The sequence below is a fragment of the Bos indicus x Bos taurus genome, chromosome X (genome assembly GCF_003369695.1).
Source record: "Bos indicus x Bos taurus breed Angus x Brahman F1 hybrid chromosome X, Bos_hybrid_MaternalHap_v2.0, whole genome shotgun sequence".
NCBI lineage: Eukaryota > Metazoa > Chordata > Mammalia > Artiodactyla > Bovidae > Bos > Bos indicus x Bos taurus.
The window spans coordinates 108,664,328-108,736,017 of record NC_040105.1 but is presented as its reverse complement, the minus strand read 5'-3'; the positions used below and the strand labels follow the sequence as shown (position 1 = coordinate 108,736,017).

The window sequence follows — 71,690 nt, the reverse complement described above, 5'->3', positions numbered from 1 at the left end:
AAAGGAGATTTAATCTCCCAAGATGAGATAATACCAACATGTATTTTCAGAGGAGGTTCCTTTGACCCTATAGTCATGAGCATTTCAGGTTTCCTCCAAAACTTTCAACCACTAAGCAAAGATCCACATCAGGAGGAGCAACTTGGAGGAATCTGGGCTCAATTACTTTACAAGATTGCTAGTGAAGATGTAGGTGATGGCAGTATTAACTAATCTCACTGCATTTACCCTTCAGTCATCCATTTATTAAGTATTTATTGAGTGCCAGATCTTTTTTTTTTCTTTATACCCACTTTTTTCCTTTTTTTTTTATAATTTTATTTTATTTTTAAACTTTACATAATTGTATTAGTTTTGCCAAACATCAAAATGAATCCTCCACAGGTATACATGTGTTCCCCATCCTGAACCCTCCTCCCTCCTCCCTCCCCATACCATCCCTCTGGGTCGTCCCAGTGCACTAGCCCCAAGCATCCAGTATCGTGCATCGAACCTGGACTGGCATCTCGTTTCATACATGATATTTTACATGTTTCAATGCCATTCTCCCAAATCTTCCCACCCTCTCCCTCTCCCTCTCCCATAGAGTCCATAAGATCTTGTGCCATAATTTATGTAACCTTTAGATTATATTTGCATTGTCTTACAGTGACCAATGACCTTGTTTGACCAAGTGTTTTGAGACTTTTTGACAAATTTCCCAAATGCCAAAATTTAATTAAATTTCTTTTGACGTCCAGCTGACTTTAAGGTTCTTTAGGGAGCTCTTAAGGCATCTGGAGGAATATTGAATTAGTTTCATTTGATATGTTGAACTACGTGGGAAGTATTTTCAAAGCCTTCCAAGATTATACTGTATGGGTGAAAGTGAAAGTGAAGTCACTCAGTCGTGTCCAACTCTTCGCGACCCCATGGACTGCAGCCTACCAGGCTCCTCTGCCCATGGGATTTTCCAGGCAAGAGTACTGGAGTGGGTTGTCATTGCCTTCTCCGACTGTATGGGTAAAGTTTACTATATGTCCCGGTATAATCTATCAGCCATAGTTCTGATTCTACCACAGCAACTTGATTCAGCTTCTTTGTCAACACATTGTGATCAGATCTTCAACCTTGCCTTTTAAGTTTTTAATAGACAGTTAAGCTGTGCTTTGCAAAACTGCTTAATCTTCATGCAAATTCATAGGAAGGTCTTTTAAACAAACATAGGTCAGATATATCGCTGAATTTGGTTAAGAAATTTTTATCAAACTGGTGGGAGAAGCAAATTTTCCCTCTCACTGGCAGCCACAATGGACCTAAGGCTGTCTGCAGCAGAATCAGCAGAGTGACAAGACAGTCTTACAGTGACACTCACCCTTGAAGGGAGAGGGGATTTTGACTGTGTTATATGCTAGTGCTTAAGAATGAACAGTGAAAGAGGAACTGTTAGCTGCTTAATTAAGTGAGTTAGGAAGTGCTGGCTTTCGAAAAACCTGGTTTTCATAAAATACAATGAAAGCCTAAAACCAAGGATTGCTTACTTTGCCCCTTGAAATAACACAGCTCTATTGAGAACAATCCTTTGGGGGCATGAAGGTAAAATGAGAAAAAGTAAGCAACTCAGGGCAAGCGGTGATGCTTTTAGAGCAAAAAGAGGATGGCCCTCCATTACCAAATACCATTTTTCCAGGGTCTTTGTGACATGTGTTGTTCTTACCCCAGTTCTGGCTCCTTTTCACTTTGATGAGACTAACAGAAGGACTGGTTACTGAGTCAACTGGTGTATATGATTATAATGGTTAAGGTCTCTGTCTGGAATATTACTGATTTTGATCTATGTTCTCCAGATATTCAGAAGCCATGCCCCTCAAGTTACTCATGACCTAAAATAATTTGGTATATTATACTTTTGCAAGTCTGGCTACCAGACAACACGTCTCCCCAGACTGGTTTTCAGGCTTATTCTCCTGAATTCAGGTCCAGGCTGGTTTTCAGGCTCATTCTCCTAAATCTTTTATACAAAATCTTTCTTATATAAAACGCGAATTGAGGACTTGGAACTTGGGAGTATTTACAACTTGATATCAATTCCCCAGTCAAGGTAGGACTATGCCCCACTTCAACAGGAAACAGCTAGACAGGTTGTTGCCACATTCCCTGAAAGACTTGGGGAAGGATGAAATGGAATTGGAGGTTGAAACCCAGACACCCTAAACACAAATTCCTCTGCCAAGTTTAAACATACTCATGTGTTATCCTCAAGACTGAGGAGTATCAAAGAAAAGGGGAGAATTGTAACAGAACCCAGTGAGTTCAGCCCCTAGCACAGCAGCCGTTGCTCTCTCTGCATTATTACTCTGCACCCTGTTACCAGGCAATGGGTCCTTCTCAGCCATTGGTCAGTGTCACAGTGGGCGGAGCCCACTGGCAACCGACCGTCAATGAGTGATAGTTAGTGGCCCTGATCAGCCACTGGTCGGTGCCACAGTGGTCCTGCTCAGCCGTTGGACAATGCAGCAGTGGCCCCCGCTCACAAGCTACCAACTGTTAAGAAAGGATGCTTAGTGACGATTCAGACAACAGTGGAGTGGTGGTCAGTGAAGTGAAGAGTGAGGTAAGAGGCAGATCTGAGCCTTCTCCCTGAGGCCCTCCAGCTCACCTGGCCTTAGCTGGAATCTCAGAGAACAGGCTGGGGGCTGTGTCCTATATGGCTCCAGAGCCCTCACCAAGGCCTCCCACTAGCCTTTGAGGCAAGCAGTGAACCTCTCCCCTGTCCCTATCTCTTTGATCCTGTAGCAATGGCAGTCAGCCTGGGTTGCTGTCCGTGGGACCTGGTCTCTCCCCCTTGGGGAGTCCTGAGGAGACTGAGGGGCCACTTGGGTTGGGCACCTGGCTCCTTCAGTGATGACAGATGAGGAGGGTCTGGTGACCTGGCCCTGAGGGAGCTACCGGCTGAGCTCTGCCTCCTCTTAGCCAGGCCCAGGACCTTGGAGGGTGAAAGTTGCTCCTTGGGACATTGCTCTTTCATATCGGGACAAAGAATAACATTTGTTTGGTAGAGATTTATAGGAACACCTCATCTGACCATGAGCTGACCTCAAGAACAGAGGCTCTGACAAGAAGTTTGTAACAGCTAAGCATCTCCCTCCCTCCCTCAACTAGTGCTTTTAAGAGGGCTTTGATGAAAGCTTTCAGTAACATTGGGGTTTATAGGGCATGAGCCGCCCATCTCCTTGCATGGCCTTGTAATAAACCTTTCTCTGTTCCAAGCTCCAATGTTTGAGTATTGTTTGCCCTTGCTGTGGGTTGGGCACACGGACTTGGTGATGTTCAGTGACAATCTTCCCTTGCCTCCTTTGTCATACATGAATTGACCGTATGCACCGGGCTGTATTTCTCAGCTCTGACTTTTGTTCCACTGGTCTGTGTGTCTGTTTTCATGCCAGTACAATACCTGTTTGATGACCATAGCTTTGTAGAGTCATCTGAAATCAGGGAGCCTGATTCCTGAGGCTCCTTTCTGAAGGTTGCTTTAGCGATGCAACCCTTCTTTCTCAAGGTTGCTTTGGTGATTCAGGGTCTTTTGTGGCTGCTCCTACTAAAGCTATGTGTTCAGGGCAGATGAACTACTAAGGCTATCTGTTCAGGGCTCTGTCTTCTGTTCCACTGGTTTGTGTTTCCGTTTTCATGCCCGTACCATACTGGTTTGATGACCGTAGCTTTGTAGTGTCGTCTGAAATCGGGGAGCCTGATTCCTGAGGCTCCTTTCTCAAGGTTTCTTTGGCTATTCAACCCTTCCTAAGGTTGCTTTGGCAATTCGGGGTCTTTTGTGGCTGCTGCTACTAAGCCTATGTATTCAGGGCAGATGAAGGCTCTCATGGAGCTGGTCGTCCCCACTCCTCTGAGATAGGAGGGAGTGGCAGAAAGTCAGTAGCTTACCGTGGAAGTATTTCAAAATGCAACAGAAGGGAGAAATAAATGTGACTCCCACATTATAAGTGAGATTTAACTAACATTTCTGTTTCAGAGTGGCATGCATTCCAGACTTGGGGAAGGAAGCATGATGAACCAATCCCTGGTTCAGTGGCTCAATTTCCTATCTTCTTTTGCATTTTCTAGATCCACTTTGGAGGTACTTATATCCTGAGTCTGTACAGTTGATGCTGTTTGACCCCTGAGAGAACTCTGTGAACTTCAGAAGCACCGAGCAGGGCAAAGGGTCTGGCAGATGTGCAGTCTGAGTCTGAGAATCAACAGATCCAGTTCCAGAACCACACCTGCCAAGATCCGCATGCCAAGGGTAAGCTCTTCCCCTTTTCCTAAACATTTCATCTGGAATCAGTTCTCTATGCCCCTCTGGATTCCAAGCTCATGCTATTTAACATAGCAATGTGCTGACACCCAATATATCTGTATGCTGGTGATCACCTCTGGCTCCCCTGGGTGCACAGGCAGTGGGGCACTGGCTCCGTAAGAAAGAAAAAGTGACGCATTCTCCTGGGAAGGGCCCCAAGGAGTACACAAGGCACAGGATGTCCAGTGACACAAACAAGGTCCCAGTCATGATATCCCCGCCTCCCCACGTGATTGCCCTTTCATGCACAGTATTAACAAATAGGGCTTTCCTGGTAGCTCAGATGGCAAAGAATCTGTCTGCAGTGCAGAAGATCAGGGTTTTATCCCTAGGTCAGGAAGATCCCCTGAAGATGGGAATGGCAACCCACTCCAGTATTCTTGCCTGGAGAATTCCATGGACAGAAGAGTCTGGTGGGCTACAGTCTTTGGGGTCACAAGGAGTCGGACAGGACTGAGCGACTAACACACACACAGTAACAAATAAGGCAAGGTGTTGGGTTTGAGGAGCTTGTAAAACTCCCCCGGTACCTTTGGTATTTTCTCCCCACGTATCTGCCATGTCTCTAATCCCTAGGCACATGGATAAATAGCCTTAAAACTTCCTTGCTTTATCTCTCATTAATGCTCTTTGGCCAAGCCTTCCACTTTCACAAAAGGTATATGCCCCTCCCCCCAACCCATCCTGACTCTTTTCTTCTTTTCCATATTCTAGTATTCTCCATTATAGGCCATTGAAAGCACAACCTCGGGCATCTTTCAAAGATTCGGGCAGAAAAGCACAGGCTGCACAAGCTATAAACGCTTTGTAGTCATAGGCGAAGATTGTGGGCAAGCACACTTTAAGGGAGACCTGCCGTAGCTGTGGGTATGACGGCCAGACCCCTCAGCCTCAGCTAACTAATCCTCAGTACCCAAGTTGAATCATGATGGACACCAGGTATGTCCTATGCGTTTGGAAAGGCCGCTTTTGGCCAGCCAAGGTCTTGTCCAGGCCCAGCGTCTCACCACAACAGAAGAGAAAAAGGGCCCTTTCTCTGGAAGTTCAGATACTCTCAATAGATGAAAAAATCAGAGTGAAAAAAACAAAGATAAAGACCCTAAAGGAGTCCATGATTGAATCCATCTCCACCTCACTAGCGGCCCAGCCGGAGCCCATCGCCCCAGAAGAAGAGGAAATGGCCTACATATGCGCTATTACAATGGCCTGGGACGTTCTGAATAAGAATGGAAATTTCACTCCAGCAAGAGTCGCGGGTGATCCAGAGTCCAAGATGCAGTCTCCAAGGAGGCTGCAAAAGCAACATTGTAGAAGGTGTCAGAAGCCCAAGCGGGGCCTACGAAGGAGTGTGAGGAAAAGCAAAAGCTCCAAATCACCCGTGGTACCTTCAGAGAGGGAGGATGGCCCATATGGGGACAAGCCACAGGTGTGCACACCCATCGCCCCGATCCCAACCGAAATGCAAACAGAGTCATCTCAGAGCTCCGGGGTGCACCCAAGCTTCCTGTCACTTTCAGAAGATGACCGTGAGAAAGAGGGCAAGGAAAAGCAGGACGCCTCAAAAGTTATGTCCTTGCCCTGTACAGTGAAGGAGGTGGGTGTAGATGTTAGAGGTGAACGTGTGCTTCCATCACTTACACCGGGTTTCATCCTCACTGTGCCCAAGGCTCCAGAAGAGGGGGTGCACAACACCTGCCCAAAGTCCCTGGCTGTGTCCCCTGAACGTGCTACCTCCTCGGTGAATGTTGACCCTGAAGAGGGCACCTGCAACTCAGGCTCGGAAGGTGCAGAGGCATCCTCCAATGCCTCTAACCTGGGCCTGCGTTATTCACTCTGCCTAGCAAACAGAAAAAGGAAGCTGCAGGCCCCAGGGTGTGAGGAAGAGCAGCAAGAATCTCAACCCTCAGCTGGCTCAAAGGCTATTAAGCCCACCAGTGCCATCAAGAAAGGCGGGGGCAAGGAAGTGGGACAGCTGACAAGCATGGCGTGCCCAGAGGAGCTGTGTCCCATTGAGAGAGGAATGCTGGTCTGGTTTAAGTTTCAGAATCACCCATTTTGGCCAGCCGTGGTCAAGAGTGTCAGCCCAACCGAGCAGACCGCAAGGGTGCTTTTGATTGAGGCCAACATGCACTGTGAGAAGAGCGGCATTCAAGTTCCTCTTCGAAGGTTGAAGCATCTGGATTATAATGGCAAAGAAAAGCTAATGAAGAGAGCCAGCAAAGTATACGGGGCAAGTGTGAACTGGTGTTTCTCACTGATTTCCAGCTACAGAGAAGGGCTTGTTCGCGGGTCTTTTGTGGGCTCTTTCCTGGACTATTATGCTGCTGACATCAGTTACCCCATGAGGAAAGCCATCCAAGAAGGTGATCTGCAGATGGATTTCCCCAAGGTGAATTATTCCGACCTGGAAGATTCTGAGGAGGAGACCCCTGTGGCTGCAAAGAGGCACTGCAAGAGAATCCTCCCTGACCGGATGAGGGCTGCTTGGGACCGAGCCAATGAGAAGCTGGTAGACTTCATCGTGAACAGAAAGGGGGCCGACCCACATCTTCTGGACATCGTCAAAGGCAGGAAAGAATCCAAGTGGCTTGAATCATTTCTGCATTCAGAGAGGTATGTGATCTGCGTTGAAACATACCTGGAGGATGACGATCAGCTAGATGCCGTGGTAAGACATTTACAAGAAATCTACAAACACATAGACAAGAAAGCGCTGGCTCTGACAAGAGATGACCCAGTGAGCTTCCTTCTGGAAGTTCTTCTGCCAGAAGCAATCATTTGTTCAATTGCTACAATGGATGGATTGGACTACAAGGAGGCAGAAGCAAAGTACCGGCAAGGGCCACCTGTGCGTTACCGGGAAAAAGAACTATTTGATAAGAAAATCTTGAAGAAAATAAAAAAGAGATCAGCTGAGAGGTACAAGGCTAAACTCTCCCCCTGTGCCCAACAGGGCATCGGGCAGGCTTCTCGGCCACACCATTAGCAACAATCCCCATCTGTATGAACTGCATGAGCCTCCCACTCCACATGGCATGTAAACACCTTCTGGAAATCCGAGGCCTCAGGAACACACTTGAATTCACTCTGGATCCATCTCTAGCACCTGCGAGTGGCATGGTCATCGTCAGTTTTTTCTTCCCCAAACCCTCACACCACTAATTTGTTAAATATTGTAAACAGCTGTATTTCCCTCTACTTGCCCAGATGTGTAGTTTTCCAGATATTTTTACGACATGGCTTTTGACTCTATGTCATATTTTAAAGGTGGACATGCATTCTTTTATTACATGAAAAAGCCCCTGTATTGGATACAAAGCAGCAATCGTGTTTAAGATCTAAGGCATGTTTCATACAGAAAAGCCACATGGGTTTGCCATTCCTCCTGTGGCACAACGGTATCCACAATTGATTGGATTCCTCCTTAAGATAAGCCCTGATTTTTCCCTGCCATGCTTATCCATTTGGAAAAAAATCCCTGAGAGATGAAACCAGTGACAGAGATGTTTCCTGTATACTACCACTACCTTCCAGTGGTTCTTGGAAAAGCAGCCTGAAATCCAAACAAAGTTAACGGGTGATCTGCATGTGGTCCATGTGAGGCTGAATGAAACTTTGCGTGCAGTCAGTGTTTTGTCAACCCCTGCAAAAATGTTCACCCTTGGCTTCCCTGAGATTCCATTTGTGGGAGGTGCTCTTCTTCAATGGCTGAATGGTTTCCCCACATAGACAGACTCTTGGCTGTCTTCCTATATGACAGTGACTGGATCCCCTACATGCCATCATCTGTCCCCTTGTGGAAGATGACTACAGCCATCATAGACTCAAGTTGACTTGTCTAGACCTGGAGTCCAGGCTGACTGCTTCGAGCCCATCCAGTTGGCATAGATTGTAGCAAAGCAGGCGCTTTGCCCTCATCGACCCATGTCCTCCCAAAAATTTCAGTCATTTGTCCCAAACCAAGCAAGCTTTTTCCTTTGACTTTTTCATCAACTAGCTCCGACAGGTTCCAGCAGTGTAAGTGCAGACGCGTAAGTCATTCCAGGCTGCCTGAGCAGTAGGTGGACCAGGAGGGTCTGGGAAATGGGTAACAGAAAAGTCTCCATTCAGCTAAACATGGCTGCTGTCAGAGTACAGTGAAAGGTAGTTTAACAGGTAAATTCTGAAGCTCATGGATAGTTATCCTATCTGGGAACAAGATTTCATTATTACTCTTTTTTTTTTTTTGGAGAGGAAGAAAAGTGTTAGAAAAGCTAGTTTATTTTGTAAAACCCAATAGGAAAATAAACATTAAAGATTTAACGTGAACCTGAGTGTGTTTTTGTTCTTAGAATCAACTGTCACTGCCCCAGGTTCAACTGAGTTCAGTTCAGTCGCTCAGTTGTATCTGACTCTTTGCAGCCCCATAGACTGCAGTTCGCCAGGCTTCCCTATCCATCACCAACTCCCGGAGCTTGCTCAAACTCATGTCCATCAAGTCAGTGATGCCATCCAACCATCCCATACTCTGTTGTCCCCTTCTCCTCCTGCCTTCGATCTTTCCCAGCATCAGGGTCTTTTCCAATGAGTCAGGAAAAAACTTTAGCCCCAGGTTATGGGGATAAAATTGCATGCCCATGTGATTTTTTTTTTTTAATTTGCAAAGGGGAGCTGTTTTGATTCACAATAAAACCATTGTGTCTTTCACCTCAAACTTCCACTTCATCACATTTCAGATTGTACACAGTTGGAATGTCTAAATAATACTCCTCCTCCTCTAGGAGGAGTTCAGCCTCCTCCTGGCCCACATCACCTGCATGTGCCCTTATCCGTTAGCAGCAATGAGTCTATTATCCAATGACTCTTTCACCTATGTTTCTCCTTAGCACACACAAATACATATTTACTTATTCTTTCTCAGCCCAGGTCATTCAATTCAGTGCTAAACCACACACAATCCACACCCGGGATCCTGCACACCTGGTTCCCAGTGGCTTGTGGTTATCTGCTACTGACCACATCACTTGTATGTGCTTAGTCACACAGTCGTGTCCCACTCTTTGCAATCCCATGGACTCAAGCCCACCAGACTCCTCTGTCCATGGGGATTCTCCAGGCAAGAATACTGGAGTCAGTTACCATGCCCTCCTCCAGGGGATCTTCCCAACCCAGGGATGGAACCCAGGTCTCCCAAATTGCACACGGATTCTTTACTGTCTGAGCCACCTGGGAATTTCTAAGTCCAAGGAATTTGAATATGATGAAACACTAAAATTGTGCTGTAAAATTATATTTGGAAGCTTGGAGTCTTCGTCAATTCCAAAGCTATGTGAGATTTCAAAAGCCATCTTTCAAGACCTTAACCTTGCACATGCCCCCTCCATGACCTTGGTATGGCAGGTTCACTGGAGACTGCTGCCAGCATTGACCTGGCAGGGTTTCAAACATGTTCCTCAGTATCACTCTGCCACTGAGACTCAGATGCAGCTTTCACAGTCCCACCCTTGCGAGTCTGATTTGGGGATCTGGGCTGAAACACTGGCACCTGCATTTTCATATGCCATATGAAGATCTGGATGCTGGAGGTGCCGGCTGCCCTGCTTCATCTGAGATCAGCCCTGGGATCAGTGTGTAGACTCCAAGGTGCACGGAGTTCCCTGAGCCTCCAACTTCCAGGGTCGCACAGCTCAGAGTCTCCAGACTAGCCTTTCTGACTGAGTGGTGACTGACAGCCCTTCCCATCATGCCCCCAAGCCTCCCAGCTCCTGGCCCCGCCCCCATGCACAAAATGAGGCGAGCCCAGGCACCCCGAGACTGAGGCAAGATCGAGATGGAGTGGAAGCAGAGCAGGGCTTTCCGTAGCTCTTCTGAGAAAACCGTAAGGCTTCTTCCCACAAGAATGCTGCAAGAGTGCTCCCTCTAGGAGGTGATGTTGGGCACACGTGGAAGGACAATCACAGCAGTGAGGGAAAAGAGCGAGAGAAGCGTGCCCACCAGGATGTGGGAGAGATTGTTTCCCCATAATCTCACGTCCTAGCTCTAGCCCAAGAGCACATCTCATGATCTCCATTCTACTGATGAGGAACCAAAAAGGGAAGGGAATGGTGTTTATTGGGGCAAAACGGGTAATCACCAAAACTAGTCAACTGAGCAAGAGAACTTGTTTGAGTGAGCCCAGTTCCATATTGAGGGCAGTCACATGGAGAAGGGTGGGCAAGAGAGGGTGTCCCTTTCCCTCTGCTGAGGGCTGCATGAGACCCCGCCTGAATGTTATACACACACTGTCCTATCCAAGCCTGCCTAAACACCTATCAGGGACATATCTTTACTGTGGCCACCTCAGAGTTGCAGGAAATGGGATTCCAAAAGGTGAAGAGTATTGCTGGGGGTGACAAAGCTGATAAGTGGTGGGACTAGGCTTAGAATTCAGTCACATCAAACCCTGTACACTAAAACCAATGCTGGGCTGCTGTGTTTTTAGAAGTTTCTTCCCTGTCAGAACCACTTGGAGAGTTTGTTAAAGTTCAGAGTGCTGGGCTCCATTCCAGAAGTATTGAAGAGGAAAATTTAAAACCTACACCCAGCTAGAAATAACTAAATACTCCTTCTGCTTCTATAACTCAACTTGCTCCTTGCAAAGTCACGTAAGTTATGACTGTTTGGGAAAATGGAAACTTACAACAATGCCAGGAGCTGCCTGCTTAACCACGTTTGTTTGTGTAAAGGTCAGGCACCCCCCTCCCCCACTGTGTCCTAACAGCTCTTCCCACTTGCACGAAACCCCCGGTTTAAACTAGCTTATTATGTTGGAGAGGGTGTGGAGAAAAGGGAACCCTCTTACACTGTTGGTGGGAATGCAAACTAGTACAGCCACTATGGAGAACAGTGTGGAGATTCCTTAAAAAACTGGAAATAGAACTGCCTTATGATCCAGCAATCCCACTGCTGGGCATACACACTGAGGAAACCAGAAGGGAAAGAGACATGTGTACCCCAATGTTCATCGCAGCACTGTTTATAATAGCCAGGACATGGAAGCAACCTAGATGCCCATCAGCAGATGAATGGATAAGAAAGCTGTGGTACATATACACAATGGAGTATTACTCAGCCATTAAAAAGAATTCATTTGAATCAGTTCTAATGAGGTGGATGAAACTGGAGCCTATTATACAGAGTGAAGTAAGCCAGAAGGAAAAACACCAATACAGTATACTAATGCATATATATGGAATTTAGAAAGATGATAACAATAACCCTGTGTACAAGACAGCAAAAGAGACACTGATGTATGGAACAGTCTTATGGACTCTGTGGGAGAGGGAGAGGGTGGGAAGATTTGGGAGAATGGCATTGAAACATGTAAAATATCATGTATGAAACGAGATGCCAGTCCAGGTTCAATGCACGATACTGGATGCTTGGGGCTAGTGCAATGGGACGACCCAGAGGGATGGTATGGAGAGGGAGGAGGGAGGAGGGTTCAGGATGGGGAGCACATGTATACCTGTGATGGATTCATTTTGATATTTGGCAAAACTAATATAATTATGTAAAATTTAAAAATAAAATAAAATTAAAAAAATAAAATAAAATAAACTAGCTTATTAACAGTCAGCACTGCCACTACAGTCTGATGTCATGCACTGTCTATAAAACCTTTGTAATGCTTTTGTTCAGTGTTCAGAGCTGGAAGTGTTAACTCCTCTGGACCTGCTGGTGTAATAAACCTGAGTTCTCCAACTCTCCGAGTGTGGTGCTTGTTTTCTCGACCATCAGACTTCTTCAACAGTATGGGGCCTGAGGATTTGCATTTCTGAAACTTTCCAAGGATGCTGATGTTTTGGTTCCTAGACCTCTACCTCCTCTCACAGCCCACCCTCAGCACTGGAGCAGTGGTGCTCTCAATACTGGAGATCTAGTCCTGCCTCCATGCTTTCAGACACTCCCTTCACCCCATCTAGAATGTTTCCTTCCTGGGTCACCTTAGAAAAATTCTCCAGGTCCACCCATCAGTCAGTTCAGTTCAGTCGCTCAGTCGTGTCAGACTCTTTGTGACCCCATGAATCCCAGCACGCCAGGCCTCCCTAGAAGACTGCTTTCTCTGATCTGTTCCCTATCTGCAACAATCCACTCCCACGTTCTGTTGCTACTCCTTGTAACAATGACCTCATGGTTTTGTGTGTTATGCTTAAGTTTGTCTTTATCTGTCCCCCATGCTGAGTTCTTAATTTTCCAAGGGAATGGCCTTGTCCTATTTATCTTTTCATGTCCAGCTGCAAGTAGAAGCTTACAGAAATGCTTGTTCACAAACCCATTCCTCCACACTGCTAACTTTCAGGTCCCTCCATAGCCCTGGCCTAACCACTGTTTCATTCTGATCTTTTGCCATTCGTCGACTCCCCAGTGCTGCTCCAGATTGCTTTCCACCCAGTAACAGCATCAGATAGTACAGGGGGAATGACTGCATCCACAAATGTAAAGTATGATTAATTATAACAATGACCAGCTTCAGTGTAATTAATAAATATGTTTTCAGGACCCAAGAAGTACGAAGTAACACTGCAGTTCTCAAAGCAGAGTCCAGGGAACCCTGGGAGTCCTTGAGACCCTTTCAGCTGGAATCTACAGGATCAAATCTCTCTTCATAATGCTGCTAAGATGTTTTTCCTTTTTGCACTTTTTCCCAGGGTAAGGTGGAATTTTCCAGAGGCAACCAAAGTGTGATATTGTGACAGACTAAAGTCAGAAACAGACATGATTTCCCAGCTCTCTCACATTAAGCCATACATCAAAGAGGGTTACAAAAATGTAAAGCAATGCCGTTCTTTCCACTAACTTTCATCTGTTTTGTATAGATTTTTTTCATAGAATATGTTATTCATGTTAACATGCAGTGGCTTTATTACTGTCATCTTTAAATGACTAAATAATATTTTAATTTCTCATTTTCAATTTTAATACAGTAAATATTGATATTTATAACCCACATAAACAAGAACTCTTTGAAGTTCTCGATAAATTTTAAGAATGCAAAGGGGTCCTGAGAACTAAAAGTTTAAAGACTGATTTAATTTGATGCTCCACAATGGAATGAAGTAAAAAATTTCTCAATGTATCTTAGGTTATTGGGGTGGCAGTCTTCACTCTTTTAACAATGATTTTATGGTTTTTTTTTTCCTCTTAATGATAGGAAAGGTACCACAGAATTCAAATTTAGGCAGGCAAGCACAGATTTTTGTAATCCATGCAAAACATCAGATGTTTGCACTAAGTTTCTATGATTTAACTTTTAAATTTTTCTTTTTTGGTTTTTATGTGGGAAAGGTATACATTAATAAATGAAATATATGTGTGTGTGTCAGTCCCTCAGACATGTCCAACTCTTTGCAACCCCATGGACTGTAGCCCACCAGGCTCCTCTGTCTATGGGATTTCCCAGGCAAGAATACTGGAGTGGGTTGTCATTGCCTTCTCCAGGGGATATTCCCCACCCAGGGGTCAAACCCAGATCTCCCATATTGGCAGGCTGGTTCTTTAGAACTGAGTCACCAGGGACAATACCAACATATGCTTTAGGGGGAACTCAATTCAACCTAGCACAATAGACAATGGCACAAGTTAGAGAAATTATACAAAAAAGAAGTATGACTTAAAATCACGGAGCTCAAATCATAGAAGCTACTTCCATAATCCAGTCTATGATAAGAAAGAGGTGAGGAGGTTATCAGACCAAAACCTTAACTTCCTTTATTGTATTGTTGCTCTTTGTCACCATGTGCTTGGAAATGTGACTTAAGAAACTGGGTCTTCTGCTCTTAAGTTTCTTGTTGGACCTCACAGAGGCCAGGAGTGCCTACTGGTCTGGGGGAGCCCATTTACATTCTTTTAAGTCAGTCAATTCTTGCTTAGATGATGCAGGTGGGAAAAATGATCTGGACCTACAAGTTTTAGAACCAATTCCAGTACTGTTGTGCCAAAACTCTTGGATAGGAGGAGGGATACAGAGGGAAAGAAAGAAGAAAAGTGGAGTCTTCTGAAATTCTAAACCCTTCTAACCTTGGGACCTCGAGGCCATTTAAAGATGCAGCTTGCAGTGATGACAAGCGTTGCTAAGAATGAAATGAGTTTGGTCAGTGAATTGAAGGAAGGAGATCTTGTAAAGAAAGACAAACGAGGGCAAAAACACTGCCAAATTGTTGTGGTGAGTTGAGCCAGGAAAACTGTTGGAAGTTGACCAAAGGGAGCCCAAAGACTGAGGATAGCTGAGCCCAGCATCCACCACTGCATGTGGCCTCACTGATAAAACCACACCCATGGGCAAGAGCTGCACTTACCTAATCCAGCCTCATGTACCCTATAGGAACATAGAACTTCTACTGTGGCTCAGCTGGTAAAGAATCCGCCTACAAGGGGGGAAACCTGGGTTCGATTCCTGTGTTGGGAAGATCCCCTGGAGAAGGGAACAGCTATCCACTCTAGTATTCTGGCCTGGAGAATTCCATGGACTGTATAGTCCATGGGGTTGCAAAGAGTCAGACACAGCTGAGTGACTTTCACTTTCACCCCATTGATACACATTTAAAAGCTTAAAATAGTGCCCTTTTATTATGCACAGCTGTCCAGACCTGGCCTAGCTTCCAAGGCTGCACAGAGAGTGTCGACTAGCTGGGATCTTCCAAATTGCTTTGTTGCCAGTCTTGACGTGTAATCTCAGCAGTTCCCTTTGCAAACAGTGCAGTTAGCTGCCTCCCTCTTGATGCAGATCACCTTATGCATTTTTCATGGAATGCACCTCCATAGCAGATATCAAAAGAGCTGTCTGCCAATTAAGTAAGATTTCATTGCCAGTCCCTGTTTGCCTCTCCAGCCTCTTTTGGTGTGCCAGGAACTCCCAGTACACATGCATCATGGCCCACATGAATTTCCTCTCTGATAGACTGGCAACACTTTCTCCCCTAGTGTCCCACCCTTTAACCCTGGCTGGGCCTTGAAGACCAAGCTCAGAACACTTCTTGTCCAGAGAGTCCCCATAGATTCTCCCCAGACTGAGTCCCATGTCATCAAAGCTGATCTTCCTTGGGCCTATGCACACACCCCATGGTAAGTACCCTCAGGCCCAGGTGCTTTGTGCTGCTCGAACATAGGACTCCAATGCCTAAGAGTCCTAAGGAGGTGCCCAGCCCTAAGTGCTCAACAAGGGCAGTTGTGTCCCTGCCACCACCACCTGTATCAGGATGCCTCTCCTCCAGCACTGACCCTTTCTCTCTGTGTGCCCAGATGGTAGCACTGGTATTGGCCCTGTCAAACAGAGCAGCTACCCCAAGCTGTGAGTAAACAGGCCAGCAACAAACAGCCCCCATCACTTAGAAGGAATGCACTGAGTATGTAGCCCCTTGCTGGTAAACAAGGAAAGAAAAGTACACCCCAGTGTGTGTGGCTCAGTTGCTTCCCCACCTGCTCCTGGGCATGCCCCTTCCAGGATCTCCCAGAATCCACTTGGGCCACTCTGCCTGTCAGCCATCAATCATCCTCTGGTCCCTCTAAATCAACAGATTGGCCTGGCATGGTTTGCAGAGAGACAACCAAGGTAGGGGGAGGGAGAGAAATGCACACCTCCCACCCCTCTCAGGGGCCCTTTCCCACATGGCCAGGCTACTTCTTCATCCATTCTCAGAGCAACTCCCTCTGGGAGGAGTCAGGACTCAACCCTGGGCCAACTCCTTGTCAATCAGACAGCAGGGATGCAGAAACACAAATGGATACACACGTGTTCCAGCTCGTGTCCACCAGGGCAGGGGTCTGGTGAGAGAATGGAGTGACTGGACAATCCTGCCCTTCCTCCAGTGCCATCTTAACCCCAGGGCAACTCTACATCTCAGAACATGCCTGCCGAATTGCCCAGAACATTTGCACAATGGTCCTCAGAGTGGGGTGGTGGAGGGCAAAAGCAGGAGGGCTGAACCAGACCAGGCAACAGGGACTTCTGGGAGTTTGCTCCAGCTGCTGTTGTCATAAGGTAACATGCAATGGTTAGGTGGGAAAGTGGTCCAAAGTGACCTCACTGTGCTCTTGTCTTTTTTAGTGGAGGGGACTGGGGGTGCTGCATGCAGCCTTTCCCCTGTGACCTCGAGTACTGGCCCTGGGTGGTGACCCCAAGCCCTGCACAGATGTGACAACAAGATGCACACAAGGAAGGGCTCTTTGGCACATGTGTAGGGTGAGTAGGAAATGGCAACCCACTCCAGTGTTCTTGCCTGGAGAATCCCAGGGATGGGGGAGCCTGGTGGGCTGCCGTCTCTGGGGTCACACAGAGTCGGACACGACTGAAGTGATGCAGCAGCAGCAGCAGCAGGGTGAGTAGGGAGAAGTGGTGACCACCAATGCAGCTCACAACCGCTTCTGTGTACACCACTGCATGCTGACTCAGGAGCTGTGGTGGCCTCCAGCATAAAGAAATCACCTGTTTTTAAATCTCATTCCATTCATGTCACTCTTTTGAAGTGGACACCTCAGTGGCATTTAGCACATTCCCAGTGTTGTGTAGCCTCCCCTCTGTCCAGCTACAGAATATTCTCCTCCCCTCAAATAAGACCTCATCGGCATTAGGCAGTTCCCCTACAAATCCTGCCAGGCCCTGCCAACCACTACTCTTTCGTGCTCTGTAGATTTACTTGTTCTGAACATTTCACATTAATGGAATCAAACAATATACTGCATATTTCACCTGGCGTCTTTCACAATGTTTTCAAGGTTCATCCATTTTGTAGCATATATTGGTACTTTTTAAATTCTTTCTGGTTGAATAAAATTCTGTTGTGTGAATAAACTATATTTTATTTATCCTTTCATCAGTTACTGAACATTTGGATTGTTTTCAGTTTTCATCTGTTATGCATAATGTTGCTATGAACGCCTTTCTGCAAGTCTTTGTGTCAACATATTTTCATATATATGTCATATATATATATTTCATATATATTTGACATATATATATATGTGTGTGTCAACATATATTTTCGTAAGTACCCTTGCATAAGTACCTAGGACTGGAATTGCTGGGTCCTATTAAACTCTATGTTTAACTTTTTGAAGAACTACCAGACTGTTTTCCAAAATGGCTGACCATTTTATGCTCCTACCAGCAGCGTATGAAGGGTCCAACTTCATTGCATCCTCAACAGTACATTTATTGTTCATCTTTTTTATTCCAGACATCCTGGAGGGCTATCTCACTGTGGTTTTAATTTTTGTCTCCCTAAAAACAAAGGATGTTGAGCCACTTTAATCTTTAATCCATTCAGTCAGACAACTGAACAGCAACATTTAATGTAATTCCTGATAACACAGGATTATACCTGCCCTTCTTTTATATCTTAGTGAAAGTTGCTTAGTCGTGACCAACTCTTTGCGACCACATGGACTATACAATCCATGGGATTCTCCAGGCCAAAATACTGGGGTGGGTAGCCTTTCTTTTCTCCAGGGGATCTTCCCAGCCCAGGGGTTGAACCCAGGTCTCCTTCATTGCAGGCGGATTCTTTACCAGCCCAACTACAAGGGAAGCCATTCTCTTGTCTTATGTCATTTTTATTCCACTGTTCCTTCATTATGCCTTCTTTTGTGTTAAATAGATCACTTCTATTGTACTATATTACACTTTCTCATTTTTTTGTTTATTTATTTTTTTTTGTAAATCTTTTGTTTATTTTAATCGGAGGCTAATTACTTTACAATATTGTAGTGGTTTTTGCAATCCATTCACATGAATCAGCCATGGGTGTACATGTGTTCCCACCCTGATCCTCCCTCCCACCTCCCTCCCCATCCCATCCCTCTGGGTCATCCCAGTGCACCAGCCCTGAGCACTCTGTCTCATGCATCAAACCTGGACTGGTGATCTATTTCACATATGGTAATATACATGTTTCAATGCTATTCTCTCAAATCATCCCACCCTCACCTTCTCTCACAGAGTCCAAAAGTCTGTTCTTTACATCTGTGTCTCATTTGTTGTCTTGCATATAGGGTCATCATTACCATCTTTCTAAATTCCATATATATGTATTATTATACTGTATTGGTGTTTTTCTTTCTGACTTATTTCACCCTGTATAATAGGCTCCAGTTTCATCCACCTCATTGGAACTGATTCAAATGCATTCTTTTTAAAAGCTGAATAATATTCAATTGTGTATATGTACCACAGCTTTCTTATACATTTGTCTTCTGATGGACATCTAGGTTGCTTCCATGTCCTAGCTATTGTGAACATGCTATGATGAACACTGGGGTACATGTGTCTCTTTCAATTCTGGTTTCTTCAGTGTGTATGCCCAGCAGTGGGATTGCTGGGTCATAAGGCAGTTCTATTTCCAGTTTTTTAAGGAATCTCCACACTGTTCTCCATAGTGGCTGTACTAGTTTGCATTCCCACCAACAGTGTAAGAGTGTTCCCTTTTCTCCACACCCTCTCCAGTATCTACTGTTTGTAGACTTTTGGACGGTGTTATGAAGACCTACAAGACCTTTTAGAACTAACACCCAAAAAAGATGTCCTTTTCATTACAAGGGACTGGAATGCAAGAGTAGGAAGTCAAGAAACACCTGGAGTAACAGGCAAATTTGGCCTTGGAGTACTGAGTGAGCAGGGCAAAGGCTAATACAGTTTTGCTAACAGAACGCACTGGTCATCGCAAACACCCTCTTCCAACAACACAAGAGAAGACTCTACACATGGACATCACCAGATGGTCAACACCAAAATCAGATTGATTACATTCTTTGCAACCAAAGATGGAGAAGCTGTACACAGTCAGCAAAAACAAGATCCGGAGCTGACTGTGGCTCAGATCATGAACTCCTTATTGGCAAATTCAGACTTAAATTGAAGAAAGTAGGGAAAACCACTAGACCATTCAGGTATGACTAAAATCAAATCCCTTATGATTCTACAGTGGAAGTGAGAAATATATTTAAGGGACTAGATCTGATAGATAGAGTGCCTGATGAACTATGGATGGAGGATCCTGACATTGTACAGGAGACAGGGATCAAGACCATCCCCATGGAAAAGAAATGCAAAAAAGCAAAATGGCTGTCTGGGGAGGCCTTACAAATAGCTGTGAAAAGAAGAGAAGCGAAAAGCAAAGGAGAAAAAGGAAGATATACCCATTTAAATGCAGAGTTCCAAAGAATAGCAAGAAGAGACAAGAAAGCCTTCTTTAGCAATCAATGCAAAGAAATAGAGGAAAACAACAGAATGGGAAAGACTAGAGATCTCTTCGAGAAAATTAGAGATACCAAGGGAACATTTCATGCAAAGATGGGCTCAATAAAGGAGAGAGATGGTATGGACCTAACAGAAGGAGAAGATATTAAGAAGAGGTGGCAAGAATACACAGAAGAACTGTACAAAAAAGATCTTCACAACCAAGATAATCACGATGGTGTGATCACTCACCTAGAGCCAGACATCCTGGAATGTGAAGTCAAGTGGGCCTTAGAAAGCATCACTACAAACAAAGCTAGTGGAGGTAATGGAATTCCAGTTGAGCTATTTCAAATCCTGAAAGATGATGCTGTGAAAGTGCTGCACTCAATATGCCAGCAAATTTCGAAAACTCAGCAGTGGCCACAGGACCGGAAAAGGTCAGTTTTCATTCCAATTCCAAAGAAAGGCAATGCCAAAGAATGCTCAAACTACTGCACAGTTGCACTCATCTCACACGCTAGTAAAGTAATGCTCAAAATTCTCCAAGCCAGGCTTCAGCAATACGTGAACTGTGAACTTCCTGATGTTCAAGCTGGTTTTAGAAAAGGCAAAGGAACCAGAGATTGCCAACATCCGCTGGATCATCGAAAAAGCAAGAGAGTTCCAGAAAAACATCTATTTCTGCTTTATTGACTATGCCAAAGTCTTTGACTGTGTGGATCACAATAAACTGTGGAAAATTCTGAAAGAGATGGGAATACCAGACCACCTGACCTGCCTCTTGAGAAACCTATATGCAGGTCAGGAAGCAACAGTTAGAACTGGACATGGAACAACAGACTGGTTCCAATAGGAAAAGGAGTACGTCAAGGCTGTATATTGTCACCCTGCTTATTTAACTTATATGCAGAGTACATCATGAGAAACTCTGGGCTGGAAGAATCACAAGCTGGAATCAAGATTTCCGGGAGAAATATCAATAACCTCAGATATGCAGATGATACCACCCTTATGGCAGAAAGTGTAGAGGAACTAAAAAGCCTCTTGATGAAAGTGAAAGAAGGGTGTGAAAAAGTTGGCTTAAAGCTCAACATTCAGAAAAGGAAGATCATGGCATCTGGTCCCATCACTTCATGGCAAGTAGATGGGGAAACAGTGGAAACAGTGGCTGACTTTATTTTTCTGGGCTCCAAGATCACTGCAGATGGTGATTGCAGCCATGAAATTAAAAGATGCTTACTCCTTGGAAGGAAGGTTATGACCAACCTAGATAGCATATTCAAAAGCAGAGACATTACTTTGCCAACAAAGGTCCATCTAGTCAAGGCTACTACTGTTTTTCCAGTAGTCATGTATGGATATGAAAGTTCGACTGTGAAGAAGGCTGAGGACAGAATTGATGCTTTTGAAGTGTGGTGTTGGAGAAGACTCTTGAGAGTCCCTTGGACTGCAAGGAGGTCCAACCAGTCCATTCTAAAGGAGATCAGTCCTGGGTGTTTTTTGGAAGGAATGATGCTAAAGCTGAAACTCCAGTACTTTGGCCACCTCATACAAAGAGTTGACTCATTGCAAAAGATTCTGATACTGGGAGGGATTGGGGGCAGGAGGAGAAGGGGACGACAGAGGATGAGATGGCTGAATGGCATCACCAACTCGATGGATGTGAGTTTGAGTGAACTCCAGGAGTTGAAGATGGGCAGGGAGGCCTGGCGTGCTGCAATTCGTGGGGTCACAAAGAGTCGGACATGATTGAGCGACTGAACTGAACTGAACTGAGACTTTTGGATAGCAGCCATTCTGACTGGCAGGAAATGCTCCCTCATTGTGGTTTTGATTTGCATCTCTCTGATAATGAGTGATGTTGAGCATCTTTTCATGTATTTGTTAGCCATCTGTATGTTTTCTTTGGAGAAATGTCTGTTTAGTTCTTTGGCCTATTTTTTGATTGGGTCATTTATTTTTCTGGAATTGAGCTGCAGGAGTTGCTTGTATTTTTTTGAGATTAATTCTTTGTCAGTTGCTTCGTTTGCTGTTATTTTCTCCCATTCTGAAGGCTGTCTTTTCGCCTTGTTTATAGTTCCCTTTGTTGTGCAAAAGCTTTTAAGTTTAATTAGTTCCCATTTGTTTATTTTTGCTTTTATTTCCATTATTCTGGGAGGTGGGTCATAGAGGATCCTGCTGTGATTTATGTCAGAGAGTGTTTTGCTTATGTTTTCCTCTGGGAGTTTTATAGGTTCTGGTCTTACACTTAGATCTTTAATCCATTTTGAGTTTATTTTGGTGTACGGTGTTAGATAGGGTTCGAGTTTCATTCTTTTACAAGTGGTTGACCGAGTTTTCCCAACACCACTTGTTAAAGAGATTGTCTTTTCTCCATTTTATATTCGTGCCTCCTTTGTCAAAGATAAGGTGTCCATAGGTGCATGGATTTATCTCTGGGCTTTCTAATTTGTTCCATTGATCTATATTTCTGTCTTTATGCCAGTACCATATTCTTGATGACTGTAGCTTTGTAGTATAGTCTGAAGTCAGGCAGGTTGATTCCTCCAGTTCCATTCTTGTTTCTCAAGATTGCTTTGGCTATTCAAGGTTTTTTTTGTGTTTCCATACAAATTGTGAAATTATTTGTTCTAGTTCTGTGAAAAATACCATTGGTATCTTGATAGGGATTGCATTGAATCTATAGATTGCTTTGGGTTGTATACTCATTTTCACTATATTGAGTTTTCTTATCCATGAACATGGTATATTTATCCATCTATTTGTCATTTTTTAATTTCTTTCATCAGTATTTTATAGTTTTCTATGTATGGGTCTCTTGTTTCTTTAGGTAGATTTATTCTTAAGTATTTTATTCTTTTCGATGCAATGGTAAATGGAATTGTTTCCTTAATTTCTCTTTCCAGAGTGGTGATTAAGACGCACTGCTCACATGGGACAGTACACTCACCAAGCACCTGGTCGCCTGAGCTTCTCATCTCTTTTACTCTATTTTTGAGTTATTTTCTTAGTGGTTCCACTGAAAAATACAGTTCAAGTCCTCTGCCTTCCTTCTGGAGTATCTCCCTTCCCTTGCCCCATCCCAGCCCCAGGTTATGAGTCATGGGTGGGAGTCACTGGGTCTGAGGCTACAGCAAAGGCAGAGAGTGTGGGTGAAGGGACAGGATTGGGTCCTGCTTGCAGAGCAAGGATCCTGGAGGAAGGTGTGAATCCCACAGGGTGGAGAGAAAGAAGTGGAGAAAGAGGAATGTAGTCTATATGGGGAAGGATGGAGGGCCCTTCCAAGGAGTGACAGGGACTGCATGGAGGATGCCCCTGGGCCTAGCTCTCTTCTTTGTGACCTTCGGGATAGACCCTGCCCTCCTGCACACCTGAGCCCTGTGCCCAGCTTAGAGATGCAGCCGTTGGAGACCTAGGAGATGGAAGAATTGTCCTAAGCCATCAGAGATGCACATGAGAAGCTTGGCTGGTGGGGGTGGGGAAGTGCCCTGGAGTCTGTGCCCAACAATGCTGAGGGCCTCTAGGGACAGAGTATGTTCTTGGCTCTGGGTCAAGGAGGCACAGTTCTAGGAACATCAAGTACAGCTGAGGTGGACAGGAGCAACTTGTTTCAAATCACACGGGTGCTGCAGCTGAGGGCAGCCACCCACAGTGTGGCAGGGGCACGGGGTCTGGAAGGCATGTGTGGGCAGTGTTTAGGCCCTGTTTGCCCCGAGGCCCTGCTGTCAGTCGGAGTCTTCCCTAGGCCTCCCCCCAGGACCAGTCCTGCCCTGGGAAGGGCCTCACAGGCCCCCAGGATGTGGTGGTCAGAAGCATCCCCTCAGTCAAGCTCAGCCCAGCAGGGGGAGCTCCCACCCCCCACCCCCACCACCTTCTTGTAGAGCTTCATCTTACCCCATCCCCACTGGTCCCAGGCCCCCTCCAACTACAAGACTATGCCAGGCCCCTTCTTGGCCCCTTCCTTGGCCTCTACTGTAGAGCCTGACTCCCAAGATGGGTGGGGTGCAGGTGGGGGCCAGAGTCTTCCCTGCCTGCTGTGCAGGGCACACCTGCACCACCTCACCCTGGGCCCCCACAGAGCCCAGGCACTGGTCACTACATCCTGTGGGCTGAGGGCAGCTGCAGCCTGACATAGCAGGCCAGGGAAGGCATGGGACCCTCAAGGTCAGGATCAGGGGTCACAGCCCATATCTACAGGCCCCCAGCTGACATGTGCTGTGTTGTCCGGAGCAGGGGCTCAGGTAGATGAACTGAATGCCTGTCTCAGCTCCACCTGAGCCCTCTGCTGCTCTTTTCCTTCCCATTTTCCATTTTCTGCAGGACCTGGCCTCCCTCACTTGTCCTCACACTTGGATGGGGCATTCTTGTGTGAAACAAGCTCTCCCTGCCTGAGAGCCATCCAGGCCGTGTGCACAGAGCACAAGGAGACAAACAACAGGGTTCTGAGGATGGGAGTGGTGAGAGCCCAGGGGATGCTGGAGAGACATGTCAACACCTGCCCCAGAAGAGGCAGCAGCAAGACTGGCTGGAGGCATGTGGCTGGCCACAACAGGGTCTTGCCTGGGAGCAGGCAGGAGCAGAAGGCCAGGGGACACCACCTTCTTATCACCACTAACAATGTGCCTCACAGCCCTCAACTGCATTTTTGGATTGTTACTTCTAGCCATGTGCCTCCAGCCAGTTCTGTGGCTGTGTTTCCAGGGCCTGGGCCATGCAATGTGTGGCCCTGGCCTGGAATCCTTGTGCCTCCCAGGAAAAGCTGGGGCACTTTGGACAAGGCTGTAAACCCTCCTGACCTCAACAGGAGCAGAAGAGTCCTAACAGTGCCCACCTTCCCCTAGGGCTCCTCTGAGGACTCAAACAGTGACTGCGGCCCCAAGGGGTCAGCCCATGTCCTGGTGCAGAGTCAGTGCTCAGAGATGCAAGCTGTTGGGGGTGGGGCTGACTCTTCTCCCAGTCTCTAAATCCTTCAGCACCTAAGTAGTGGTGCAGGGCCATTAGTACCAGGTTTCTGTTGTCCCTTATTTGACCAGATGGCATTGTGGGTCTCAGGCTGCCTTGTGGGAGTGCCAAGGAAGGCACTGTGATGAGCAGTGCACAGAAGCACAGTGTGGTGGGCATACAGAGAGGGGATCACCCTATTACAAGGCCCAGGTGGGCATGCACTAGGACACCTGGATCTGGCCTCAGGGACAGGGTCAGGGTCCAGTCCTCAGCAGCACAATGTGTCCTGGGACAGAGCCCCAGGTCACAGGGTTCTCAATGGTAATCTGGGTTGGCTGGCAGCTCTGATGGAGAGAAATTGGCCCATCATACACACTCTGGCATAGGGAAGCAATCTGCTTAGGGGCTAATCTTCCATCTTTGTGATGGTGACCAGGTGCTGGAGGATAGGAAGATATGGCTTTCTATTGTGAGAATGGGAGCCATGAGTTTGAGCCCAGGTGGGTAGCTGGGGAAGAAACAGGGCACCTGAGGTACTATGGGGCCCAGTGCTCATGGGAAGGACTCCCACCCAAGCCCAGGGACAGCAGGCTCAGAATCTGGAGACAGGCCCCGCTCCAGCTCAAGGAGGAGGAGATAGGCTCTAGAGCAGGATGGTGGCCTTGAGAAGGGATGCACCCCCAAATGGTGAAAATCTGATAGCAGAGCCAGCTCCCGGTGCAGGGCCACGTCCTGGCCAGGGAGGAATGTCAGGTGCATAACTCTTGGGGCCCCCAGCAACCAGAAGGTGTGGGTCCCTCTGCCAGGCCTGGGGAATTGTCTCCAGATTGTCTGCTTTTGAACCTTGCCTACTGGCCCTAGGCAAAGGAGCCAGTGGGTACGGGGGTTGCGGGGGAGGATGGGCCCTGGGGTAGGGAAGGGGTGGTCCTACTGAACAGGCAAAGTCAAAAGAAGAGCCAGTGGAGGGAAAGGGCAGTTCCTCTTTTCAAATTATCCCCCAACCAGGGAAAGGCTGGGAGGGAGTGGTCCCCACGGAGCTGCCAGTGATCCTAGAGCCTGGTGTCCTACCTGCTGACCCTGCCCTCCCCCCACATCTAACCCACTTATTCCTGGGGGCTCCCCAAGGTTCCTGGGGACCCAACCAGCCACAGTCTGTGCCCTCAAGTCTCTGTCGCTCAGCTCTCGTCCATCCCCTCCTTCCCACTGGTTCCTGGGAGTGGGTTGGGGTGTCTCTGCACCACGGTGTTGGGGGGAGCTGCTCAGAGAAGAACACACACACATCTCCAGGAGACCAAGCAGAACTTGGCCTAAATCTGCAGTGAGGAAGCACGTGCTAAGCTGAGGACCCGGAACCACAGCGGGGGACTCAGACCTGCTGAGCCTATTGACCCGACGAGAACCCTAGGGGGATCATCTCCACAGCCCCATCCTCATTTCCAGGCTCCTCTGGAATGGACTTGAGCCCCTCCTTGGGGGCTGGTCTCTTCCCCTCCTCAGCCTCCTGGTCTCCTGCCTCGGGGAGACCCTCTGGCTCCCAGCCAGGACTTCCTGGGACCACCAGGGAATCCCTTCACATCCAGGCAGTGGTGGGACCCAAGGGGCTCTGTACCTCCTGCCTCACCTGTACCTCCTGCCTCACCTGCAGTCCCTTTCTCTGCAGCTTCTACTTCATGTGCACCTTCTTCCTCACCTGGGGCTCCTATCTCACCTGACTCCTCAGCCACTGCTCATCTCTGGGTCTGTGCAGGGAAATTGGGCCTATCCTGTGACCCAGCATCAGGGGCCTGGTGCAGGCAGACAACATCCCAGGCCCCCCCACCTTGCCTTCTTCCTAACCTGGGGCTCCTGTGACTTATTTCACCTTCAGCCCCCACTGCCTGTTGAGGAAGAGATCCAGCCCCTGCCCAGGGTGCCTGTGGTAATTCTGGGGTCAGGTCACCTGCCCACTTTTTCAAATTCTGGGTTCACTGCCTATGGGATGTGGAGCACACTCCAGAGGCTACCTTGGAGCCCTGGTCAGAGCCTCAGGGATGCACAGTCCAGGGATGTCCCAGGCCCTCTGTACTAAGGCCACTGTGTGCTTCCCAGTGTCCCAGGAGAGCCCAGGCGGATGAGGGACAAAGGCCTTGGGGTCTCTGTGCAGGGCCAATGGCTAGATCAGGAGAGCATTTGAGGTGTCAGTCAGTGTTGGTGCCAGGAGACCTGCTTAGCGAGGGCTTGAGGTGGCAGGGCTTGGAGCCTCCAAAAGCAACAGGTACACCCACTGGCCCTCCAGAGCAAAGTGGCCTCCATCAGTAACGGTCCCAATTGTGAGGGGTGGGGTGCTGGAAAGAGGACCCTAATAACAGGCCCCACCCTACACTCATATTCTGCCCTCAAGAAGCCTGGAGTCTCTTAAGCAGACACAAGTTGGCTGTTTCCAAGCCAGGAGCCCCATTACACCTCCTTACACTTGAAAGCATGACCCAAGGCACTCACTGCATTAGAAATGTGTAGGCTTCGGGTTCAGTCAGTTCAGTTGCTCAGTCATGTCCAACTCTTTGTAACCCCATGGATTGCAGCTTTCCAGGCCTCCCTGTCCATCACCAACTCCCAAAGTTTACTCAAACTCATGTCCATTGAGTCGGTGATGCCATCCAACCATCTCATCCTCTGTCGTCCCCTACTCCTCTCACCTTGAATCTTTCCCAGCATCAGGGTCTTTTCAAATGAGTCAGCTCTTCACATCAGGTGGCCAAAGTATTGGAGTTTCAGCTTCAACACTAGTCCTTCCAATGAACACTCAGGACTGATTTCCTTTAGGATGGACTGGTTGGATCTCCTTGCAGTCCAAGGGACTCTCAAGAGTCTTCTCCAACACCACAGTTCAAAAGCATCAATTCTTCTGTGCTCAGCTTTCTTTATAGTCCAACTCTCACATCCATACATGACTACTGGAAAAATAATAGCACTGACTAGACAGACCTTTGTAGGCAAAGTGATGTCTCTGCTTTTTAAGATGCTATCTAGGTTGGTCAAAACTTTCCTTCCAAGGAATAAGCGTCTTTTAATTTCATGGCTGCAGTCACCATCTGCAGTGATCTTGGAGCCCAGAAAAATAAAGTCAGCCACTGTTTTCACTGTTTTCCTATCCATTTGCAATGAAGTGATGGGACCAGATGTCATGATCTTAGTTTTCTGAATGTTGAGCTTTAAGCCAACTTTTTCACTCTCCTTTTTCACTTTCATCAAGAGGCTCTTTAGTTCTTTTTCACTTTCTACCATAAGGGTGGTGTCATCTGCATATCTGAGCTTATTGATATTTCTCCCGGAAATCTTGATTCCAGCTTGTGATTCTTCCAGCCCAGGGTTTCTCATGATGTACTCTGCATATAAGTTAAATAAGCAGGGTGACAATATACAGCCTTGACGTACTCCTTTTCCTATTGGAACCAGTCTGTTGTTCCATGTCCAGTTCTAACTGTTGCTTCCTGATCTGCAAACAGGTTTCTCAAGAGGCAGATCAGGTGGTCTGGTATTCCCATCTTTTGAAGAATTTTCCACAGTTGATTGTGATCCACACAGTCAAAGGCTTTGGCATAGTTAATAAAGCAGAAATAGATGTTTTTCTGGAACTCTCTTGCTTTTTCGATGATCCAGCGGATGTTGGCAATTTGATCTCTGGTTCCTTTGCCTTTTCTAAAACCAGCTTGAACATCAGGAAGTTCACGGTTCACGTATTGCTGAAGCCTGGCTTGGAGAATTTTGAGCATTACTTTACTAGCGTGTGAGATGAGTGCAACTGTGCAGTAGTTTGAGCATTCTTTGGCATTGCCTTTCTTTGGGATTGGAATGAAAACTGACCTTTTCCGGTCCTGTGGCCACTGCTGAGTTTTCGAAATTTGCTGGCATATTGAGTGCAGCACTTTCACAGCATCATCTTTCAGGATTTGAAATAGCTCAACTGGAATTCCATCACCTCCACTTGCTTTGTTCGTAGTGATGCTTTCTAAGGCCCACTTGACTTCACATTCCAGGATGTCTGGCTCTAGGTGAGTGATCACACCATCATGATTATCTGGGTCGTGAAGATCTTTTTTGTACAGTTCTTCTGTGTATTCTTGCCACCTCTTCTTAATATCTTCTGCTTCTTTTATGTCCCTACCATCTCTCTCCTTTATTGAGCCCATCTTTGCATGAAATGTTCCCTTGGTATCTCTAATTTTCTTGAAGAGATCTCTAGTCTTTCCCATTCTGTTGTTTTCCTCTATTTCTTTGCATTGATCACCGAGGAAGGCTTTCTTATTCTCCTTGGTATTCTTTGGAACTCTGCATTCAGATGCTTATATCTTTCCTTTTCTCCTTTGCTTTTCACTTCTCTTCTTTTCACAGCTATTTGTAAGGCCTCCCCAGACAGCCATTTTGCTTTTTTGCATTTCTTTTTCTTGAGGATGGTCTTGATCCCTGTCTCCTGTACAATGTCACGAACCTCCATCCATAGTTCATCAGGCACTCTATCTATCAGATCTAGTCCCTTAAATCTTTCTCACTTCCATTGTATAGTCATAAGTGATTTGATTTAGGTCATACCTGCATGGTCTACTGGCTTTCTCCACTTTCTTCAATTTCAATCTGAATTTGGCAATAAGGAGTTCATTATCTGAGCCACAGTCAGATCCTGGTCTTATTTTTGCTGACTGTATAGAGCTTCTCCATCTTTGGCTGCAAAGAATATAATCAATCTGATTTCGGTGTTGACCATCTGGTGATGTCCATGTGTAGAGTATTCTTTGTGTTGTTGGAAGAGGGTGTTTGCTATGACCAGTGCATTCTCTTGACAGAACTCTATTAGCTTTTGCCCTGCTTCATTCTGTACTCCAAGGCCAAATTTGCCTGTTACTCCAGGTGTTTCTTGACTTCCTACTTTTGCATTCCAGTCCCCTATAATGAAAAGGACATCTTTTTTGGGTGTTAGTTCTGGAAGGTCTTGTAGGTCTTCATAGAACTATTCAACTTCAGCTTCTTCAGCATTACTGGTCAGGGCATAGATTTGGATTACTGTGATATTGAATGGTTTGCCTTGGAAACGAACAGAGATCATTCTGTCACTTTTGAGATTGCATCCAAGTACTGCATTTAGGACTCTTTTGCTGACTATGATGGCTACTCCATTTCTTCCAAGGGATTCCTGCTCACAGTAGTAGATATAATGGTCATCTGAGTTAAATTCACCCATTCCAGTCCATCTTAGTTCGCTGATTGCTAGAATGTCGACGTTCACTCTTGCCATCTCCTGTTTGACCACTTCCAATTTGCCTTGATTCATGGACCTAACATTCCAGGTTCCTATGCAATATTGCACTTTACTGCATCAAACCTTGTTTCTATCACCAGTCCCATCCACAACTGGGTGTTGTTTTTGCTTTGGCTCCATCCCTTCATTCTTTCTGGACTTATTTCTCCACTGATCTCCAGTAGCATATTGGGCACCTACCAACCTGGGGAGTTCATCTTTCAGTGTCCTATCTTTTTGCCTTTTCATACTGTTCATGGGGTTCTCAAGGCAAGAACACTGAAGTGGTTTGCCATTCCCTTCTCCAGTGGACCACATTCTATCAGACCTGTCCACCATGACCTGCCCATCTTGGGTGGCCCCACATGGCATGGCTTAGTTTCATTGAGTTAGACAAGGCTGTGGTCCATGTGATCAGATTGGCTAGCTGTCTGATTGTGGTTTCACTCTGTGTGTCCTCTGATGCCCTCTCTCAGTGCCTACCGTCTTACTTGGGTTTCTCTTACCTTGGATGTGGGGTATCTCTTCACATCTGCTCCAGCAAAGCACAGCCACTGCTCCTTACCTTGGACATGAGTACCATTTATTATACAATTCCATCTACGTAAAACTCTAGAAAATGCAAACTGCCTTACAATGACAGAAAGCAGATCAGTGGTTGCTTAGGACAAGAGGAGCAAGAAGAGAAGGGCAAAAAGGACTACAAAGGGACATGAGGAATCTTTGAGAGTAATAGATATCTTTATTACCTTGATTGTAGTGATGGTTTCATGAATGTATATATGTATGTATGTGTATATATATATATATATATATATATATGTCAAACCTTATCAGACAGTGCAGTTTGAACATTTCCAGGTTATTGTTTGCCAAATATACCTCTAAGGGGCTGTTTAAAAAAAAAAACCTACAAGTAAGTAATAAAGAGACAAAATACCCATAAATGTGAACAAGTTATTAAACAGATACTTTACAAAGGAAGATACAGAAGTGGCCAGTAAGCACAAAAAGACATCACACGCAACATGACTAGTCATCAAGGAGATGATAATTAAAATCACAATGAATTACCACTTCATACACACTTAAATGGCTAAAAATAAAGGCTGACAACCCCAAATGCAGAGGAGGATTGAAAAGGAATTCTCATACATATCTGGTGGGAACATAAATTGTACAACCACTTCAGAGAATATTCTGGCAGTTTCTTATAAAACAATTCTCCTTTGTGTCAGTTCCCTTTCTAGGTAGTTATCCAACTAAATGAAAGCATATGTTTACAAAAGGTTGTACACAAGTGTTCATGTAAGTTTATTTATAACACTCCAAAATGGAAACAGCTCAGATCATAAACTGGTGAATGAATAAAAATCAACTCAAATATATTCAGACAATGGGATACTGTTGTTGTTCAGTCACTAAGTCATGTCTCACTCTTAGTGACCCCATGGACTGCAGCATGCCAGGCTCCCCTGAACTTCACTATCTCCTGGAATTTGCTCAGATTCATGTTCACTGAGTTGGTGATGCCATCCAACCATCTCATCCTGTCATCCCCTTCTCTTCTGCCCTCAGTCATTACCAGGATCAATGTCTTTTCCAATGAATCGGCTCTTCACATCAGGTGGCCAAAGGATTGGAGCTTCAGCATCAGCCCTTCCAATAAATATTCAAGGTTGATTTCCTTTAAGATTGACTGGCTTGTGTTCCTTGCTGCCAAGGGACTCTCAAGAGTCTTCTCCAGCACCACAATTCAAAGACATCAGTTCATCAGTGTTCAGCCTTCTTTATGGTCCGACACTCATATCTGTACATGACTACTGGAAAAACCATAGCTTTGACTATGTGGACCTTTGTCTGCAAAGTGACGTCTCTGCTTTTTAATAAGCTGTCTAGGTTTATCATAGCTTTCCTTCCAAGGAGCAAGCATCTTTTCATTTCACGGCTTCAGTCAACGTCCACAATGATTTTGGAGCCTAAGAAAATAAAATATGCCCCTGCTGCTACTTTTCCCCCTTTTATTTGCCATGAAGTGATGGGACTGGATGCCATGATCTTAGGTTTTTGAATGATGAGTTTCAAGTCAGCTTTTTCACTCTCCTCTTTCACCATCATCAAGAGGCTCTTTAGTTCCTCTCCACTCTCTGCCATTAGAGTGGTATCTGCATACCTGAGGTTGTTGATATTTCTCAGTCTTGATTCCAGCTTGTGATTCATCCAGCCTGGCATCTCACAAGATGGAATACTACTCAGTAATTAAAGGAAAGAAGCAACACTTTAAACAACATAAATAAATCATCATACTGAATGAAGGAAACCAGACACTGTTGGCTCAGACGGTAAAGAATCTGCCTGCAATGCAAGAGACCTGAGTTCAATTCTTGGGTTGGGAAGATCCCCTGGAGAAGGGAATGGCTACCCACTCCAGTATTCTTGCCTGGAGAATTTCATGAACAGAGGAGTCTCATGGGCTACAGTCCATGGGGTTGCAAAGAGGCAAACATGACAGACACAAAATAGTACATACCATGTGATTCCATTTATATGAAGTTCTCAAATTGGTGAAAGTAATGTAAGATGGAAAAAATTTAGAACACCAGTTGCCCCTATGTTGAATTGTGGTGGGAACTGACAGTGAATAAAGTGCTTCCCAGGTGGCTCAGTGGTAAAGAATCGGCCTGCCAATGCAGAAGACACAGATGTGGATTTGATCCATGGGTCAAGAAGATCCCCTGGAGGAAGAAATGGCAACCCACTCCAGTATTCTTGCCTGGAAAATCCAATGGGCAGAGCAACCTGGTGGGTTACAGTCCATGGGGTCCCACAGAGCCAGACATGACTTAACAACTGATGACACACACACACTGACTGGAAATGGGCACAAGGGAAATTTCTGGGATGTTGATAATGTTCAGTATCCTGACAAGAGTTTAGAGTATGTTTGTCAAAACTCACTGCATGGGGCACTTAAAATTTGGGCATTTCACTGTATGTAAATTTTACCTCCAAAAAACAGAAAATAACAGTAAACAGGTATGCTAGGTAATGCTAGGTAGAGCCTCTTGATGAAAAGTAAAAGAGGAGAGTGAAAAAGTTGGCTTAAAGCTCAACATTCAGAAAACTAAGATCATGGCATCCGGTCCCATCACTTCATGGCAAATAGATGGAGAAACAGTGGAAACAGTGGCTGACTTTATTTTTCTGGGCTCCAAGATCACTGCAGATGGTGATTGCAGCAATGAAATTAAAACACGCTTACTCCTTGGAAGGAAGGTTATGACCAACCTAGATAGCATATTAAAAAGCAGAGACATCACTTTGTCAACAAAGGTCAGTCTAGTCAAGGCTATGGTTTTTCCAGTAGTCATGTATGGATGTGAGAGTTGGACTATAAAGAAAGCTGAGCACCAAAGAACTGGTGCTTTTGAAGTGTGGTGTTGGAGAAGACTCTTGAGAGTCCCTTGGACTGCAAGGAGATCCAACCAGTCCATCCTAAGGGAGGTCAGTCCTGGGTGTTCATTGGAAGGACTGATGTTGGAGCTGAAACTCCAGTACTTTGGCCATCTGATGCGTAAAGCTGACTCATTTGCAAAGACCCTGATGCTGGGAAAGTTTGAGGGCAGGAGGAGAAGGGGACAACAGAGGATGAGATGGTTGGATGGCATCACTGACTCAATGGATATGGGTTTGGGTAGACTCTGGCAGTTGGTGATGGACAGGGAGGCCTGGTATGCTGTGGTTCATGGAGTCACAAAGAGTCGGACATGACTGAGTGACTGAACTGAGGTAATGCTATGCAGTAAACAGGTATGCTAGGTAATGCCATGCAGCTCTAGGTAATGATATGCAGGCTGGAGTGTTAAGGTGTGAAGCGTGCTTGTATGTCTGCAACTTACTTTGAAATGGATTGGTAATATAAGGATGACCATGCAATCAAGCAAGTATGGCATAATGCTAATTGTACAATATTGGTGGTTGGTACATGGGTACACATCTTTCAATTGATCTGTATGTTGCAAAGCTTTCATAATAAAATGTGTAAGGTAAATAAGAAAGGCAGCATGTAGTAAATAAAATTCCTACAAGAATATTTAAGAAGTTGGTTATAATCATTATCACTAATAAAATAAAGGTATATTAATAAAAAATGAAAAGTTAGACTGTGTCCTTCAAACTCAGTTTCAGTGCCCAGCTTCATCCTTTCAGTGTGGCTCTTTTTCCCTTGGCTTACTCCAACATTTTTCTTTTGATACTAGAATATGCCTAATTGGTTCCTATCACAGGGAATTTGCACTTGCTGTTCCTTTTGATGCTCTTCCTATCAACAACCTTCACGCTGAGTTCTTCTTGTAATTCAAGTCTCATATCAACCATAGCCTCACTGAAGTTTCCCTCCCACCACTCCCAAACACCACCCTAAATGATGTTCTTCACAGTTCTTATTCTTATGCGTTGTTTGTTAACCCTTGTTTATTATTGTTATATGACCTTTATGAAACAGGAATCTTCAAGAAAGCATGGATGGGCTTAGAACACCGCAGAGCACTGCAGCTTCTTAGATCTTTGTTGAATGGCAGATATTCATGTGGAAGCAGCTGTCAATACTTGCAACACCCCTGATCCAAGAATCCTGTTCTTTTCATAGTATGACCTGCTATTTTGAAATTTACTCAAATGTGTTTCCCTTCCATCTTTACTCGAGCACATGGGCACACACGTACACACACACCCAAGCACACACACATTCACAGGAGCCCTTGGGAACCGAATGCACGCCCCCCTGATAGCAAGGATGTAGCCTGGTTTCGCTCACAGTTGTAGTCTCAGTATGTGGCATTGCTAGGGCTCACGAAACCTTGCATGAATGAGTGAGCCACTTTGATCCCTCCAGTGGAGGCTGGCTTTGCTCTGCCTCGCCCTCCCTTCTCATCCCCCCCACCCATATTCCCGTTCTAAAGGCGCCCAAGAGGGAGGGGTCCTGTCCATTTCTTCGTTCCCTCCTTCGTAGGCTTGTCAGTTCATTCGCTAGTTCACTCATTCATTCACTCATTAGTACTCTCATTCCACGCCTCCTGCCTCCACCGAAGCTTCTTGCCTGCGCTGCTGCTCCCCCGGGGTCTGGCCTGACCCTAAACCCGGGCTTAGCCACGCCCCCTTCCCGTCCCGCCCCCTCTCCGGGCCAATCGGGACCGGCGGCCCGGGCGGGGCCGAAGTCGGGGCGGGGCCTCGCCCTCCCACTACCCACGGCGGCGCCTGCGGCTCCGGAAACGCGCCGCTGGGCTGCTAGGCTCAGCAGTGCGCTAGCTGCTCCGTGGCGCTTCCTGCCACGCGAGGCCTGGGCCTCGCCAGCGCTGCTCCGCCAAGGGCCGCGCGTCGGCCGCCGCCAGGCTAGGGTGAGCGTGCGGGCCTTAAGAGGATGTGCGCGGGGCCCGGGAGGGTGCGCGAGGCCAGGATGAGCGTGCGGGCCGCAAGAGGATGTGCTGGGGACCGCGGATGAATGTGCGGGGCCCGGGTGATCGTTTGGGCCCCGGGAGGATGTGCAGGGGGCGGCCCAGGAGAGTGTGCAGAACTGGGGTGAGTGTTCCAGAAAGTGTGCGGGGGCGGGGTGGGGGGCAGAAGGCGGCCAAGCCTTGTTGGGGAGGAGCGTTTGTGTTGCCTCGGGAAGCTGCTCTGCCCTGGGGCCAGCTGGAGAGGGGCACGGGTCCGAGATAGTGGGTATGAGGAGGCTGAAGGCCTTCCCGCGGCGGGCAGGGGGCGATGGTTAGGGGCGGGAATCGCTGGACGTGCCGAGGCCTACGCTGCTTTGGGGGTGACACTAGGGGATGGGAACCGGCCACTATGAAAAGAGGGAGATCTCCCGCCCCAAGCGCGGAGAAGGCCGACTGGAAGAGGGCGTTGTGTGGGGGAGTGTGTGTTAAAGGGCTTTTCCCCCTATCTGGGGGAGAGGTTGAACAGCAGCCAGAGACGCTGTACTGGGGACAGTTCCTGCTGTACTGGGGACGGTTCCTGCAGGCGGAGTCCCTCTTTTCCTTTTAGGAAGGGGTCGAGCCTCCGCTTGGCAGGGAGGGTGAGGGGGTAGCCTAGAGCCCAAGGGCTGTGAGGGAGGGGGAGGGGCAGCCCTTGCTGGGTGAAAACGAGCCCAAGGCCCTGGATCTGAAAAGAGGTTTTTCTGTCGCCCTTCTCGGGCTACATCTGTCTCCAGTGCCCACCACCAAACTCCTTTGCTGCCTGATGCTGGGAGGGATTGGGGGTAGGAGGAAAAGGGGACGACAGAGGATGAGATGGCTGGATGGCCTCACCGACTCGATGGACGTGAGTTTGAGTGAACTCCGGGAGTTAGTGATGGACAGGGAGGCCTCGTGCTGCGATTCATGGGGGTCGCAAAGAGTCGGGCACGACTGAGCGACTGAACTGAACTGAACTGAACTAGTCTATATTTGGTTGATTAATTACACGTCTTTTTCCATCCTCCCTCACAACACAGTCGCCTGCGGCAGAAAGCCCATGGTCCCTTTCACCACCACCACCACCACCGCCTCCCACCCCCGCCACTGGCCCTGTTCCCAGAGGTCCCACCCTGTTCCAATTGACACCCTCCAGCCAGCGTTGGCCCAACCGGGGGCCATCAGCCCCCTCTAGACTCCTTGGTCAGTGAAATATTTCCTCTTCAACCTCAGACTTGACATTTTTCTTTTACCAAAGGATTTCAGATGGGCTTGCTAGAACAGCACTCCCTCTAGGTGCTAATGCTGCCTCATCCCATCCCCCATCCTCCCTCCCCAACTGGGCCTTTAAGTCGAAGCAGCTTGCACAGTACCTGGCGCAGTCCAATACATTCTCTCAAAATGTCTTAGGATCTGCATTTAGAATTCTATTGAACACTGATTTTCAGCCTTCTTTGGGTGAGAGACCCCTTAGCAAATCACTGCTGCTGCTGCTGCTGCTAAGTCACTTCAGCCGTGTCCAACTCTGTGCGACCCCATAGACGGCAGCCCACCAGGCTCCACTGTCCCTGGGATTCTCCAGGCAGGAACACTGGAGTGGGTTGCCATTTCCTTCTCCAGTGCATGAAAGTGAAAAGTGAAAGCGAAGTCACTCAGTCGTGTCTGACTCTTAGCGACTCCATGGACTGCAGCCTACCAGGCTCCTCCATCCATGGGATTTTCCAGGCAAGAGTACTGGAGTGGGGTGCCATTGCCTTCTCCTAGAAAATCACTAGAAAGTGTGAATTCCCTGCCCAGAAATCTGACAGTCAGCAGAGAGTGGCATCCCATTCAAGAGGCTCATGGGCCAGAAACCTGTCTGCTGAGTGCTGGAGGTGAGGAAGCCTCCAGATTCTAGATGGGCTCAATGTTAACAAGGCACAAGTCTGCATCCCAGTCTCCTGAGTGCTGGTTGAAAATGCAGATTTCTCGTCCCCACCTACACCTGCTACTCTGCCCCTTGAGTCATTAGCACACCCCAAGCCAAGGGTCTAACGCACCCATCTAGCTCTGGCCCTAATTTGCTTGGGCTCCACAACTGGCCCAGGGCCCCTTGGTATTTGCACAGCATCCCCCATCCCCATTTAGAATCATTCATATCCAGGACAGTGTAACTTAAATGAAGCTATACTTACAATTTATTTTCATTTTCAGTAAGATAGCATGCATTTTCTTGGGGAAATGGGAACATAAACCTTCCCTCAATTAAGTACAACAAACACTACAAAATCCCCTTCTGGTCCACCTTCTAGCTTTTTATAGAAGGCAAAGAAAATGGAAACGTAAACAGAGAGGGGCAGGTGCCCAGGCAGAGTAAGAGAGGAAAACTGGGGAAGACAGAGACAGATGCCTCCCACCCACGCACACAGAAAAAGGCACACACAGACACAAACATCCCGAGAGAAACAGACTTTCCTGGTGAGACACCCTCTCTGTTGGCCCTTTAGGATTCACTTCTAGTAGCAGTGCATGTGCACAGTACAAGGTGAGCCCAAATGGGCGTTGTAGCCACAGCCTGGCCCGACAGGTTGAGAGCTCAGGCCCTTGGCATCCCAGAATTGCCGGACTTGGGTGGATTGGTGTCTCAACAGTGTATTCAGTCTCACAGCCTGTCCTTTGAACACTTGTGACCCAAAAAGACATGTTCCAAGAAGGTGTGCCCAAGTTCTGTCTTCCCAAATTATTTTAGTCCAACAGGTAGGACTTTACCTGCCTGAGTAATCGCTCAGAATTTTTCTGAAACATGATGCCATCTCTGTATGTCTCTTTTGGGTAAGTCTGGATGTTTATAGACCAGGTCTGCTGGCCTTAAAGCTGGCCATGCTGTTAGAAGACCCCATGGGGATGCAAGGTGGTGAGAAGTATTATTTTGGTTCTGGAAGCACTTATATTTTTATATATGCCAGTGCTGTTGGGCGATCTTTGTCCAGATATAGTTCTATTGATCTGAGAGCACAACTCAAGGGAGAACAGACATCCAGCAAGGAGAATTGGGAATCCAGGTGATAAATAGGATGATTTAGGGTTAGGGTTAGGGTTAGTGATGGGAGAGGGAGCTGAAGGCACCTATCTGAATTAGATGATAGAAAGTGCAGTCTCTCATGTGATCTATAAATATTCCCTCTAGGGCATTTTTGCTGTGGCCCACAACTGAATTGAACACTGTGAGCCACCTGTTATCTTCTAGGGTATGGGGACATTCTGCTTCAGTCCTTATCTAGATGTTCCAAGGAGATCAGGTGCTTCTGGCACCTCTTTGAAGTTTCTGGAAGCTGCCAGTTCTAGTTTGCGTGGCTTTGCTCCCTCTCCCCTGCACCCATTGCCCAGAGAAGGCTGGCACCTGCTGAGGAGGCACCCTGGCTACTTGTGCCATGAAATCAGTCTACTGCTGATCTCTTAGGCTCAGAAGTGACCTTTCCTAGTAACCAGACACCCTCAGTAGGGGTCCCGAGCTCCAAAGTGACCAGAAGACACTAAAGTATTCCCTGCTTTTGTGACAAATGTTGGCTTTTGGCTCCATTAAATTCAGCTGTTAATTTCTGTTCTTTCAAATCAGGGTGAAATGATTGTTTTGGTTTTCAGTATTTCTGATTGGATACAGAAAATTGGATTTAAATAAGTTGGTTAAAATTTACATTGCCGTCTAAAGCACATATAAGGAACCTTTATTCACTGACATGAACTCTCAGGTTTTAGGAAGCATGATGTTTCAGAAATGTGTCTGTGAAGCAGCTGCAGAGTCTGTGGCACTTGGCTAGCTCCAGGGTAGAATCCACAGTCAACCTGATAGAGTCTTTATTCTCTGGGAGCATGGAGTTGTTAGACTACAACTAAAGATCTTGCTTAAAGAAGAAAGATAATATTGTTTATATTAAAAGGCCAAGATTTGTTTTCCCAAAGTCTTTCTACCAACTTCTCTTTCCTGGTTGGGCAAAGGAGTGCACTTATAAGATTTGGGTATGCTTGTCCATGGTGAGTGAAAGTGCCTCATGTTCAAGGTCAGGATCTCCCTGTGTATCTATTGAGTACATGACAATGGTTTTCATATTGTGCCTGGAATCGATTTGACCTTGATTTCACAAGGTCCACCTTTGGAAGGCAGTAGACACCTGTGTCATGGAGTCCAGCTTCTTTTCCAGATTAGTTCCACCATTTTAAAGTGGAGTGGTTGGGTGACATAGCTTCTGAATTATCAGATTGTTTTCAGGATTGATGATGATTCTATTTTTAACTGCAGTGGATCATTTTTAAATGATCTTCCTTTGTGTCTCGTAAATGTTTTCCCCAATATACCTGATTCATTATGTAGAGTTTAGCTTCCTTTTATGAAAGCAGGGCTCACTTTTCCCCTCCCATTTTTATAGACACCTTTGAAATGGCCTCTGTCTGTCACGGTCTCCATGTGTCCATAGTCTCTTGTCACTGTGGGTGGTGATCTGAAGTGCAGTTGGGTTAAGTCCCCTGGGCAAGCCTGGTACAGGAAGGGCCAGTCCTGTTGCTACACTGGAGAAGATAATTAACAATTCACTTGGGGGTTGTATCTCCAGGACTTCATGCCAATAAGTGAATACACTTTGGTAGGATCTGCTCAATTAAATGGGAACTTTTCAGGAGGACCTTTTCAATTAAGCATGGATGGCTTGGAAAAACTGTGAATGAAAGAATGATGTATGTATCTTTTGTGCATGGGACTGAAAGCAAGTCCCCTAAACCCATACATACCATTAGGCTTCAATGACACAGTAGCCTGGCCTTTGGACAAGGCCCAGTGTTAGGTATTACTTTGTGGCAGATTACTTCTCTCTCTTCTCTGGTGTGGCTCAAAATGCCTCAAATCTTGGGAGCTAGACCTTAGGCAATTTAGTTCACCCCTCAGATCCGTTTCTTCCTTCTCGGTAAAATGGAGGCAGTCACTCAGTTGTGTCTGACTCTTCACACATTTAAAGGAGAAGTATCTACGTGCTCAGCCACTTCAGTCATGTCCAATTCTTTCTGACCCCACAGACTGTAGCCCGCCAGGTCCTCTGTCCATGGGATTCTCCAGGCAAGAATACTGGAGTGGGTTGCCATGCCCTCCTCCAGGGGATCTTCCCGACCCAGGGATTGAACCTGCGTCTCATGCATTGATATGTGCATTCTTTACCAGTGCACCACTAGGGAAGCCTGTGAAGGGAGAAGCACAGTGCCAAATGCATAGTAGGTGCTCTGTTAATGAAAGTTATGTAACTCACCCCTCCCTCACAGGGTGTCACATGTCCACTGAGTGCTAAGAGCTACTGCCCCCTGAATGCTGGGGATTCGGGGTTGGCCAAGAAAGAGAAGGGCCCTGTCCTGTGAGAGGTGACATTTTCCCCAGGGAGAATCAGGTAAAAACAAGCAATTTCAGAGGGTAAGTTTTAGGTAGTGAAAAGTATTGTAAGTATGTGATGGAGCTGGAGAGCGAAGACATTTGGAGGAGGTGGCACTTGAGTGAGGCCCGAATTCTTCGAAGGAGCCACTTGAGGCAGGTTCAGAGGCTCTTGGGATTATTGCCTTGGTATATTTAGGACGGGATGAAAACTGAGTGTGTGGAAGGACTGACTGAGACGTATGGGTCTGGTGGGCTCAGCCAGGGCCTTGGAGTGGGTTAAGGCCTTAGGTCTCTGGCCTGAGGGTAGTCAGGCAAGGCTTGTAACAGACCATCTTGCTCAGAAGGTGAAGGTGAGATGTTTTCCTCTTCATTCCATTTGACAACAAAACCTCAATGTCAATAAGAAGTGAATTTTTTAGAATGAACTATGTAAATAATCAATGACCGGTTCATTTTGTATTGGAAGCCAAGGTCAAACCAAATATCAAATGTATGCCAGGAAGAAGGAAGCCCTGCCTAGGGGACAGTGGGTTACAGAAGGCTTGGCTGCTGGGCACCTAGGGCTTCTCTCACACACTGGGGAGTCATTTCAAGATGGAAGTAGAGTTTCTGTGGACTTTGGAGCCAAAGGAAGCCTTCCCTCACACCTGTCATATTGCTAATAGTTTGGGGGGATGATCCCAGGAATTCACAATCCCATGGACCTGCCTCTAAGCTTTCTGGGACTGCCCACGCATTCCTGCCAGCCCTGCTCTGTTGTGGCTTGCCTGTGTGGGCACCTCAGGACATTGCCCAGCTTCAAGGACTATTCCCTCTTGTCTTCTTGGCCTTGGCCCTGTCTTCTCATATGCTGAGCATCCTTCTTACCCAAAGTCTACTGAAATCTTTTAAAATTGTTGTTCCTTTCTGGTTACTAAAGAAATGCAGCTTGGTTACTAAACATTCATGACAGAAACAGAAACCTGAAGACCTTTCTAGACCTGGACTCTACCCCAGGGTGGTGCACATTGCAGTCTCGATGTGCTCATTAGCTGTGAGTCACTCTGTTTATTCCTTTTTTTCCTTAAAATGCAAATGTATACTGTTCTTTCCCCTTCCTCTACAGTCTGTGATTTTTTAATAAACAGCTACTGTCTGTCTATAATCTTCTTTGATGGAGGATTCAAATTTTTGTAATCTGCTGTGTATCATGCTGTATTGGCCACCTGTTGATTTTTTTTCCTTTTCATTTACTTATTTATCTTTTGTCCTATGTTTTTTTTCTTGTCCCTTACAACCTACTGATTTTATGCTTGAGCTCTCCAGTTTTCTTCCTGCTCTGAGTTCTAGGATTCTTCAGGAAGGTCTCCCTCTTGTTTTTATGACATTGGGATTACTGACACTCTTCATGTTGGTTATACTGTATTGTTTTCCATCCTTTTACTTTTAACCTATCTCTCTCTTTACATTTAAAGTCTTTAACTTTAAAATTTCTTGTAGACGTCAAGCACATACTTGAGTTTCTTTTTTAAAAAAATACAATCTGATAGTCTCTACAAATTAATTGGTGTGTGTTTAGTCCATTTATATTTAACTTAACTATCCATATGGTTGTGTTTACATTTGCCTCTTGCTGTTTGTTTCTGCTTGCCCTAACTGTTCTTTTTCATCTGTTTTTTTAACCTACTTTTGGATTATTTTTTTAGAATTGTATTTTATCTCCACTACTGCCGTGTATCAGAGGCTTGGAGGGCTTCCTAAAGCACAGTCTTACATTTTATTTCTATATATCTTATAAACCCCAATTGTTGGTTTTGTTTAGTTGCTAAGTTGTGTCCAACTCTTTTGCAACCCCATAGATTGTAGCCTGCCAGGCTCCTCTGTCCATAGGATTTCCCAGGCAAGAATACTGGGGTGGATTGCCATTTCCTTCTCCAGGGGAATCCTCCCAACCCAGGGATCCTCCCAACCCAAGGATTGAACCTGCGTCTCCTGCTTTAGCAGGTGGATCGTTTACGACTGAGCCACCAGGGAAGCCCTATAAACTCCATACTACCTTACTATTTTTTTCTCTAAATGTTCAGCTTTCTCTTAAAGATGTAAAAGTGTTCTATATTTCAGCACATATTTACGTTCCTGGTGTTCTTCATTCCTTTGTGATCCAAGTTTCCATCTGGTACCATTTCCTTCACCTGAAGAATTTTCTTAAATACGTCTTGTGTGGATCTGCTGGTGACAGATTCTTTCAGCTTTTCTTTGTCTAAAAAAGCTTGTTTTTTGCCTTCATTTTTGAAGGATACTTTCCCTAAATATCAAATTCTTGGTTGACATGTTTTTTTTTTTCCCCTTTAGCACTTTAAAAATGTCATGAAGTTGTTTTCTGGCTTGCACATTTTCTGATAGGAAGTCAGCAGTTATTATCTTTGCTCCTTTGTATACAACATCTTTTATTCTCTGGCTACTTTAAGATTTTTTCTTTATCACTAGTTTTCAGCGATATGATTATGATGTGTCTTAGTGTACAAGTGTGGGGTTTTTTTCTGGTTTTGTTTTTTGTGTGTTTGTTTAGTCTTGCTAGGGGGTGATTGGGCTTCTTGGATATAGGTTTTATCCAATTTAGAAAATAATAAATTTTAACCATTATTTCTTCAATTATACTTTTATCCCCCCCTGCTTTTCCTCATCTTCTCAGATTCCAATTATATGTGTGTTAGACCACTTTTTGTTATCTCCAAGTCAATGAAACACTGTTAAATATTTTTTTCTTTCTGATCTTCATTTGGGAAAATTTTTATTGCTAGGTCTTCAGATTTCCTAATCCTTTGGGGCAGGGGGAGAAGGCTGCATCTAATCTGCTGTTAAGCACATCCAGTGAAATTTTCATTTTAAATGTTACAATTTTCACCTCAGTAAGTCCCATTCAGTTTTTGTTTTTATCATCCATTTCTTTCATTATGTTCCTGTTTTTCTTTAAATAGTTATACATTGTTAAACTAGCTGTTATCCTTGTCTGTCAGCGATCATTTCTGGGTGTTTCTATTTTCCTTTCCATGAGTCACATTTTTTCCCTGCTTCTTGGCATTTACTTAATTATTTATTGGATGTTGAACATTGTAGAGATTATGTTGTTGAATGTCTGGATTTTGTTGTTTCACTGTGAAAAGAGTTAGACTTTGTTTTTGGAGGTAGTTGCTTATGGAATAGTTTCATCCCTTCAAGCCCTATTTTTATGTTTTTCTAGAGCAGATCCAGGGTCACTCTGGCTCCAGGGATAAATCAGTCCTGCTACTAAAGCATGGCCTCTCTGATTCTCTACTGAATACCCCAGATGATCACTGAGAACTATACTCTGGTTGGTTGGACCCTGAATATCTCCCTACCTTTGTGTGTCTTAGGAATTATTCAACTTACAACTTCCTGGTCATTGTTTTCCTAGTCTTTGTGAGTTTTATTGTATGCATGCATGGCTTAGTGGTCAGGAAAGACTCAAGGGGAATCTTGTGCAGATTTTTTTGAGCTCTTTTTTCTGCATAGCTCCCTCGTTTCTGGAACTCTGCTTTGCCTTAGCTTCCCTGAATTCTGGTCTGTGTTGGTAATAAAGCCACCAAGCTCTGTTTGGTCCCCCTTTCCCTGTAATCTAAATCTGGAAATTGCCTCCGGAAGATATCTAGGACACTGATAAAGCTTATATTATTTGTTTCTCTTCTCTCAAGGATCATCATCCTGTGCTGTCTGCTGTCCAATACTTAAACTGTTGATTCACATCTATTTTGTCCAGTTTTGTATTTATTTATAAGACATTAAATCTGTTCCTTGTTATTCCATCATGGCCAAAAGTGGAAGTCTCTGTCCATCCCTTTTAATATAACATCTAATTTTATGAAAAACTATTTCTGGAGTACCTGGGTTCTGTAATCCTTGAGCTAGTGTAAAAATGCTTTCTTTTCATTTAACTATGAACCAAATTGACTTGATAGCAGAACAGAAACTGGGTTCCTGTTTCTGTGAACTCACTGAAGTGGGCGGTCTGTGATGCAGACACACCTGTGGTGGGATCTGAAAGAAAAAGGCAACTTGCACATGTGGTTCAGATCTTTTATTTAGCAACTTAGTCTTTGAAGATATTTTTTTTTGAGGTGTCTTTTTCCAGCTATTGTTCAACTTTTCATTTTGTCAAATATATCACAGAAATGTTCTTCTCTGCAAGCTGTCACCTGATGAATTGTTTCGGTGTGGTGGAGTATGGACTTTTGAGGGCCTTACTGCTAGTCAGGAAGCCCTTGCTCCTGTTCCCTTCCCTTTAGTAGCCCATTCTGTTTCTTTGTTGCCCCTACAAAGTTGAAAAAGATCTCTCACTTCCCAGTTATTTGTTCTGATGTTCTTTTGGGGAACACTGCCTTCCTGTGCAGTGTGAGCATGAAACTCTCCAAGGCCTACTGCTAGGAGGCCTATGGCCGACCTGTCTCTGAGAGCCAATATTCCTGCCACTGACTTTCAGTCTGAGTTTGTCTTCTCTCTGTGCCTGGGCTAACATTCATTTGTCTTGTCTGGATTCTCTCTGGGCTGCCTGTATCAGTTCTCTGCCAGCCCAGTTTCCCCACTATTTGGGATATGTTTTCTTAGTATGTCCATGTTCTAGTTTGTCAGTCAACCTCTGTGCAAGAGAAGACTCAAGATTTAAAACAAGTGAAAAGGAAATCACCAGTCTCATCCCACGGGACCCAGAGGCAGGGCTGCTGTCACTCGTGGCTCTTTCCACTTTCATTAGCTCCCCCTGATACCCAGGGTCTGGCCCTTACCCAAGAAGTCAAGTCCTGCCCAAGTCCTTACCATTCCTGGGAAACCAAGTCCTGGCAATGCCCCCTTGGAGTGCTTGAGGCTCAGATGAGCTGTGCTTCCCTCAGCCTAGCTTGGGAATCTGTCCCTGCTTCCTGATTCTAGTATTGGTCTCTGCTTCTTTCCCCAGCATAACACACAACTGGGCCTGAACCCCAGCTGCTATCTTTCCTCCCTCTTTCTGCTTCTCTCCCCAGAGTCTGCCAAGGAATTGATACCTGCTGGGTTTGTAATTTCCATCATCCCAGTTGGGGAGCTGAGTTTCAGTACCCGAAAGTGATTGAGCTAACGTCCCTTGGGAAGACAATGGGAGCCAGGGCCACAGCCCAGGTCTCCTGGCACATGGTCAGGTTCTCTTTCTAGGACTTCTTGAGGCTTATACTTAGATTTCCATGTTCGCATGTATACTCACTCTAGACTCTCACCTCTCATCCCTGGGGTTACTGACATTGCCCTTGCCTCATTCTAGAATGGATGGAAAGACAGATTGTTCCTGGGAATTCTTTCAGGATTCAGTGACGTTTGGTAATTTGGCACAATACCTCATCAAACGGAGTGATTGAAGCTGGACCCTGAGCAGAGGACCTCAGCATATTGAAGAAACGTGATATCTGTGGGTAAGGATGACCCCAGCCCTTCCACAAGATTTGCCACCAGCTTCGTGGTCCTACGGAGCTGGGAGTGGGATAAGGGGGCACCTGACAGTCTAGTCCCACACAGGCCCAACTTCCAGTTTATGCTCCCTGGGAATAGGCTGTAAGGAAATACAGAGGGTCTGCTACACACAACCTGTCAAAGTAGCGGGTATCCCTCCCAACTCATAACGGCTTATAAAGAAGTTAGAACAAACTGGCCACCATAATGAAATACTTTTTTAACCCACAAATTATGTAAATTGTATGGGAACTTTATTGTAGTTTACTGTTGTTTTTTTTTAATTTTATTTTATTTTTAAACTTTACATAATTGTATTAGTTTTGCCAAATATCATAATGAATCCACCACAGGTATATATGTGTTGAGAGAGGCTGACATGGCAAGCTCCTTAGCACCACAAGGGGCTGCATGTGTGAGGTGGGGAGGCTTCTTAGGAGGAGAGACTGCCAAGGATCAGCTTTGATAGTTATGGAAGGACCCCAAGTTCAGTGTGCAGACCTTAAAGAGAGTGGACAGGGGAAAGGGAGGATCCACCCCCCAGGAAGATGACCTGGTGCTCTATGTGGATAGACCCAGAGCTTGCTTCATCCAGCCCCTGGAAGGAGCTGACCATTGGGAAAGGCATTTGATATTAATGGATGACTTGCCTAAGGGAACAGCCACTCCAGCCTTTGAGGATTGAAAGCTTCCCCTTCAAAGGCGCCAACCTGATATCATCTCTGGCTGCTGCTACTGCCTGTTTCTTTTTCCATGAGAAGGAGTTCCTGTTTTGACCCTCACCTTGGTCTCTCACCTGGAGCAAGTCAGAGCCATCCCCTAACGTGGATTGAGCTAAACATTCAGGTGAGTAAAAAAATTGAAGAAATGTCAGGGCATCATGGGGGAGGCCCAGCTGAAGCTTTGGGGAGGAAGCCACATGTTTGGGGTGTGGCTTGATCCTCAGTCACCTTGAGAGGGAGCTTCCAGCAACCAGGCCCTTATGCCCTTTCTGTCTACTGTCCTTATTTCTGGTTGGTGACCTCCTGCCAACTGGTCAGCAGCTGTCTCTGGAGCAAAGTGATTGTTGACACTCACTCGTTTTGCTGTGATTATTCCTTCCTCCTCTTGAGACTGCAGTATCTTATGGTTTTCATTTCAGAAAGCATCTGGGCAACCCAACAGCCAATGATGGATGAAAATGCACAGTCACAGGAGATGGCTTCCACAAGCTCCCCGAGGGCCAGTGAGCCCAGCCCTGAGGTCAAACAGAATGGGGACTCGGGGGGGAAGGGAGGAAGCCCCCAGAATTTGCCTGTAGAGCATCACTTTGCATGTAAAGAGTGTGGGGATACCTTTCGGCTTAAGGTCCTCCTGGTGCAGCACCAGCGAATTCACAGTGAGAAGAAGGGCTGGGAGTGCAGCAATTGCGGGCAGGTCTTTCATGGGGTGACTGAGTTAAATGAGCACAGGAAGAGCCATGTGGCTGCAGAGCCCCAGCCGGGCCCCAGCTGGGTTCTCGACGGGGCCGTGGAGAATAGGGAGCAAATGGAAAAGGAGGCAAAACCCTTCGAGTGTGAAGAATGCGGGAAAAGGTTCAAGAAGAATGCGGGCCTCAGTCAGCATCTGCGCGTCCACAGCCGAGAGAAGCCCTTTGACTGTGAGGAATGCGGCCGCTCCTTCAAGGTAAATACCCACCTCTTCCGCCATCAGAAGCTGCACACTTCAGAGAAGCCCTTCGCCTGTAAGACATGTAGCAGGGATTTCCTGGATCGCCAGGAACTTCTCAAGCACCAGCGGATACACACCGGCCACCTGCCCTTCGACTGCGACGACTGCGGCAAGTCCTTCCGAGGAGTCAATGGCCTGGCCGAGCACCAGCGCATCCACAGCGGAGCAAAGCCCTACGGTTGCCCCCACTGTGGCAAGCTCTTCCGGAGGAGCTCGGAGCTCACCAAGCATCGGCGGATCCACACTGGCGAGAAGCCGTACGAGTGTGGCCAGTGCGGCAAAGCCTTCAGGCAGAGCTCCAGCCTCCTAGAGCACCAGCGCATCCACACTGGGGAGCGGCCTTACGCCTGTGGCGACTGTGGCAAGGCCTTCCGGGGGCCTTCTGACCTGATCAAACACCGGCGCATCCATAGCGGACTGAAACCCTATGAATGCGACAAATGCGGGAAGGCCTTCCGCCGGAGCTCCGGCCTGAGTCGCCATCGGAGGACCCACAGTGGAACAAGACGCTGTGAGTGCAGCGAGTGTGGCCGCGTGTTCAAGAGGCGGTCGGCACTGCAGAAGCATCAGCCAACCCACCACGAGTAGGCGAGGCTCACAGCCCCACAGCTGGCAGCGGATTCCCGCTGGGGCCAGGTCCCTAGAGGGGGAGGGCAGAGTCAAAGGAGATGAACAGTTTTGTAATGCTTATATATTTTCTCTTCAGAAAGGTTGAAATCAATTTATACTACCACCAGCAATTTATAAAGTGTCTATGTTTCCCATTTTGCCTATCGAGAGTAGCTTTTACCATTTTGATTGATTTTGGCTGGTTCAACTGGCCTTGAGTACCTTCAAGGTATTTAAACCCACAGGTCTTGAATCGGAGAATGAGAGAAGAGAAATCTGGATGTGGGAAGTGGAGCTGGATGGAGATGCTTGTTTTCCTCCAAGCTCCCCCTTCAGGGAAAGGGAGACCCAGAGCTATTCAATGACAGCATCTGTAGATTGTGAATCCCGACTTTCCCTAACAGAGCAATCACCCCAAAGTTTTTGGCCTACTTGAATTTATAAATTTTTAGGGTTGTAAATAGAATAATCAAATGTCTTATAATATTTAATTTATTAATTTAGTTATGCATACCTATTATAAATCACATGTTATATATAATATATTAATTTAGAAAGTATTCCTTTTTTGCCTGACTCTGCTCCATGAGATCATTTTATTCTAATTCTTCCTATGCATTTCTAACCACACTATCTTCACCAACCTCAGAGCCCCTTTGGAGTCATTATTTTCAAAGCCCATCCAGTGGCTTCCATCTGTATGAGCTGTGTGCCACGTAGCACTGTGACAATCCCTGCACAAGGCTCTCACTAGAAATCACCTCCCACAAGCCATAAGTACCTGTTCACGTAACATTAGAATGATGGTTGTCCTTTTTTAATTTGTCCTATAGTTCTACAATGCACCCACTTAAGGTGTTCCTTTTTAAATGAACTTTAAAAGGCTTTTTTAAAGCATTAAAAACTTGTCATTGTGAGCTCATACTCTTAAGAAGAAGTACTGAATCTGAGTTACATTTCTTTTGTATCCTTTTTTCTTAAACCAATTCAACCTGGTGACTTCCATGCATATCCAAAACTAGCATCGACTGGAGTTTATTTCAGGCTAATGGGTCTCATCCTCAAGCAGGACTATTAAAATCAAGTATTTGAGAGAAGATCAACATGATAACAATGACATCCCAAGGACTTAAGCATAAGGTGATGCCTCCTTTTGGGGAACAATAGCCTCTCCTGATATGGGGCCTAGATGGTACTTCTCCAATCCTCCATTTCCACCTCTATAAAACGAGGATGATCACAGGACTACCTCTTAAGGTTATCGCAAGGACCGAGATGCCTCACCTGGCACAGAGGTACACACTCAGTGAAGTCATCTGCCATCACCTCCATGGTTATTGCTGTTGTTCTGTGACTCACTGGTATCTGAACTGGGGATAGACCCAGGGCTCCTGACTCCTAGTCTCATCTTCTTTCTCTCACATGATGGCTTAAAATACTGTTTCCGTTTGCTCGCATGCAGATCGTATGTGCATCTCCTTTGACCAGTTATCAAGTTATCTTTGAATATATTGACATTATACAGCAGTTCTTTCTATATCAATTGTGATGATTTCTTTGCCAGTTTTATTGCTTTGCTCTTTGTAGCAGTTTTATTACATTTTTGTTTTGCAAGCTTTTGATTTTTACATATCCAAGCGTTCATTGTTGTCAGTTAAATTGTAACTTCCATTGCTTCAGTAGTTAGAGATGATAATATTCTCTTCTAGATATTGAATTACAAATGAAAAGTTGAAAGTCCTGCCCCACCAGAAGGTGGATGTCCAGGTGGGCAGGCTGGATGGAAATGGGCCAGAGATGCAGGCTCACTCCTCATCCAAGATGAAGACTCTGCACATATGTGGGCAGTACTTGACTATCCAACCTGGCCACCCAGGCACTCAAGAGGAATTTCCATCTTGGATTGGCCAGAACACTCTTGACTGTTCCTCAGCATAGCCCTGGCCTCAGCAGTGGGGCGGGACCTCACTTACGGGTCAGGATCAATGGGACGGTCCAAACTTGGTCTTGGCAGCAGCTGGCCAAACTTCCAGCTCCTGGGAGCCTTGGCCATGGCTCGGCGTGGATTCAGTGCCTGAGCAGCAGATCCACCCAACAGACATCTCAAACACGAAGACTCAACCGACTGATGGCTGTCACGTGGATGGTATCCTCTTCCTAGAGAGTGATTCTGGAACTAGAAAGAGGTCAGCAGTTTGGTGGCTTCCACTTTTGATGACTAGGAGGAAATTCACCTGTCTGTTCTGATGTCACCTCCTGCGTCCACATCTGTGAGGGGGTGACAGAACAAAGGCTTGGAGACAACCCTGCCCCTCTGATGGCTACACCAGGCCCGGGCTGTGACTTGCCACAGCCTTGCCCAAGAGGGGCAGTTAAAACAAGGGTTCAGAGGGCAATGATGCCCTTTTGACGACAGCCCATGTGGCATAGAAATAGAAATTGGTCATCCTGGAACTGGGCTCTCACTTTCAGCAGCCTCCCCCAGGAGGAACAGCAGCAAGGGCTAGCCAAGAACCTGGCCCCTGTAGCGTGACTTCTCAGCAGCTGTGCCTGGGGTAGAGGGGGAGCTTGAGAGCCTGCCAAGGAAGGGCACTCTTCTGACAGGCCCACCGGGGCTGGGAAGCAGGGTCCCACAGTGACCCTTGTGACCTTAGCCAGAGGTACTCTGGAATGGCTCCCCCAGGTCACACCAGTGGCTCTCTGCAACATCTCCATCCTGACCCCCGGGGCTGGAGAAAAGCTGACAGCTCTTGTTACATAGCGATTCTTTCTGCTAGGGGGCCTCAGTTCTTGCAGTAGGTGTAAATCTATGTCTGAAATCACTACTTCCTGTCTCATCAGTTTTCTCTTTTCAAGCTATTAATGACGTATTTGCTGCAACTGTCATTTGGTAACGAATGTTGGCATCCATAGGGGCAAGTCTGGCATTGCAACCTGAAAGTAGCCTGCCATGTCTTGCCTGGGTTTTAGGAAGGATCTAGATGCAGTATTAACTCAGAACTTAGTATCGTCGACACCACTCCACTTGTCCCCAGCCAGGACCTGGCACCTTGGCACCTTGGCACCTTGTCATGCCCTCCTTTCCTTTGTTCCATTCTCAGTTCTATGATTTTCTCTTGAACAGACTGTCCGCCGGAGTGAACACATCTTTTCTGTCACTGTGTTTGCGGGTGAAGTCCATGCTCTTTCTGTGGCTTTAACGTGTGTCCTGTAGTCGCACCGAGTTCAGTGTTTGCCTCGGGTCCCTGGGGGAGGGGGTGGATTTCCTTGGACTCTCTAGGTCTACTGCTACATCAGATGCAAAATGTGATCAGACTTGCTGTCGTGTGTGCTTGTCTATGCATTTATGTATCTACCTCATTTCATTTTTCTTTCTAATCACATGTATTCCTTTTGCAAGGCAAATGGAGAGCAGGTTGATTATGTAGAATGCCAGCTGTCCTTCAAAATGGGTCCTTTTCTTATATTCTGGAAAAAAAAACCTTCCATCACTTTTATTAAAGTTTTGAATACTTGCTGAAATTTTCAGAAGAAAGTAACTGTTTACCACTTCTGCTGCTTAATAAGATGAACTGTGTGGATTAGTTGTGTCATACCCACTCTCCAGTTTCCAAAATGAGCCCCACTCTGTCCTGGTGGGCATCTCTGTCATGTGGGGTTGCATTCCGCATTCCCGGGGCTGTGCCCTGTTGTCTGTTATGTGACCTCCACCCCGTCAAGGTCATGTTCATTCAACCAGAACTGAACACTTGACTCACAGGCAGTAATTGGTCGACAGAGCTGGAGACATGGACCAGATCTTTAGGGTTCTCTGTGAAGTATAAATAAGAAAACAGAGAAGTTTCTAGTTTGTGCTGGAAGGAAGAGGGAGCCACCTGGGATTTAGGGGAGTTGCCCTGATGGGCAGCACCAGCTTGAAGATCTATGGACTCCTGCTGGGCACCCTCAGAGAGGCCTTGACCCCAGCACTGCAAGGGAGCCTGGCAGTTCCCTTCTGGGATCTCTGGCGACTGCCCTGGTCCACTTGTGTCCCTGCCGTAGACCCCCTTGACCTGAGCCAGCTTGAGTAGGCCTCTGCTTTTTACAGTCTGTCAAGAGCAATTGCATTTCCCCATTTGTCCACTTCCTGAGAAGAATCACATGGTTGGCTTTCCTCATGTCCTACCCAGGCCTTGTCCCCAGACCAAGCCCCACCTGACTGTTCTAAACACCTCTTTTCAATGTGGTATTCTGTTTGCTAACATGGATACAAATCTATGCCTCCCAGTCTCAGTGAGTTTGACCAATGATTTTTCTGTCTGGGCATTGTTCTTTCCTGACCCCATGTTTACCCCAGGAAATGAGTTAAGTCACTGCTCACCCTATTCTTGATTTTGGAAGTGTCTAGTTACTTCCAGCTACTTTCCAACTGTCATATTGGGAAACTGATAACTTCTGGATAACTAATATACTTACAATGTGTAGTTCTCATTGCATCTGTTCGGGTGGTTATTTTCTAAAGTAGAAATGGTCTCTTTAAACAAACATGGCCTTCAGTGTTACTTGCAGATCTGAGAACCGTTATGCCCTGCCCCAGTTCATGTTTTGGTTGTTGGCTCTTTTTTCTCATTCTTCCCCAGTCTCCTTAACTTGTCTGTTTTACAGCAGTTACTATAATCAGCCTTGCACTAGCGCTTTGCTCTCCCCGCCCTCCCCAACCCGTTAGATTGTGAGCTCTTAGAAGACAGGGGTGGCCCTTCTTGTCTGATTCCCCTTCCAGATCTAGCACAGTGCCTTGCATTGAGTAGATTTCAATAAATATATGTTAAATGGCATTGGTTGTCCTTGACTTATTTCGTCAAAGCTTGGTTTATCAGTTCTTCCATTTTTTCTCCACATCCTGGACTTCCAGCCCCTGTCTTGCCTCGCCCCATGCCCTGCAACTGCCTGCTGGATGCCTAGAGGAGAAGCGGGGTTCCCTGGAGACAGAGAGTTGGTCTTCCTGGAAGTTCGAGCTGTCCCTTGGCAGAAGGGGCCTGTCATTCAGCCAGGTGCCTCCCTTCACCATAGCTGAGGTTCTCCCCTGGGTCTAAATTCCAGGTGGAAGTGGAAGACCAGCTTTCCCCTTAGCTTCTCCAGCTAGGAATCAGAAGTGGGGTGACAGAAGGGGCTTCTGAGACTTAAGAATTGTCCAGCCTCTGTGGGCTGCATAGGAGCAGGAGCAGGGAGGTCAGTCTTCTTGGTGGTCAGTGGCTGGCCCCGTCTGTAGTGTCTGTTGCCTCAGAAAAGGCAGGCAACGAGGACAGGCTGCTGGTTCCCTGACCCTCTGAAATGCAAACAGAGCTCAGCCTTGGAGTCAGCTGCCCCATTTTGGAAGGCCAAGTGAAAACTGGGCTCCAAGAAGTGCATGGGTTGGCCCCTTCCAGGCCACAATGTGCCCCAATAGGAGAGAGCTGCATTTTGGAAAGGAGCATGACTCCACCTACCAACCTTGCCTCCCTGGAGGTGCACAGGCAAGGCCTATGTCTTCTTTCCCCCAGGTCCTGTCAATTACTCTACCCAAATGCAACTTCCAGGCAGCAGGTGTGATACTGCCTCACCCAACCAAGAGCCCAGCCATCTCTGCTTGAACCACTCACTTGCTTTGCTGGTATCATGATGTGCTTGCCACCAAGAATTTCACCTCTTTTCCCTTCATACATGTGCAAGCTCTGTTCGGGCAAGCTGCCTTGTGAAAAAGTCAAGGCCACAGGTCCACTTGTTAAGAATGGGCCCGGGGAGAGGGGACAAGCTGGGGCTTTTATCTTGGTGTCCTATGGGCCTCCAGTAGGGGATGGAGAGTGTTCATCTCTGCTCCTCTCTTAGTGCCTCTGCCTTCCGGAGCCCTGGAGCTTCTCTCAACACCACCCTCCTCTGAGTCCTCCCAGAAGTCTTACCTGAGAGTTCATTGACCCCAGACCCCCACCTCATGGGCCAGCATCCGAGCCTCCCTCATTGCTAAGGAGGCTCACACCCACGGCCCTCTGTCCCAGTCTACTTCTGCCCAGCTCACATACCACCTGAGAGGGGCCACTGGCATTGTCTTAGTCCATTCAGGCTGCTTTCATAAAAATACCATGAACTAGGTGGCTTCTCAACAGACGTTGATTGCTCACAGTTCCCAGAGCATGGGAAGTCCAAATTATGGCTGGCGGAGCTAGTATCCAGTGAGGACCTGCTTCCTCATGCATATGTGGCTGTGTCCTCCCATGTTGAAAACAGTGGGGGAGCTTTCTGGGGTCTCTTTTATAAGGTCACTAATTCCATTCATGGGGACTCCACCTTCCTGGCCTGCTGCTGCTGCTGCTAAGTCACTTCAGTCGTGTCCGACTCTGTGTGACCCCATAGACGGCAGCCCACCAGGCTCCCCCATCCCTGGGATTCTCCAGGCAAGAACACTGGAGTGGGCTGCCATTTCCTTCTCCAGTGTGTGAAAGTGAAAAGTGAAAGTGAAGTCGCTCAGTCGTGTCCGACCCTCAGCGATTCCATGGACTGCAGCCGACCAGGCTCCTCTGTCCATGGGATTTTCCAGGCAGGCTTACTGGAGTGGGGTGCCACTGCCTTCTCCGACCTTCCTGGCCTAGAAGACCCCACCTATTGATCCCATCTCATTGAGGGTTAGGATTTCAGTGTATGAATTTGGAAGAGACACAGACCTTCAGTCAATAGCAAGTGTGTAAGTAGAAAGGGAGTGCTTCTGCTAAAATGCAGACTAGTCCCAAGAGTCTCCTAGTCTCCTAGCCCACTAGCCTGATGCTTCCAGAGCTTTTTCAAGATCCACTCTCCCCAGTTCTTCCAAGAGAGGCTGAGCTGAGCATCTGCTGTGTACCAACCCTGCTGGCCCAGGTCGTGATCAGAGCTCTGTGCTAAAAACGCATTTCATTCAAAAGAGACGGCTGGGCTGCCAGTAACTTCACATTGAAGGGCATCATTGATATGAGTCTGAAGTGGCCTAGCAGGACTGGGCAGAAGCCATCACACTGGTGATGGGAGAAAGGAGAGATGCATGTGGGCAAGAGTGCCCTGCCCACCATTAATGGATGTGAGGGGACTTGGGCTTTGCTTGGGTTTGTGCATTTGTGAGTCTGATTTACCCACTGGTGAGCTGTTTGACCTTGTAACCACTGAGCACATATTTATTGCTTTAATTCATATGTTTTAAAATATATAATAAAAAACGGCCCCCAAAGTTTTCAGACAGGACAGTGGACAAAAACCCTGTACTCCCTCACCCCTCACCCTTTTTCTGAGCTTCATTCAATAAGCACTTATTGAGCACCTTCTGTTTGCCAAGCTCCAAAAGAGATGATGCAATTCCTGTCCCCAGGGGCAGAGCACCAGAGAAAGCCAGATGTATAACCAAAACGTCACTGCAAGTGGGACCTGTGTTCACCAAGCTGGGCTCCTGGGATTTGGGCAGTTTAATGGAATCTGGTTACACTTCACTTAAAAAAAAAAAAAAAAAACTACAGAGCCAAACACTGTGTATAAGATTAACAAACGAATCCCCCTCCCTCCATCCTCTGGTCCTGTTAATTTTACATCCCAATGACCACCCTGGCTCAGCCTAGCCTGGGAGTCCATGGTGGTGTCCATGACGCTGCTCAACCTGGTGGAGCAGCTCCGGGAGGCAGACGAGGAGCTGGTGGGCATCTCCATGGAGCTGGGGGACTGGCGCACTCAGAGGATTCTGTGGCATGTGCAGGTGGGGGCAGGAGGCTGACGCTGGCTGCCAGACCAGTCCTGTGGGGCTGGGGCACAGGGCGACCCTCATCCCCCATCCCCGGGCCCGCACCCACCTTCCGAGCTAGGGGCTGATTTTACAGACTGGGAGACACAGGGAGGTGCAGCCCAGAACTCTCCGAAAGTAGGGCGGGGGTGGCAGGGAGGACCCCGGCTAGCCGGGTAGGGGTGAGGGCAGGAGGGTGAGGTCCAGACCCCAGCCATGTCAGGGGCCATGAAACCTGCTCAGGCTTGGCTTCATCCCAGGCCTCTGAATGTTCCAGAACAGCCACTTCAAAGTCCAGTGGGAAATGGCGGGTAAGTGGCAGGGCCTAGGGGATGGGAACACAGGCAGCCTTAGCCTTGACTCAGAAGCCTCCACCGTCCCAACATAGACCAGGAGCCACCTACACTCAGGAAATCTGAATGGGATATGCTGAATTGTGTGGGGTGGGGACTCTTGACCTTGAACTTCAAAAAGTCTCACAACACCAAGCCTGACAGAAGGGCACAGAAGATGGCCAAGTCCAAACCCCATATCTCACCGTCAGGGAATGAACTTCTGAGATTCAGTCATTCTGAAATTTTCTCCAAGTGTAACTATTATTACAATTTTGTGATCCGCTTTCATCCTCCAACTTTCAGGAATCATGTGTCTCAGTTGCCTGTAACTGATTCACTGGGTTCCTGTGCTGTGCATTTGCCTGCTCTACACTGGCCTCGGCATGACCTCTAATGCTTGCAAGAATTTGAGAAAGATTTCAGTAGCATGTTCTCCAAAAGAAAATTTGTATTTAGGATTAACAGTCTGGTCAAATCTCAAAAACCCATTGTCTTTAATCACTGAGAACCTTCGGCCTCTATAGCACTTCATGTGACAAGATTTCCTTTAAATTTTCTTTAGCAGTTTAAGCATTTTTTTAAAGTCTGGTTTGTCTTGAGAGCCTCGTTTTTCTCTAAACTCGATTCTTTATTTCGTACATTCACATTCTTTATTATTTCAGAATCAGAGATGATTTATCAAACCCGGTTGTATACAACTTTGGAGATTTTCCTTCTGGAAAATTTTACAAAATGAAAATTCCCCATAGGACTTTTTCTGAAAACATTTATGACCTAAACGGAATCAAACAACGGAAATACAAACAAATCAAATAAATCAAACGGAATACTAAATTTCATTCTTAAAGTTCTTTTACTCAATGCAATGAATGCTGTACTGGTATACCAAACCACTGGATGACATTATTATTCTGTTTTACCATAATTTTTTAATGTACAAACATTCTCTGCTTAATATTCTGTTAAATTTATTTTTAATGACACAATCAAAAGATGGATATAATCTCATTATAAAATATTAAGTAGGGATAAAACAGACATACTTTTAGCCCCTCTCTAGGCCCCAAAGTATTCTTCCTGACATTTTCTGCACATCTGCATGCATAAAGGTACCTATATATGTATGGGAGAGTTTCTCATACTATATGATTATTCTGCAACTTTCTCTCTTCATACAACTAAGCATCTCTGGGAAAGGTTTTAACAACAGCTGAGCATTTCACAGCATGGATATAGCACAGTTAAATGGTAAAGAATCTGCCTGCAACGTGGGAGACCTGGGTTTAATCCCTGGGTCTGGAAGATCCCCTGCAGAAGGAAATGGCAACTCACTCCAGTATTCTTGCCTGGAGAATTCCATGGACAGAGGAGCCTGGTGGGCTACAGTCCGTGGAGTCTCAAAGAATCGGACATGACTGAGCGACTACCACTTTTTTTCCTGGTCCTTAGTGCACATACAGGTGCCTAGCAGGGGTTTAGAAACTAATGCTGCATGGGCAGCCTTGCCCCATCACCCAGGACGGATGCTGTCATGTAGGGCATCTCTAGACACCTTCAACAAAGAGACCAGCAATAATGTGGTGGTTTATGGAAGAGCGAAGATTTTTCTTTGTTCATTGAAGTCTGAGCTGAGGGGTCCAGGTTGATGGGGCAGCTCTGCCCCACAAGTCTCTCAGGGACCTTAGGTCCTTGAATCTTGTTTATTCTCTTTCCTCCAGACCAGGTTACATCCCCACTGCAATCCATAACCCTGTCAATATTCATTTATCTTTGCATTTCTTGGGAAAAACCCTATTTGAGCATGATAAAGGATATGGCTTAGTATCTTTCTGTTTGTGTTCATAAGACATATTGGTCTCTTTCTCCCAACCTGGAACACATATTTGATGGCCAGAGCTTCAGCTGCAATCTTGGCACAGTAACGAAAATGCCAAGAAAGTAATAAAAACCTCTCTTGGTATCTTTCAGCAACTAACCAAAGCTAGCAACTGCCCACTTCCAAACATCTCAATACATGAGAAAAATAAACTCGGTGTGTTTAACCACCTGTTTTTGTGTGTCTGTTACTCCATCAAACACAGTTCCTATGTTCCAGTGCCTATGGAGGCAACCAGTGTTATTAGTTTCTCGTGTATCCTTCTAGAGATATTCATTTTATCCCATTATTCTAGGTGTATTTTTTTTTACTTTTATTATAGAAATTTTCAGGCATACACAAAACAGCAAATAGTATGGCATGTACCCATCATCCAGCTTCAACAGTTATCCATCAATACTCTATGAATGTACATGTGCACACATACATACATATTCTTGTTTTACACCAATGCAGCACACTAGCCACACTCTTCTTTGCCTTCCTTTTTGAAGTTAACCATATATGCTGGAGATGGTTCCATATGAGTACCTAGTGTCTTCATTTTCTTCATGTCTCTTTAATGTCTAGTATTCCTTTCTCATTTCACACATATGCAAATGTACGTGTAGAATGAATGCCTAGATGTGGAATTGCTTGGGCAAAAGGTATATGAATTTGCAATTTTGAGAAATGTCACCAGAGTACCTGCATAGAAATTGTGCCAGCCCCAACTCCCATTGGCCATACAAGAGAAAGCCAACGAGGTATGCTGGCAATTTTCTACTGCTGCCAAACTGGTAAGTGGAGAAAGGTAGCTCACTGTCATTTTAATTTTTCTTATTTAGAAGTCATTTGTATTTCTTTCATATAAGCTGTATTCATAGTTTTTGCCCATTTTTCTATTGAGTTATTGCCATTTTTCTCCCTATTTTGTATGCATTGTTTAATGCAAAAGCTAATCTCATCTCTTATCTTCTTTTCTTTTCTGGCTTCTCAGGTCTAAGTCATACTTTAACAGTTCTTTCCTCCTCTAACATTATATTTTAAATCTACCATGGTTTCTTCTAGTAGTTTCATGGTTTTGCTTTTTTAATCTTTAAATCTGATCCATCTGAAATTTAGTTTGCTTTATATTGTATATGCCTGTATGCAGGACAAGAAGCAACAGAACGAGACATGAAACAACAGATTGGTTCAAAATTGGCAAAGGAGTACGTCAAGGCTGTGTATTGTCACCCTGATTATTTAACTTCTATGCAGAGTACATCATGAGAAACACTGGACTGGATGAAACACAAGCTGGAATCAAGATGGCCAGGAGAAATATCAATAACTTCAGTTATGCAGATAACACCACCCTTATGGCAGAAAGTGAAGAGGAACTAGAGAGCCTCTTGAGGAGAGTGAAAAAGCTGGCTTAAAACTCAACATTCAAAAAATGAAGATCATGGCATACGGTCCCATCACCTCAGGGCAAATAGAAGGGGAGAAAGTGGAAGCAGTGACAGATTTTCTTATCTTGGGTTCCAAAATCACTGTGGATGGTGATTGCAGTCATGAAATTAAAAGACGCTTGCTCCTTGGAAGGAAAGCTATGACAAATCTAGACAGCGTATTAAATAACAGAGACATTGCTTTACTGAGAAAGGTCCTTATAGTCAAAGTTATGGTTTTTCTAGTATTCATGTACAGATGTGAGAGTCGGACTATAAATAAGGCTGAGTGCTGAAGAATTGATGCTTTCAAACTGTGGTGCTGGAGAAGACTCTTAAGAGTTCCTTGGACAGAAAGGAGATTAAACCAGTCAATCCTAAAAGAAACCAACTCTGAATATTCATTGGAAAAACTGATGCTGAAGCTGAAGCTCCAATACTTTGGCCACCTGATGCAAAGAGCTGACATATTGGAAAAGACCGTGATGCTGGGAAATATTGAGGGCAGGAAGAGAAGGGGAGACAGAGGATGAGATGGTTGGATGGCATCACTGACTCAATGGAGATGAGTTTGAGCAAACTCCCAGAGATAGTGAAGGACAAAGGAACCTGGCTTCCTGCAGTCCATGGGGTCACAAAGAGTTGCACGTGACTTAGCAACTGAACAGCAACAACAAATATTGTGAAGTAGGGATTCACCTTTATATTTTTTCCCAGATGGCCACCTAGGTGTCCCAACACCATTTATTGAGTAACTCATTTTCCCCTGAACTATTTTTAGCATATACTAAATTCTTCTTTGTATTTTGGTATATTTTAGACTTTCCTTTTTTTCTATTCTGTCACTCTATCATACACCATTACCATACTTCTAAAAATTACTATACATTTATTATGTTTTAAAATCTCATGAAACTGGTACTCCTCTCATTTGTGTGTGCTCAGATGCTCAGTTGTGTCCACTCTTTGCGACCCCATGGAAGGTAGCTCGCCAGGCTCCTCCATGGGATTCTGGACAAGAATACTGGAGTGGGTTGCCATGTCATCCTCCAGGGGATCTTCCCGACACAGGAATCAAACTCGCGTCTCTTACATCTCCTGCATTGGCAGGTGGATTCTTTACCACTAGCGCCACCTGGGGAGCCCTCCTCTCATTAGTCTTCCTTTAAGAATATTTGTGGCTATTTTCACTTTTTTAGTTTTCCATAATAATATATGAGAATCACCTTGTCAAGTTCCAACAAATTCTATCATTGCTATCATTGTATTTTTAGATGATATTTAACTTATAGATTAATGTAGGGAGATTTTGTATCTTTATGAAGTTAAATTTTCCTGTCTGAGAACATGGCAGACCTTTACATTTGTTCAGATTTTTTTATGTCCCAAAGCAACATTTTAAAGTTTCTTTACAGAGGTCTTGCATATTTCTTGCTTAGTTTATTTCTAGATATTTTATCTTTTTTGTTGAATGGAATTTTTTCTTTCATTACATCTTCTAGTTTGTCACTTGTCTAAATAATTTTGTACCCAGCCAACTTGCTGCATTCTCCTTAACTCTCTGTAATATTTTTAAATTAGATTCTCTTGGATTTTCCATATATCAAGGCATCAGTTCAGTTCAGTTCAGTCGCTCAGTCATATCCAACTCTTTACAACCCCATGAACTGCAGCACACCAGGCCTCCCTGTCCATCACCAACCCCCGGAGTTCACTCAAACTCATGTCCATCGAGTCGGTCATGCCATCCAGCCATTTCATCCTCTGTGGTCCCCTTCTCCTCCTGCCCCCAATCCCTCCCAGCATCAGAGTCTTTTCCAGTGAGTCAACTCTTCACATGAGGTGGCCAAAGTACTGGAGTTTCAGCTTCAGCATCAGTCCTTCCAATGAACACCCAGGACTGATCTCCTTTAGAATGGACTGGTTGGATCTTCTTGCAGTCCAAGGGACTCTCAAGAGTCTTCTCCAACACCACAATTCAAAAGCATCCATTCTTCAGCACTCAGCTTTCTTCACAGTCCAACTCTCACATCCATGTCCCCTGCAAATGGGCTTCCCAGGTGGTGCTAGAGGTAAAAAAAAAAAAAAAAAAAACCATCTGCCAATGCAGGAGACCTAAGAGACGTGGGTTCAATTCCTGGGTTGGGAAGATCCCCTGGAGAAGGAAATGGCAACCCACTCCAGTATTCTTGCCTGGAGAATCCCACGGACAGAGGAGCCTAGCAGGCTATGCTCCATTGCGTCTCAAAGAGTCAGACATGACTGAGCAACTTAGCATGCACACACGCACATGCATCCTCTGCAAATAGTCATCATTTCAATTCTGCTTTGTAATGTCTTACCCTTTCAAATTGTGATGTACAACATCAATGACAGAGAAGGGTGTAAATCATATGTTTTACATGCCTTTCCTGCCCTTTAAATGAAGTGGACATACTTTCAGGGACTTCCCTGGTGGTCCAGGGGTTAAAACTCCATGCTTCCACTGCAGGGGGCATGGGTTTGACACCTGGTTGCAGAACTAAGATCCCGCATGCCATGTGGTATACTGAGGGGAAAAAAAAAAATGAACATACTTTTTATTTAAAGCAAAAAGAAAGTGAAGTCTCTCAGTCGTGTCTGACTCTTTGCAACACCATGGACTGTAGCCTACCAGGCTCCTCTGTCCATGGGATTTTCCAGGCAAGGGTACTGGAGTGGGTTGCCATTTCCTTCTCCAGGGGATCTTCCCAATCCAGGGATCAAACCAGGGTCTCCTGCCTGGCAGGCAGACACTTTACCATCTGAGCCAACAAACTTTTTATTTAACTCTCCACAAATTACTTAGCTTGCATGTGCCATCTGTTTCCTGTTGAGCCACTGACTTGACTCAAATGTGTAGTATTTTTTTAACCATTCAATGAAACATTATGTAATGTCCATCATGTTTTTGTCATGGAACCCTGGGTATTTAAATGTATGTTTCTTCATTTCTAAACACGTGGGGGTTTTCCTAGTGATCTTTTTGTTATGAGTGTCAACACACCCAGGAACACATCTGTAGGTGAGCAAGATGAGCCTATTACTCTTGGCAGTGAGGGAAGTGCATGCCATGGGGAACTGTGGGGGGTCTGAAAATAAGAGTGATAGAAAGAACTTAGGACTTCCCTCATGGTCCAGTGGTTAAGAATTCGCCCACCAATGCAGATGACAAGGGTTTGATTCCTGGTCCAGGAAGATTCCACGTGCCATGGGCACCTAAACTCATAAACCACAACTTCTGAATCTGGTGTGCTGAGAACCTGTGCTCCACAAGAGTAGCCACTGCAATGACAAGCCTGTGCACTGCAACTAGGGAGTAGCCCCCACTCACCACAACCAGAGGAAGCCTGCCTGTGGTAACGAAGACCCAGCACAAACAAAAATAAATAAATAAAATTTAAAAGAAAGAAAGAACCTATTGTAACATTTGGGCTTTTAGCAGAGTGATTTTGGGGAGAGTCCAAGGAATCGAAGGTTTGCTTTAGATGCAATCAGAAAGCAAGGACAATTCTATGACTGAAGATGTCAATAAATCTTCTCTATAGTAAGATCAATATAGCAAGGTGAAAGTTTTGATTGGGAAAGTCAAGTAAGAGGGGGTGTTTGGTATCTGCAGGTTGCATATTGACCTCGATTTTATCTGAGCTTAGGAAAAAATCATGAAATGGGTTTGCTTCATCTCATTTTATCATGGTCCCAAATTAACCTTGTCTGAGATTGGTATTCTGTGAGAGAGTTTACAACCAGTAAAATGAGAGCCAGGCCAGCTTGCAAATGTCAGGAGCTGCTGTTCTGTTCTTTTCTGCTCATGGGCTTCTGGCTTAGTTTTCATAGATCATGCTATGAATAATTTTGATCTTCTGAAACATGTTAAGACTTGCTTTAGTTCCAGTATGTGGTCAGTTTTTGTAAAGTTCCCTTATGTGTGCAAAAGAATGTGCAGTATGATGTTGGGTGCAGTGTTCTATACATGTTCACTAGACAAAGCTGTCATTGTTTCAAACCCATATCCTTACTGATAATTTTGTCTGCTTGATCTGTCAATTACTGGGAGAGGGCTGTTAAAGTCTCCCAGCTCCACGTATGAATTGCTCTTGCTAAAAAAATTTGAATCCAAATTTGGTCAGCCTTCTAGATTCAACTCATAATTTACAGAAAGTAATAAGCTCAGAGGAACTTGTTAAACTGCCCCACAGGGATGCAATCATCAACATACAGACTGTGGGAACTCTACAGTACAAACAACACAATTTTCTCAGCAAATAAATTCCAAGATTAAAAAAAGATAAAGGAAGAACCTATAGATTTAAAGACACTTGAAAATACATCATTCCACTATGGACCTCAACTGGTTCCTAATTTAAACAAACTACCTATAAAGAAAAAAATGTGAAAATGGAGAATTTGAACACAGACCTGGATATTTGACAGTAGTAAACAATTGCTGTTGATTTGTAGTGTGATAATGGTATTTTAGTTATGTTATTAAAGAGTCCATCTTTTAAAAGTACATACTTAAATTGCATGTGACAATCCATCACCTTTGCTACATCAAAATATTTTATAATCTTGATGCTATTATAAATTAAATGTTTTCTATTTTTATTTGGAAATCATTTCAAACTTACTGAAAAATATCCAGATTAGAATAAAAACAACCCATACACATTTTAACCAGATTAACCTACTCTTAATATTTTGCCCCATTTACTTTATCATTGTCATCCTCTCTATTTTTTCTACTAAAATCAAGAGTTGTATCTTCTCCCTCATTTGTTTATTCATCTATTTATCTCTGTATTATGGGTTTGGACTCACAGGTTTCCATCTTGCAGTGGCTTATGATTTATTACCCTCCTTACTTATTTGAGCACTTCTTTACTTCCTACCCCAATTCTGATATCAACTATTTCTTCAAGGAGCCCTAGTTTCTTTTAGTGAGGAATGGTATTAGAGACCAAGATCTGAGTGTTGAGTATGTTAGTTGCTACTGGGCTTTTTTCACTGAAAGGAGCTAAGAAATATATGTGTGTATCTATTAGTATACACACAGACTGTGGTGTTGGAGAAGACTTTTGAGAGTCCCTTGGACTGCAAGAAGATCCAACCAGTCCATTCTAAAGGAGATCAGCCCTGGGATTTCTTTGGAAGGAATGATGCTAAAGCTGAAACTCCAGTACTTTGGCCACCTCATGCGAAGAGTTGACTCATTGGAAAAGACTCTGATGCTGGGAGGGATTGGGGGCAGGAGGAGAAGGGGACTACAGAGGATGAGATGACTGGATGGCATCACTGACTCGATGAATGTGAGTCTCAGTGAACTCCGGGAGTTGGTGATGGACAGGGAAGCCTGGCGTGCTGCGATTCATGGGGTCGCAAAGAGTTGGACACGACTGAGCGACCGATCTGATCTGATACATTTACAAGTGAAAAAGCTGGCCTAAAACTCAACATTCAAAAAACAGATCATGGCAACCAGTCTCATCACTTCATGGCAAATAGAAGGGGAGAAAGTGGTTCCAGTGACAGATTTTATTTTCTTGGGCTCCAAAATCACTGCAGTGACTGCAGCCACAAAATTAAAAGACTCTGGCTCCTTGGAAGAAAAGCTATGACACACCTAGAAAGCATATTAAAAAACAGAGATATCACTTTGCCAACAAAAGTCTGTATAGTCAAAGCTATAATTTTTCCACTAGTCATATATGGATGTGAGAGTATTAGAAAAGACTCTGATGCTGGGAGGGATTGGGGGCAGGAGTAGAAGGGGACGACAGAGGATGAGATGGCTGGATGGCATCACTGACTCAATGGATGTGAGTCTGAGTGAACTCCGGGAGTTGGTGATGGACAGGGAGGCCTGGCGTGCTGCGATTCATGGGGTCACAAAGAGTCAGACACGACTGAGTGACTGAACTGAACTGAACTGAACTGAAATAAGGCTGAGTGCCAAAGAATTGATGCATTTGAATTGTGCTGGAGAAGACTCTTTAAAAAAATTCATTTATTTTTGATTGAAGGATAATTGCTTTACAATGTCAGGTTGGTTTCTGCCAAACATCAACATGAATCAGCTATAGGTATACATATGCCCCCTCCCTCTTGAACTTCCCTCCCACCTCCCTGCCCATTCCACCCCTCTAGGTTGTTACAGAGCCCCAGTTTGAGTTCCCTGAGTCATACAGAAAATTCCCATTGGCTATCTATTTTACATATGATAATGTAAGTTTCTATGTTACTGCCTCCATACATCCCACCCTCTTTTTCCTCCCCATCCCCCCCAACACCCATGTCCATAAGTCTGTTCTCTATGTTTGTGTCTCCATTGCTGCCCTGAAAATAATTTCATCAGTATCATCTTTCTAGATTCCATGTATATGCATTAGTATATGATATTTGTTTTTCTCTTTCTTTCTTACTTCACTCTGTATAATAGGCTCTAGGTTCATCCTCCTCATTAAAAGTGACTCAGATGCATTCCTTTTCATGGCCAAATAATATTCCATTGTATGTATGTACCACATCTTCTTTATCCATTCATCTGTCAATGGACACCTAGGTTGCTTTCATGTTCTAGGTATTGTAACTAGTGCTGCAATGAACAATGAGGTACATGTGTCTTTTGTAATTTCAGTTTCCTTAGGATAAATGCCTGGAAGTGGGATTGGTGGGTCATATGATGCTCTTATTCCTAGTTTTTTAAGGAATCTCCATGCCGTCTTCCATAGTGGCTGTATCAATTTACATTCCCACCAACAGTGCTAGAGGGTTCCTTTTTCTCCATACCACCTTAAGCATTTATTGTTGTAGACTTATTGATGATGGCCATTTTGACTAGTGTGAGGTGATACCTCATTGTAGTTTTGATTTGCATTTCTCTAATAATGAGCTATGTTGAGCATTTTCTCGTGTGTTTATTAGTCATCTGTATGTCTTCTTTGGATAAATGTCTGTTTTTGTCTTTTGCCCACTTTTTGACTGGGTTGTTTGTTTTTCTGGTATTAATTTGTATGAGCTGCTTGTATATTTTGGAAATTAATCCTTTGTCAGTTGTTTCATTTGGTATTATTCTCTCCCATTCTGAGGGTTGTCTTTTCACCTTGTTTATACTTTCTTTGGCTGTGTAAAAGCTTTTAAGTTTAATTAGGTCCCACTTGTTTACTTTTGTTTTTATTTCCATTACTCTAAGAGGTAGGTGGAGAAGACTTTTGAGAGTCCCTTGGACAGCAAGGAGATCAAACCAGTCAATCCAAAAGGAAATAAGCCCTGAATATCCACTGGAAGGACTGATGCCAAAGCTGAAGCTCCAATACTTTGGCCACCTGATGCAAAGAGCTGACTCATTGGAAAAGACCGTGATGCTGGGAAAGATTGAGGGCAAGAGGAGAAGGGGACAACAGAGGATGAGATGGTTGACTGGCATCATCGACTCAATAGACATGAGTTTGAGCAAAACTCCTGGAGACAGTGAAGGACAGGGAAGCCTGGCTTCCTGCAGTCCATGAGGTCACAAAGAGTCAGACACAACTGAGCTACTGAACAACAACAGCATACAGATACATGTGCACATGTGCATGCGTACACATCTATACCTTCATTCTACATTGATTCCACTCCCCGGCTTCTTATTTTTCTTCCTCTATTCCTTATCTGTACCTCTCTTCTTTTTTTAATATAAATTTATTTATTTTAATTGGAGGCTAATTACTTTACAATATTGTATTGGTTTTGCCATACATTGACATGAATCCACCATGGGTGTACATGTGTTCCCCATCCTGAACCCCCTCCCACCTCCCTCCCCATCCATGTATATTATCATATGTGAAACGAATCGCCAGTCCAAGTTCGATGCATGATACAGGATGCTTGGGGCTGGTGCACTGGGATGTACCTCTCTTCTTCCACAGTGAGAACCATGACTCCCAACAATGACACATTCAGTCATTTGCCCCAGCCTATAATATAGCAAAGTTCCTTCATACTTCCCAGCACCATAAACAAACCTGTAGGAGCTTGGGCCTCTAGGCAGTTCCCCTTGGTTCTCCAACCTTTCCCAAGAGTGAAGGTAAATAGTCAAATAAGCTTAAAATAATTTTTAAAAATAGTGTTTATGAATTACTTAGTGTTTTATTTCCTCCTCATTGTGGTTATGGTATTCAGCTGACATCCAATCAGGTTCATTTGTTTTCAGTTCTAGGGTTTTTCCCTCCTTCTTATCCTTATTGATTTTGTTTTCTGAATACGAAGAACATTAGCATGATCATAAAAGTGAAAAGTGATCAAAAAGGCATATTCAGAAAAATATATCTACACCTTCCTCACACACCTCTTCTGCTCCATTTCCTTATAGATAACCAACTTCTTTGTTTTCTGTATTATCCTTTCCTTGTTTCTTTTTGTAATGATTAGCAGATGTATATATATTTCCTTATTTCCCCTTCCTTATTATACAAAAGACACCATACTCTATATTCTCTTTGCACTTTCCTTTTTCCACTTAAGCATAACTCTTGTCTTTTCTCTTGAGTGAATTTTAGGATTTTATCTTTACCTTTGATAGTCTACACTTCCACAACAGTGTAGAGTGGTTGAGGATGTGTTTTCTTTTTTCTTAAACCTTACTTGACTGTTGGTAAGCTGTTGAAATTTGAGGACTTGTATCTTGATTCAAATCTGGAAAAATTTTAACCATTGGCTCCTAGAATATTTGATCTCTCATATTCACTGGTCTTTCTAATTGGATATCCTATTTAATTTTGGAGGGCCTTGACTGATTATCATCCATGCCTCATTGTCTCCCTGTGCTATGCTTTAGGGGCAAGAAGTTTCTTGTTATATTAATATTTCTCTCTTAGGGACTGAAGTGGCCCCTGCCTCAAAATTCCTATGTTGAAGTCCTAGTGCTCAATACCTCAGAAGGTAACCCTATTTGGAGACAGGGGCTTTACAGAGGTAATCCAGTTAAAATAAGGTCCTTGGGATAGCCCTAATATAATATGACAGGCACATTTATAAAAGGGGACACTTGGAGATGCAAACACACACGGAGGAAAGACAACATGAAGACACAGAGCACAGACGGCCTCTCCAATCCCAGAAGAGAGGCCTGTAACAAACCCTCCCTCACGGCCATCAAGGAGGAACCGACCCTGCCCACACCTGGATCGTAGACTTCCAGCCTCCATGACTGGGAGACAATATGTTTCTGTGGCTTAAAACTACCCAGTTTGTGGTACTCCGTTCCAGCAGCCCCAACAAACTTATCCCAAAACAACAGTTCTCTTCAACTCTGTCTGCTCCACTACTTGACAAATGAGATTTTCTTCCAGTAGCCATTTTAAATTTCTAAGCTCTTACCTTAGTCTTTCTTCTATGTCTTCCTGCCTTTGTTTTATGACATCCTGATCTTGTCTTAAGGGTGCTATTTCTTCCTTTATCTCTTTGACATGATGGAGGACTCTCTGGCAGGGCTTTGAGCTTCTTGGTGTGGTTTATGGTTTCAGTCTGGGAGTTCATCCTTAGAGGGAATCATCTCCACAGGAGTTCCGAGCGTGGCTGATGCTTGCCTGGTCTGGCAGTTGCTTTGTTAGTCTCTTAGCTCAGGAGGGTATCTCCCCGCTTGCAGGTGATGCTTATCCCAGCTGTACGTCACAGATGATGCTGGCTGGGCGTTCAGTACTCCCTTTCTAAACTATTCACTTTTGGCTTCCATCCCCAACTCTTGTCCAGGTCATTAATGGCCTCCAAGGTATAAAATCCAATAGACACATTTATGTCCTCATTTCAGTCAGTCTCTCAGCAGAATTCAACACTGGTGGAAACTTTCCCTCCTGGAAGCACTATTCTCTTGGCTTCTGTGACACCACACACTCCCAGTTGTACTTTTAGCTTTATCTTCCTACCATTCTCCCCCATGTTCACTCCATTCTGGCCTTACTAGCCTCCTTTCTATTCTTACCACATGGCCTTTGCACTGTTTCCTCTGCCTGGAACACTCTTCTCCCACACAGCCACATAGCTCATATCTTAGACTGGACTTCCCAGAGCAGACCCTAAAATGAGGATTTAAGTAAAAGTGGTTTATTTAGGAAGTCATCCCAGGAAGACCACTGGGAGAATGGGGAAGTGAGGCAAGGAAGGAAGGATGTCAGCACTGTGGGCAAGGGGATCGCAAGCCTGAGATGCAAGACAGCTGAGGTATTTATTCTCCAGCTCCCAACTGTCATTACCTGAGGGCTGCTTTCAGGAGCATTGACCCTCACACCTCCAGCCAGCCCCTTGATCACAGCCTGGCAGGATCCTGAGCAGAGGACAAGCCAAGTCCAAATACCTAACCCAGGGATTGAGTAAAGTTGCTCAGTCATGTCTGACTCTTTGCAATCCCATAGACTGCAGCATGCCAAGCTCCTCTTTCCATAGGATTTTCCAGGCAAGAATACTGGATTGGGTTGCCATTCCCTTCCAGGGGATCTTCCTGACCCAGGGATCGAACCCAGGTCTCCTGCACTGCAGGCAGACTCTTTACCATCTGAGCCACCAGGGAAACCCAGTGACCGGGAGATAACAAACGTGTGCTATTTTAAGCTGCGAAGTTTTTAGTCATCTGTTATGGGGCAATGGAAAACAGATACCTGGGGACTTCCCTGGTGGTCCAGTTGTTAAGACTTCATGTTTCCAATGCAGGGGGTGTGGATTGAATCCCTGGTTGAGGAACTAACATCCCACATGACTTGGGGCCAAAAAAAGCATAAAACAGAAACAAGATGATAACCAATTCAAACAGTCTTATGGACTCTGTGGGAGAGGGAGAGGGTGGGAAGATTTGGGAGAATGGCATTGAAACATGTAAAATATCATGTATGAAACGAGATGCCAGTCCAGGTTCGATGCACGATACTGGATGCTTGGGGCTAGTGCACTGGGACGACCCAGAGAGATGGTATGGGGAGGGAGGAGGGAGAAGGGTTCAGGATGGGGAATACATGTATACCTGTGGTGGATTCATTTTGATATTTGGCAAAACTAATACAATTATGTAAAGTTTAAAAATAAAATAAAATTTAAAAAAAAAAATTTAAAAAAAAGGAAAAGAGGGCTTCCTTAGTGGCTCAGTGGTAAAGAACCTGCCAGCCAAGCAGGCGACAGGGGTTCCATCCTTGATCTGGGAAGATCCCACATAGCGCAGAGCAGCTAAGCCCATGCGCCACAATAATAAGCCATGCTGAGTCTGTGCTCTGGAGCCCAGGAGCCACAACTACTGAGGCCACATGACACAACGACTGAAGCCCCTGTGCCCTAGAGCCTGCGCTCTGCAACAAGAGAAGCCGTCACAATGAGAAACCAGCATCAGCCCAACCAGACGGTAGCCAATAGTCTTCACAGCAACAAAGACCCAGCAGAGCCAAAAATAAATGTAAATAAATAAATTTTTTGAGAACGAAAACACACACCTGTTGTAGAGAGCTGATTGGTGGCCCTCCCCCCAAAAAAGGACATATGCACATGGAACCTGGGAACGTGAGCTTATTTGGATGAAAGAGCCTTTACAATGGTGATGACAGGAATGATCTCAGTATGTGATCATTCCAGATGAAGGTGGACCCTAAATCCAATGACTGAGTTCACAGAAGAGAAGACAGACACAGACGAGAAGCCACATGGAGGGATTGAAATGACACGGCTACAAGCTGGCAGATTGGCCTGAGACAGATTCTCCCTCAAGGCCTCTGGAGGGAACCAAGTCCGCCCACACCTGATCTCAGACTTCTCCCTCCAGAACAGGGAAAGAATGCATTTCCATTGCTGTTAGCCCGCCCTCCCCCGACCCCAGTTCTTGGCCCTTTGTTATGGCAGCCCCATGAAAGCCATACCCTTGTAAGTGCACCAAGCAGCAGTGCCCAGGGAAGAAAGTGACGGAGTTCCAGAGT

The 71,690-nt window shown here is 45.5% G+C and overlaps 2 protein-coding genes across 8 annotated transcripts; both read left to right on the top strand.

Annotated features, from left to right (window-relative positions):
* The first annotated feature begins 5,444 nt into the window (after positions 1-5,444).
* Positions 5,445-7,319, top strand: LOC113888147 (PWWP domain-containing protein MUM1L1-like). Its single transcript, XM_027535446.1, has one exon. The coding sequence runs from the start codon at positions 5,445-5,447 to the stop codon at positions 7,317-7,319; it is 1,875 nt and encodes a 624-aa protein (XP_027391247.1).
* Positions 7,320-35,004: 27,685 nt separating this feature from the next.
* On the top strand, positions 35,005-53,180 carry ZNF275 (zinc finger protein 275). 7 transcript variants are annotated; one of them, XM_027533301.1, is made up of 4 exons: positions 35,005-35,138; positions 45,903-46,010; positions 46,621-46,893; positions 47,189-53,180. In XM_027533301.1, exon 4 carries the CDS (start codon positions 47,215-47,217, stop codon positions 48,343-48,345), a length of 1,131 nt encoding a protein of 376 aa, XP_027389102.1. In that variant the 5' UTR covers positions 35,005-35,138; positions 45,903-46,010; positions 46,621-46,893; positions 47,189-47,214; the 3' UTR covers positions 48,346-53,180. The 7 variants fall into 7 exon arrangements, with proteins under 7 accessions (XP_027389102.1, XP_027389100.1, XP_027389099.1 ...); XM_027533299.1 differs by having other exon boundaries at positions 45,863-46,010; XM_027533298.1 differs by having other exon boundaries at positions 35,005-35,319.
* Positions 53,181-71,690: the final 18,510 nt, after the last annotated feature.

What these genes read in the sequence shown, in the direction of transcription:
- ZNF275 (XM_027533301.1), top strand. Translation starts at nt 47,215, where the DNA reads ATGATGGATGAAAATGCACAGTCACAGGAGATGGCTTCCACAAGCTCC.
- LOC113888147 (XM_027535446.1), top strand. Translation starts at nt 5,445, where the DNA reads ATGATTGAATCCATCTCCACCTCACTAGCGGCCCAGCCGGAGCCCATC.